Genomic DNA, 72,089 nt, shown 5'->3' with positions numbered 1-72,089 from the left:
ATTCCTTCGAGAACTAAGCCCAATATTTTCCTTTTTTTTTAAGCCCATTGTACGAGTCTTTCTTTTCTCCCCCACATGATTCTTTCCCACCTTCCAAAAAAATCATATTTTTTTTGCCTTTCAATATTTTTCGGATTCTATTTTTCAAACAATTTTTGCAAAGTCATATTTATCAATATAAGCATGTCTTTGCAATTATGTCTCACCCATATGGGCTTCTCCGAGTTTTTGGAGACTAAGTGCAAAATATGAAAATGGCCCTTTAATAAAAAAAATTCCTCAATTTTAATTTTAAATAACATAAAAAATGTTTGTTGCTTTTGTAATCTATTTACAATATATTAAAAGAAACTACTACTAAAAAACTTATTTTATCCTTAGCACGTTTAATAATATTTCACCGTTTATACCCTTAAATGTAATTTTAACTCTAAACTGGGAAAAAGATAAGTACAAAACAAAAAAAAAAACAAAAAAAAAAGAAGATAAACATAAAACAAATATACTCATAAAAAAAAGATACAAGACAAAAATAACAAAAAAAAAAAACCAAAAATAAGCCTAAAACAAATCTACTCATAAAAAAGGTTAATTTTTTTTTTTTAAAAAATAGAATAAAATAAATATCTATTTACAATATATTAAAAAAACTACTACTAAAAAACCTATTTTATCCTTAGCACGTTTAATAATATTTCACCGTTTATACCCTTAAATGTAATTTTAACTCTAAACTGGGAAAAAGATAAGTACAAAATAAATAAAAAAACAAAAAAAAAAGAAGAAGATAAGCATAAAACAAATATACTCATAAAAAAAAAGATACAAGACAAAAATAACAAAAAAAAAAAACCAAAAATAAGCCTAAAACAAATCTACTCATAAAAAAGGTTAATATTTTTTTTTTTAAAAAAATAGAATAAAATAAATATACTCATAAAAATAGCAATTAGAAAACACTTCTGAAGATAAGCATAAAAAAATCTGCTCTATTTTTGTTTACTCTTATATAAAAAATATATGAGAAGTGTATTATTGATGAATATATATTATAATAAATAATTACGGGGTAAATATATATTATAGTAACACACGGGACAATTCTATTTACAATATATTAAAAGAAACTACTACTAAAAAACCTATTTTATCCTTAGCACGTTTAATAATATTTCACCGTTTATACCCTTAAATGTAATTTTAACTCTAAACTGGGAAAAAGATAAGTACAAAACAAAACAAAAAAACAAAAAAAAAAAAGAAAAAGATAAGCATAAAACAAATATACTCATAAAAAAAAGATACAAGACAAAAATAACAAAAAAAAACCAAAAATAAGACTAAAACAAATCTACTCATAAAAAAGGTTAAATTTTTTTTTAAAAAAATAGAATAAAATAAATATACTCATAAAAATAGCAATTAGAAAACACTTCTGAAGATAAGCATAAAAAAATCTGCTCTATTTTTGTTTACTCTTATATAAAAAATATATGAGAAGTGTATTATTGATGAATATATATTATAATAAATAATTACGGGGTAAATATATATTATAGTAACACACGGGACAATTGTTTAATAAAAAAATTAATCTTACACGGGATAATTGTTTTAATAAAAAAAATTGAATAATATATTATAATAATATACGGAACAATGGTTGATGAATATATTATTGATGAATATATATTATAATAATACACGGGGACAATTTGTTTAATAAAAAAAAAATTAATCATACACGGGACAATTACTTTAATAAAAAAAAGAATTGAATAATAAATATTTGTTATTATTAATTATAGTTTATTATACAAAAATCATGCACGGGACAATTGCTTTAATAAAAAAATTACTTCATTTAATAACTTTTATAAAATAAATAGCAGAATAACGTCACTTATTATTTTTATTTTTTTTGTACACGACGTCACTTATATTTTAACAATATTTTATAAATAAAAAGTCAATAGACCCGTGCGAATGCACGAGTCTCAAAACTAGTTAACATAAAAAAGATTCATAGTCTAATGATAACAACAAAATACATTCTAACTACTTAAAACAATTCATTTTTCTAGGTTTTTTGAAGCAAATTCATCAATCAAGTCTTTATATTATTTGCCTTCTAGAAAAATGGAGTCTCACTATTGGCTCTTATAGTTTGCTGCAATATAAATAATTTTTATATTTCTTAATTTACTAATACTACTGCTATATAATTTACTAGCACTTTCTGTCATGTTCGACACACACACTCTTGTTATTTCAGCCAATAGAGTAACTCAATGGAATGACAATGTTGACACTCTTACAGTGAAATGGGATGGTGAATCAGTAACCATTCCTAGCGACGGTGACACTGAATGGAAGACTAATACCGACGAAAGAGAAGTGGTTGTGGAGAGAACAAATGATACAATCAGTGTTAGAGTCACAGTTTCCGGTTTGCTTGAAATGGACATAAGGGTAAGACCTATCGGAGAAAAAGAAAAAAAGCTTGTGAAGAGAGGTGTTGCTATGCCAATGATGGAAGGAGAAGACAACTACCAAACTCCATCTCTCTTTTCAACATCATGCAAACTCTGCAGGTTCCAGAGACCTTCCACTAGCCAAGGACTAATTGCTCAATACTAATAATATCATGAATCATAAAAAATAAGAGATTCTTTGTGGTAGAATTTGTTACATGTTTTATTTTGTTTTCTTTGTATTGTATTGTATCTAGATAATAAGGGCCTAAAATGTTGCCTATGATTGTTATTTTCATGGATGTTTGTTGTTGATTAATGTTAGCGTATTCTTTCTTTTGTACTGTGAAGAATAAATTATAATATATCATTTTTTTCCTCTTAGATCCAGCAGATCTGTAGCGTTCAAACCCTCACGGCCATCCAAGTCCTCGCACTTTGATAAGACATAAATTGTAGTACTAAGTGCTAACCTGATTGCATGTTGCACGGTACAATCACCGTAGAGGATCCAAATCCACGAAGAACTTTTTTGTGTAAGAAAAATTGCAATTACATGTAAATTAATCTGACTTGTATTATAAGAAATAACTCAATTGTTCATTCCATTGATGTGTGAGAATTGAGAAAAACTTCTTATATTGTGAGTTAGAAACCAAACTTTTGAGTAAAAATAGCATCATAACACGGACATATTATAGATAACTTTGTTTTTCTTTTCAAATCTACTTTTATTACTGTTCTGGACTGGGCTGAGCTAGCCCAACGTCCTCCTCGTCTTCACGAGGACCACGAGTAACGAGCATCTACCAGGGAATCGTAACGCACGACAAACGGAATGATGAGCATTTAAGGCTCATCATGGCTCTTCAGCCAGATTCCGACAGCCACTTGATGAGCCTTTATTGCTCATCAAGAGCCTTAGCCCAGCGCTGGGGGCTATATAAACTTCTCATTTTGACGGGAGTCAGGTACATTCTCTACCCTTTTGAAAACCTTTACTCTACACTAATACTGACTTGAGCGTCGGAGTGTATACAGGTACACAACCCCCTCCACTTCAACAGGGGCCTTACTTCACCGCGAACCACCGGCAAGGTCGATTCTGAAACAGAAGAAGTTGTATGCCAAATTGTCGAAGTGTGAATTTTGGTTGAAAGAAGTAAGTTTTCTTGGTCATGTGATTTCAAGTGGATGAATAGCGGTTGACCCAGCGAAAGTTGATGCCGTATTGCAATGGGGAACGCCGGAATCTGTTTCTGAGATAAGAAGTTTTCTTGGATTGGCCGGTTATTATAGGAGGTTCATTGAAGGATTTTCGAAGTTGGCTTTGAAGGTGTGAAAACACAAGAAGGGGGGGTTGAATTGTGTTTTAGCTAAGTTAAAACTTTTTCAAGTTCTTAACTCAACTACGTTCGCAGCGGATAAATAACACAAATAATAACAAGGGAGAGAGAGAGAAGTCACACAAGCAGTTTATACTGGTTCCTTTCACAAAACGAGAGTAGTCCAGTCCCCTTGCACTTCCAAGGGATTTCACTATAATCACACAAGATTACACCTGCTCAAGCACACAAGCAAGAGACTTCTCAACAATGCTCAAGCACACAAGCAAGAGACTTCTCAACAATGCTCAAGCACACAAGCAAGAGACTTCACACTTAAGCACACAAGCTTAAGTTTCCTCAAGTAATAGAAAAGTATATAACAATATACAAATGCTCTTAGATGAACCTAAAGAGAGCAAATACAAATATTACAGAGTATTTGGCTAAAGTGCAAAAACACTTGAGAAAGGTTCAGAGCTTGTATATCACAGAGTTCAGAGTTTGTTCAGCGCACGTTCAATTCTTGATAATTGTTCTTATTGTTGTAGCTGAATCTTCTAGTATATATACCACTAGAAAAGAGTCGTTGCAAAAAGAACCGTTGGAGTTGATAACCTTTTGTCTTCAAGCAGTCTGTCTTGATGCAGTTTGGTTGTATCCAAATCTAAGAAAGAGTTTCAGATACTTTGACTGCTGCAGAGTGGACTTTCCTTATTCAGCTAACAAAACTGAAGACCCACGTTCTCAGGTTAGGACAGACAAAACAGAGGTAGCTGAACTGATCAGGCTTGAAAGGTCCTTTTCTCCATTGGTAGAAGAGTTGACTGGTGAAGGGAATCTTCACAGCTTTCAAAGAGATCTTCAGAGGTTGATGAAGCTTGTAGACAGACAAGAAGTTCTGAAGTCTTCATCCTCTGAAGGTTGTAACCTCTGAAGTCCAACATCTTCTGAGCGCTTGTGAACTTCTGAATTCACATCCTCTGAACTTCACTCAGAGCTTATATGATGCTTATATCTGCGCACTTAAAATAAATTTTTAGTCCTTCCAATTGTTTATTAATACTTTGTTATCATCAAAACCTTTATAGATTTAGGGGCAAACATTTTTAAATCAATTTTGTTCCAACAATCTCCCCCTTTTTGATGATGACAAACATAAGTATTAATTGACAATTGTTGTTAAATTAACTTATCATGTTTCTCTTAGGTTTATGAGGTTTGCAAGCTCCCCCTAAGATTGATACTCCATAAAGTCTGAACTTTATGTTTTATCCATGATATTTTAATTTAGTATAAGATTAAGATAATTTGAAATAAAACACATTTCATATTTTTCTTCAGAGTGAGAGGTTTGCAAGCTCTCCCCCTAAGTCTCATAAGGCTAAGTTAAAATTGCACTCTTAACTTATCCTTACTTATGAAATTTATTTTAGTTTCAACTAACTTAGTCTCCGCATTAAAATACGTAAAACAACTTAAAAGAAACAACTTTTAATTTAACAGATAAAAGCGAGATAAAAGGTGTGGTTTCAGTTTTGAAACTTATCAATTAATGCGTAACTACTCCCCCTTTTGTCATTATCAAAAAGTAAAACAAATTTAGATAACCAAGACAGTCAAAGAAGAAGAGTGGTTGTTACAAAAGGTGAATTAATTTCAAAAACGAAAACCAACGCGCTCAAGGTTTTATAAAAAGGTGAACGAGTAAACATTCCTTCTTCGTAAAAACAAGAATAAGCAAGTGAAGCAAGAGAAGGTAGGAATAATGAAAAGATTTAGTTTACGCATCGCAGAGTTGAAGAGAAAGAAGAACGAAGAGAAACGTGAAAACGATGAAAAAGATAAAGAAGACAACAAGATACCACAAGACGCGGAGATAATAAACATCTCATCAGATTCTGAGGCTGAAGAGAATGAAGATGATGCTGACTATGTTGAGTTTCTGGCTAGCTATGTTCCAGAAGAGGAACAGGAAGAAGAAGAACAAGAGCAAAACCCGGATCCCATTGAGATTTCATCAGATGATGCTGAGGAGAAATCAGAGATTTCTTCTGAGTTTTATCCATCTGATTAGGATTAGGTTGTCTTTTTCTTTTTCTTTTTACCAATGTACTCAACATTGTCAAAGCATTAATAAAAATTTTCGTTTAAAAGCATCTTGTGTTCTTATGTTCTTATTTATCAAAGAAAATTAGCACAAGCAAAGCAAACAAAACATAAAACAAACCACATAAAAAAATATAGCTTAAAAAGAAAATTGTTCAGAGGATAAACAGAGAATAAAAAGAAAGCGTAAGACATGTGCATAGAATCCTAGGGTTTCTTAAGAAAGGCTAAGAGTTGGTCGAATTTATCATTCAAGGATCCCACATTGGAAACTAAACCATCCACCTTGGTTTCCAATGTCTCATGAGCAGCTCTTTGACGTTCTAAACCTTGTTGCTGTTCCCTCAGGACTTCTTGAAAAATCTGCAACTGATTAGCCATCACAGGAGCTTGATCTTCAATCACAGGTGCTTGTTCTTCAACCAAAGGTGCCTTGCCTTTATCAGAGGGTTCACCTTCCTCTGGATAGTCAATCATCAGGACATCATCCTGGTTCAGAGAAGCAAGCACATCATCTGTAGCATCCTCTAGGTTAATCTCAGGAAGTTCTTCAGCAAGCCTTGCAGCAGCTTCAGCTAAACGTTCATTCTCAATCCGTTGATCCTCAAGACGGTGCAGAAGAGTAGAGTCAACCCAGCAATCATTGAATGCAGACAGACGCCTCACAGCAGCAGCTATAGCGACAAGCTTAGCACGCTCATGCTCTTCATGATTGAACGGCGTTAACCTTTTCAACTCAGCCCTAGCCAAACTGTTCCTCATGAAGCTTATACCATCCAGATCCCTTTTACTAACAACGGCCTTAATCTTTGCAGCAGCAACATCCAAAGCATTGCAAATCCTTGCCTTAATGCTGGAAACTTCTAGGTCCACATCAGAAGGACAAACTAAGAACCTGTCCTTTATTGTAGATAATCTAAGCAAATCTTCATGAAATTGAGTGGATAGATTACTAAAAGGATTGGATGATGAGGGTGAAGGATTGGGAATGGTAGAGAGAGTAGGTGTTTCAGTAGCAGGGTTGTCAATAACCACAACTTCTGCATCTGAAGGCTTGGGAGCACAAGTGTGAATACGCTCAGGAGAAGCATGTTCAGCACTTGGGTTAGGATGGGGTTCAGGGGTTGGTTCAGGTGATGAGATGTCAGAAGTTGATTCAGGATAAATATGTTCAGGAGATGGTTCAGAAGATTTAGGTTCAGGGATTGGTTCAGGAGCAATTTGTTCAGGAGTTGGGTTAGGAGATTTTTGTGGAGAAGGTTGTTTGATAGAAGAGGTTGGTTCAGTAACAGGAATATCTGGTTGAGGTTCAGATGGTGAAATTTCAAGTTGAGGTTGAGGTTGAGGTGATTTAGGTTTAGGAGGTGAGCTAGATTTGTGTTGAGTTTCATGAGAAGGAGGGTGATTATTTAGAGGGTCAGGACTCAGATGTTTTTCGAGTTCAGAAAGAGGATTATCAGAGGTGGGAAGATCAGAGGTTGGTAAAATAGTTCTGAGAGGTTTGGTGTAACCTATTCCAATCTCATTTTCATTGAAGACATACTTAGTAGATTTACCTTTATCTTTGGAAATAGGAGCAGGTCTTTTCCTCAAACGAGCAGCAAGAGTCTCCTCATCAGATTCAGTCTCATCTTCTGACGTAGATCCTTCAGATGAACTGTCTGAACTATCTTCCTCAATAACAATAGGCTCTTTTGAAGCTCCTTCAGCAGCCTTGGTAGCAGATTCTTCATGCTTCCTCTTAGTCCTTTGCTCAACCATAGCTTTTTCTACCTTAATCTTCTTCTGAACCAGAAGATCTGGCTTAGGAAGATCAGCTTGAGCTTCAGCCTTTCTCTTTGGTTTCCTCTTAGGGTTATACAGATTTACAGGAGCAGGAGGAACCATACTCCTATCAACAACAAAACCTTCTTGTCTGAGCACTTCCAAGTAATCCTGAATTACATGCTCAGCATCAGCTTCAGATATAACTGGGTAGCCTTCGACATACAGACGATCCTCAAGCCTAACAGTGAACTCTTGTGGGGGAGCAACAGGCTTAGATGCAATCAAACGCATCTTGGACAGAAAGTTAGCGTTCAGAATTTCTGGATAAAACTTCTTCTCAACCAATTCAGGGTGGAATTTCTTCAAGTTCTGAACAACATGACCTTGATGCAGAAGGTCTGACAACAGCCTAGGATAAACTATAGTAGTTTTCCTCTGAGATTTACTTGCAAGAATGGCTTCACAAATCCGTTCAAAGAAGTAATCTCCAAGATTAACCTTCTTTTCTGTCAGAAGGAAATACAGCAGATGACGATGAGTCCAGGAGATTGTATCAGTCCCACCAACCCTTGGACTGATAGCTGCTAAGATGATCTTGAAAAGAACTCTACATTCATCAGTCAAACCCTTTACTTTCCCTTTTAAGGAGAAATCTGTGCATATGAGATGCAGAAGGTCATCTCTGTATCTTGTATCCTTTTCAAACACATCTAACTCTATCCCAGAGTTAGGTAGACCAAGAAGAGCATTGAAATGAATAGGCGAGAATGCCATGTTCATCCCACAGATATTAGACCTAATCTGTACACCTGTATAATCCAGCAAACCCATTTCCTTCCTAGTTTTACCCTTCAGACTAGGATTCCTTTCTATTGCTGCAAGCTCTTCCTTCTTAGCTTCATGCTTATCAAATACCTTTGCTTTCATCCAAAATTTCTTCAACAAATCTGGATAAATGGGACCATTGAGCATGTCAAAGTACTTATCCCATCCCTGAGTGATAAAGTACTTTTTAACATCAAACCCATTAGCTTGTAGACCGTCGAAATCAACCATCTTCTCTGAAAGAAAAGTGAGTTCAGATTCTGGAAACTCCATCTCGTTCCCAACGATCTGAAGATTTTTGAATATAAACGGTGGAATCCTTTTTGACGAAGAAGACGAAGCACCAGCCATTGTTGGAGATTTGGGTAAGGTTTGGAAAACTAACGAGAGAGAAAGAAAGTTTGTTGGAGGTTTAGAAAGAATATGAAAGTGTAGGTTGTGAAAGTGAATAGTGTGCAAGTGTATTGTGTAAGTTTTATTTAAATGCACACAGTTAACACGAAAATAGCAAATTTGGGAAGTTACGCTAATTGACAGAAAGTTGAATACCAAAAAAAAATCATCATTAACCACCCACTACCTGACACACGTAGACCACGTGCAGAAATTTACTCGGTAACCGCTATTTTAATGGACAACTGTTCAGCAGTGAATACTAAACGTTTCCCACTTAAATAGTTCAGAGCCTCTGAGTTATTTAAAATTCTCTATCAGAGTTAAGTACTTCAGAGCTTGTGTTTCAGATGTTCTGAATCATAAGTTCTGATATACATAACCTCTTACACTTTAATTGCCAAAAACAAATTTTTCATTCAGAGATTGAAAACATGTTCAGATGTTTCTTAATAAAATCAAATCTTTCAACAGATAAAGCTTTAGTAAAAATATCAGCCCATTGATTTTCAGTATCAACAAACTTAATATCTATAATGCCTCTCTGAACATAATCTCTGATAAAATGGTGTTTAATTTCAATATGTTTGGCTCTAGAGTGTAGAATAGGATTTTTAGATAAATGAATGGCTGCAGTATTATCAAAATATAAAGGAATATTGTTACTGCTTACCTGATAATCTTCTAACTGATATTTTAACCAGAGTAGCTGTGTACAACACTTAGCTACTGAAATGTATTCTGCTTCTGCTGTAGACAAAGCTATAGTAGTTTGTCTCTTACTAGCCCAGGAGATAAGGTTTTCACCAACAAATTGACAATTGCCACTTGTGGATTTTCTTTCAATTTTATCTCCAGCATAGTCAGCATCACAGAATCCATTTAGCACATAATCATTGGATTTCTTATAGAGAAGCCCAAGATTAGTTGTTCCTTTCAGATACCTAAAGATTCTTTTTACAGCTGTAAGATGAGATTCTCTAGGATCTGACTGGAATCTTGCACATAAGCAAACACTGAATAAAATATCTGGTCTAGAGGCTGTCAGATAGAGTAAGGAACCAATCATACCTCTGTAGACCTTTTGATCTACCTTTCCTTCATCATCTGACTTGCCCATGTTGGTAGTTGGATGCATAGGAGTATTCATTATCTTGCAGTCATCTAGATTGAATTTCTTCAGAAGTTCTTTAGTGTATTTTGATTGATGAACATAAGTTCCTTCCTTCTTCTGATTGATTTGAATTCCAAGAAAGAACTTCAACTCTCCCATCATGCTCATTTCAAATTCATCCTGCATTATCTTAGAAAAATTCTTGCACAAAGCAGCATTAGTTGAACCAAAAATAATATCATCAACATAAATTTGAATGATTAAAATGTCTTCTTTGGTTGTTTTTCTAAAGAGTGTGCAATCAACCTTTCCTTTCTCAAACCCCTTTTCAAGAAGGAAATTACTGAGTCTATCATACCAAGCTCTGGGAGCTTGTTTCAGACCATACAGTGATTTCTTTAGTTTAAAAACATGTTCTGGGTTTGAGACATCTTCAAAACCAGGAGGTTGTTTAACATACACTTCTTCAGAAATGAAACCATTTAAGAAGGCACTCTTAACATCCATCTGATATAAGGTTATTCCATGATTAACAGCATAAGATAGAAGTAACCTGATTGCTTCAAGCCTAGCAACTGGTGCAAAGGTTTCAGTATAGTCAATCCCCTCTTGTTGACTATAACCTTGTGCAACCAATCTAGCCTTGTTCCTTACCACTTCACCTTGTTCATTCAGCTTGTTTCTGAATACCCATTTTGTTCCAATAATGTTCTTGTGTGAAGGTTTAGGCACTAGAGTCCATACATCATTCCTTTGGAATTGATTCAGCTCTTCTTGCATTGCTACAATCCAAGCATCATCCTTCAGAGCTTCATCAATCTTTGAAGGTTCCATCATTGAGATAAGACCAACTAATGATTCCTCATTTCTCAGTTGAGATCTTGTCTTCCTTGGACTATCCTTGTTGCCTAAAATCAGTTCCTCTGGATGTGATGATTTGTATTTGAAAGTATTTCTTGGGGGCTCATCATCTTCAGACTCATCAACATCAGGTTCAGCAGATGCTTCAGTTCTTGGTTGTTCAGAGTCTGTAGGAACTATTGTGTTCAGAGGTACTTCAGAGAATGGATGTTCTGAGTAGTTTGGAATATCTGAATATTGATCCTCTGATACCTGAAATCTGGACAAACCTTCCACAAGCTCTGACACTTGGTCAGGCTCTTTGTCATCAAATTTGACATGCATACTTTCTTCCACAGTATGTGTTTCAGAAATATACAGTCTGTATGCTTTTGAGCGTTCAGAATATCCTATAAAGATACCCTTATAACCTCTAGCATCAAATTTCTTTAGATGGACTTTGTTATTTAAGATGTAACACGTACATCCAAACTGATGGAAATAAGAAATATCAGGTTTTCTTCCTTTGAACAATTCATAAGCAGTTTTGTTCAACTTAGATCTGATATAGATTCTATTTTGAACATAACATGCTGTGTTTACAGCTTCTGCCCATAAAAACTTTGCTACTTTAGTTTCATGCATCATGGTTCTGGCCATTTCTTGCAGAGTTCTATTCTTCCTTTCTACAACCCCATTTTGTTGAGGAGTTCTAGGAAAAGAGAATTCATGCAAAATGCCATATTTTTCACAAAAGTTTTCAAAAGGTTCATTTTCAAATTCTCCACCATGATCACTTCTAACTTTTAAAATAGTGTAGCCTTTTTCATTTTGAATTTGTTTGCAGAAGATGCTAAACTCATCATAAGCTTCATCTTTTGTTCTTAGGAATTTTACCCAAGTCCATCTACTGTAATCATCAACAATTACTAATCCATACTTCTTTCCATTGATTGAAGCAGTGTTAACTGGTCCAAAAAGATCAATGTGAAGAAGTTCCAATGGTCTTGAGGTAGAGACAATGTTCTTAGGTTTAAAAGAAGATTTTGTAATCTTTCCTTTTTGACATGAACCACAAAGTGTGTTTGAGTGATATTTAATTTTAGGTAAACCTCTGACAAGGTCAAGCTTACTAAGCTTAGAGATTAACCTCCAGTTAGCATGGCCTAACCTCTTATGCCAGATCCATTTTTCTTCACTCAAGGTCAAAAGACACATCACTTTTTGTTCATTCAAATCAGAAAGATTAATTTTATAAACATTGTTCTTTCTCAGACCTTTGAATATCATGGTGTTATCAGATTGTTTAGACACAGTACATGATTCCTTATTAAAGACAACTACATAACCATTGTCGCAAAATTGACTTATGCTCAATAGATTATGCTTAAGTCCATCAACTAACCAAACATCATTAATAGATAGGGAGGAATTACCTACTGTACCTGTACCTATTATCTTTCCTTTCTGATTTCCTCCAAAACCAACAGAACCTCCTTCTTTCATAGTCAGCTTAGAAAATAGTTGTTTATCACCAGTCATGTGCCTTGAACACCCACTATCCAGATACCATGAATGATTCATGATACTTCTTTGAGTGACAGGCTGTATGAGAAACAACTTTAATCACTACGGTGAAACTCTTTATCACAGTTAATGATAAAGTCATCCCAATATTCTTCCTCTTCATTTATCAAGTTCTGATTGTTAACTTGAAAGCTTGTCAGTCATTGGTCAAGGACATAAGCCCTTCTTCCTTTGCATAGGACTTGTTTCCATACTTTAGGTAGGACATATCCTTTCCTAGTTGGTAAATCTGAATGATACATAATTTCAGCTTTTGGTACCCATCTTCTGGGTCCACGCTTGTTAGTCCACAAATGTTTACTGTGTTGTTGAGTGTGAGAGAAAGATTTTGGTTTGGAATAATAATTCTTTTGAAAATGGTTCTTAGTTTGAGTTCTGTTATTATTCCAGGACTTGGATTGTTTATGCTTCCTGAGTTTGTATTTATCACCAGTCCATTGATTTGACTGGTTATATTTACTGACTCTAGAATCATAAATAACCTTAGTCCTATGTTGCCTCTGAGGTTTGAGGTTTGACTTTCTTTTAAAAACTTCTGAGCCTTTAGGTTGACTTTTCTCATGAACTAGAATTCCTCTGGTTCCAGAAGTTGAAGCCTCAGATTTTGAAACTTTCAGAACATCTGAACTCATACTGTCAAGTTCTGAATAGCTTTTATCTTCTGAGCTTTTCTTCCCAGATCCTGAGGAACTTGGTTCTTCTGAGTTGTCATTTCCCAAATCTCTCAGATTATTGTCCTCATCTTCCAGAGTACCAAATCTCTTTTCTTCTTCACTCTGAGGTACAACATAGTAAACCCAAGATTTTCCAACCTTTTTGGGATAGGTCTTTAGCTTTGAATATGTTCTACCATATTCATAGCCAAGTCCCTCTCCTCTATGTCTCATGACATTATAAACAAGATTAGCAGCTTTGCTCTTACCAAGGTTGAGATGCACAAACTGTTGAAGAGCTATTTCCTGCTCATCAATAGGTTTGTGACAAACAGCACAACCCTTTTCAAAGTCATCTACTCTATTCAGAGTTTCTTGATATAGACCTTGAAAATGTTCTGCTTGCTCAGTCAGAGTGTTAAGCTTTTCTTGTAAAACTTTTTGTTTACTTAGCACTCTGAGATGTTTCTCAATGACCTTGTTAAGTGCAGTTATAAGTTGAGATTTAGAGCAATCAGAAAATACCTCATCAGTTACTTCTGAATCTGATTCTGATTCATCGTCTGAGTCTACATCTGAGTCAGCTGAAGCCATCAGGGCTAGATTTGCCTCTTCTTCTTCCTCAACTTCTTCCTCAGATGATAGCTCTTCAAAAGTAGCCATCAGACTCTTTCTCAATTTACTCTTGAATTGTTGCTTCTTTGAGCTGTATCTTTTGCTTTTGTCTTTAGCAGACATTTCTGGACAGTCAGCAATAAAGTGTCCTGGCTTCTTACAGTTGAAGCAGTTCTTCTGATCATCCTTTTTGCTGACAAAATTTCTGGAGCTGTTACCTCTGAAATTTCTTTTGTTAAATCTGTTCCATTGTTGAAACTTGGTGAATAAAGCAAACTCATCCTCATTCATCTCATCCTCTTGACCATCAGCAGAAGATTCTTCTTCAATATCAAGAAGCTGAGTCTTAAGAGCCTTAGAAGTAGTCCTAGTTGACTGTAAAGCCACTGACTTGGACTTCTTCTTAGTTTCTGAGTCAGCATCCAGAACCATCTCATGGCTTCTGAGATTGCTTATCAGAGCTTCAAGACTCAGAGTCTTGAGATTTTGAGCTTCCTCTATTGCAGTGACCTTGGGTCTCCAAGCAATAGGAAGACTTCTCAGAATCTTCTGAACATGGTCATAGGTGGAATAACTTCTCTTAAGAGCTTTAAGACCAGATACAAGGATTTGAAACCTTGTAAACATAGTCTCAATGTTTTCATCTTGTTGCATAGTGAATAGTTCATATTGCCTTATCAAGAGACTAGCCTTAGCCTCTTGAACCTTTTCATTACCATCATAGGTAGCACACATAGAATCAAAAATAGATTTAGCAGTAGACTTGTTCTCTATTCTGACATAATCCTCATGTCTAATAGCACCAACAACAATGTCCTTTACTCTATGATGCTTAGTGTAGGTTTTTAGGTTAGCTGGTGTGAGTAACTTTCTATGCTCAATGGACAACCTTCCATGTTCATTTAAGTTTTCAAAAGTTACTCCCAACTCAACCAAATCCCACAACTCATGATCAATAGCAGTAATATTGCTATACAGTCTCTCTTTCCACCACTCAAATAATGAAGCATCACCATTGAATATAGGGGCTTTTCTGTTGCCACTATGTTCATGTGATTCATTACTTAAGTAGTCAAAACCAAAAGCATTTCTAGGACCACCACCAGCACCACTGGCCTCACCTTCACCAGTAGTTCTAGTACTACTATCATCTCCTCCAGACATAGTGTTCTCACAAAATCTTTACTGTCTCACTGTTAAGTGAAAGTAACAGACCAGGCGCTCTGATGCCAATTGAAGGTGTGAAAACACAAGAAGGGGGGGGTTGAATTGTGTTTTAGCTAAGTTAAAACTTTTTCAAGTTCTTAACTCAACTACGTTCGCAGCGGATAAATAACACAAATAATAACAAGGGAGAGAGAGAGAAGTCACACAAGCAGTTTATACTGGTTCCTCTCACAAAACGAGAGTAGTCCAGTCCCCTTGCACTTCCAAGGAATTTCACTATAATCACACAAGATTACACCTGCTCAAGCACACAAGCAAGAGACTTCTCAACAATGCTCAAGCACACAAGCAAGAGACTTCTCAACAATGCTCAAGCACACAAGCAAGAGACTTCACACTTAAGCACACAAGCTTAAGTTTCCTCAAGTAATAGAAAAGTATATAACAATATACAAATGCTCTTAGATGAACCTAAAGAGAGCAAATACAAATATTACAGAGTATTTGGCTAAAGTGCAAAAACACTTGAGAAAGGTTCAGAGCTTGTATATCACAGAGTTCAGAGTTTGTTCAGCGCACGTTCAATTCTTGATAATTGTTCTTATTGTTGTAGCTGAATCTTCTAGTATATATACCACTAGAAAAGAGTCGTTGCAAAAAGAACCGTTGGAGTTGATAACCTTTTGTCTTCAAGCAGTCTGTCTTGATGCAGTTTGGTTGTATCCAAATCTAAGAAAGAGTTTCAGATACTTTGACTGCTGCAGAGTGGACTTTCCTTATTCAGCTAACAAAACTGAAGACCCACGTTCTCAGGTTAGGACAGACAAAACAGAGGTAGCTGAACTGATCAGGCTTGAAAGGTCCTTTTCTCCATTGGTAGAAGAGTTGACTGGTGAAGGGAATCTTCACAGCTTTCAAAGAGATCTTCAGAGGTTGATGAAGCTTGTAGACAGACAAGAAGTTCTGAAGTCTTCATCCTCTGAAGGTTGTAACCTCTGAAGTCCAACATCTTCTGAGCGCTTGTGAACTTCTGAATTCACATCCTCTGAACTTCACTCAGAGCTTATATGATGCTTATATCTGCGCACTTAAAATAAATTTTTAGTCCTTCCAATTGTTTATTAATACTTTGTTATCATCAAAACCTTTATAGATTTAGGGGCAAACATTTTTAAATCAATTTTGTTCCAACAGGCTTTACCTTTGACGCAGTTGACTCGGAAGGATCAAGCGTTTGTTTGGGATGTGAAGTGTGAAGAAAGTTTTCAAGAGCTTAAGAAGAGGTTGACTACCGCGCCTGTGTTGATTTTACCGGATGCTAAGGAATCTTTCGTCGTGTATTGTGATGCTTCGAAGATGGGACTAGGAGGTGTGCTTATGCAAAAAGGTCAAGTGGTAGCGTATGCGTCGAGACAACTGAAGGTTCACGAGAGGAACTATCCGACACACGATCTTGAGTTAGCCGCCGTTGTGTTTTCATTGAAGGTGTGGAGGCATTATTTGTATGGATCGAAGTTTGAAGTCTTTAGTGATCACAAGAGTTTGAAGTATTTGTTTGACCAGAAGGAGTTGAATATGAGACAAAGAAGATGGCTCGAATTTTTGAAGGACTATGACTTTGATTTGAGTTATCACCCCGGAAAAGCTAATGTGGTGGCCGATGCGTTGAGTAGGAAATCGTTGCACATGTCATCACTAATGGTGAAAGAGTTAGAGTTGATTGAAGAATTCCGAGACTTGAGTCTAGTATGTGAAGTGACTCCTAAGAGTGTTAAATTGGGAATGTTGAAGTTGACGAATCCTTTTCTGGAGAATATCAAAGAATGTCAAAAGACGGATAAGAAGTTAATGGAGAAGTTGGCAATAGTAGTTGAGGAAGGAAAAGAAGCTAATTTCAAAGTTGACGAGAATGGAGTTGTGAGATTTCATGGAAGAGTGTGCGTGCCCGATGTGCCAGAGATGAAGAAGATGATTTTGGAAGAAGGTCATAGGAGTGGAATGAGTATTCACCCGGGAGTAACCAAGATGTATCAAGATTTGAAGAAGTTATTTTGGTGGCCAGGAATGAAGAGGCAAATTTCCGAGTTTGTTTATGCTTGTCTAGTGTGTCAGAAGTCGAAGATTGAGCATCAGAAACCGTCTGGTTTGTTGCAACCTTTGTTTATCCCAGAATGGAAGTGGGATAGTATTGCGATGGATTTTGTGGGAGGTTTACCCAAGACTACGAAAGGTTATGAAGTGATTTGGGTGGTAGTGGATCGTTTGACGAAGTGTGCGCATTTTATTGCTATTAAGAAAGGTACCTTGGTGCCTAAGTTGGCCGAGATCTATGTGGAGCAAATTGTGAAGTTGCATGGTATTCCGTTGAGTATTGTTTCGGATCGAGATCCGAGGTTCACTTCAAGATTTTGGGAAAGTTTGCAAGAGGCTTTAGGGACTAAGTTGAGGTTGAGTTCGGCTTATCATCCTCAAACGGATGGTCAATCGGAAAGGACGATACAATCTTTGGAAGATTTGTTGAGAGCTTGTGTTTTGGAGCAAGGAGTAAGTTGGGATTCGTGTTTGCCGTTGATCGAGTTCACGTACAACAATAGTTTTCATTCGAGTATTGGAATGGCACCTTTTGAGGCTTTGTATGGAAGGAGGTGTAGAACACCGCTTTGTTGGTTTGAATCCGGAGAGAGTATGATTCTTGGTCCGGAGATTGTGCAAGAGACTACGGAAAAGATTAGAATGATTAGAGAGAAGATGAAAGCGTCTCAGAGTCGTCAAAAGAGTTATCATGACAAGAGGAGGAAGGACATTGAATTTCAAGAAGGTGATCATGTTTTCTTAAGAGTTACATCGACTACCGGAATTGGACGTGCTTTGAAGTCGAGGAAGTTGACGTCGAAGTTTATTGGTCCTTATCAGATTTTGAAAAGAGTGGGGAAAGTGGCGTATAGGATTGCTTTGCCGCCATTGTAACGACCCGTTTTTCGTATTCGTATATTTTATTAAATGTTATTTTATTTATTAATTGGCTTTTATTATTTTAGTGAGCGACGAATAATTATTTAGCCGATCGTAAGTTATTAGGCGCGAGAACCTTTGTTTTGGGCTATGGGCGTGAGAGGCATGGGCCTAAGCCATTTGGGCTTGGTTCATGACATGAGAAGTAGTATAAGTAGCAAGTCAAACATATGAATAGTATCATAAATTCATTTCTTTGAGTTTGAGTGAGTAGAAGCAAGATAGAGCAAGAGCTAGGGTTTTGGCTAAGAGAAAGCTTGAGCAAGAGAAGGCTTGGATCATCATCTTTGCTTAAGGTAAGAGATTAGAATTCATGATTCTTGAGTGGTAAGGAGAGGGGAGATTGTCTATGTCTCCGTTCCCGAACTCTCCCACTCAATTTCTTTTAGATTTTGATTAAGCTTTTGTATGTGAGTATGATGTTCTTCATCATCACTTTGTATGTGTTAATCACTAGTTTGATTTCATGAAAAATATGTATGTGTTTGGATCATTTTTGGAAAGTTTATGAAAGTTGCTTAAAACTCAAGAAATTGGCATGATTTTGATTGTTAGAGGTATTTGGATGTTTGGAAGGGATGATTAATGTTCCTTGATACCATATATGTTTGGAATGGCTGTTTATATGAATTTATAACATGTTTGACTGAATTTTTGAGTTGATTTAAGGTTAAACCGCCTTAGATGACTCAAGAACAGATATTCTGTTCTGGTGTGGTTCGCTAAGCGACCAGGAGTTCGCTGTAGCGAACAGGTTCGCTGAAGCTCGCCAATGCTCGCCATGAGCAGGTGACTTCCGGGTGAGGTTCGCGTAGGCTCGCTAAGCCTTCGCTCAGCGAATAGTTCGTTGAAGCTCGCCAATGCTCGCCATGAGCAGGTGACTTCCTGGTGAGGTTCGCCATGTCTCGCTAAGGCTTCGCTTAGCGAAGGCCTCTGTGACAGCAATTCTTGTTGATGTTTGTAAGTGTGATTAGGCACTTGGAACATGGTTTAAGAGTATTCTTACATGATTGTTGATACATGTTGATACTGTTAATGCTTATTGTTAATCGTTATATGAATGATAAACGTGTATGCAATAAGTGTAGCTTAAAGTGAGCAATGTTATGTTTTGGCATTAATTGCAATGTTAAGTGAATGTGTTAGGGTTTGTGTTCCCGCATTCATAAAAGAGTAGCTTCGAGCTAGAGAATATCATATGGTTGATATGTGTATGCATACATGCATTCATGATTGTATGTGAACATTGGAAACTTGGGTTCCAATAACGAAAATGGATTATGTGTCCATAATGAAGCCGAGGATCGGATTAGAAGAATCCATGAGTCCAGAGCTGCTATCCAACAGGATATAAAACTGTTTTGGCTTATCCAAGGGAGATAAGATGGTTCGGTAAGTTCCGACATATCCAGCATGATATAAAACTGTTCTTGGTCCACCGTTGGTGTGACATCTTGGTACCACATGCATTTAGTTATGTCTAGGGATGGCATGACAGTGAATTAATTGGCATTAGATACCTTAGGGTAAATGCGCATATATTTGATAAATGGTACGTGACATTATTTGGTTGAATTGTGTTGAACTTTATTAATTTATAATCGTTTAGTGCGATGTTTTGGCGTGAGTTAGAATATGTATGATGTAGTTCGAAAGTGTAAGGTCTTTCTTATGCTCGTATGATATGCGATTATGTTTTCTAACTCTCTGCTTTGTGTTATTTGCTGGACCTTTGGGGGTTCAGATATTCAGGCTGAGGATTGTGCCGACGTTTAGACTGCTGTTCTAGCGTGGTGTTGAAGTACCTTTTGGTGAGGAGACTTAGCATAGATTACTCCTCTTAGTACTAGCTTTTGACTAGAGTTTGTAAATAGTGAATGCTCTGGTAATGTAACATCGAGTCGGGGATTACGCTTGGATTTCATCGTATATCGGTGTTACCTTTTTGTTATGCTAGTTCTTGTATAAGTGACATCCTTAGGGATGAATATGGCTTATGTATATATATATGCATGCTTGGTTTGATTGGAATCCGCTGTTGCTTTTCATGTTAAATTTCATGATGCTCTGTGTGTATGCTTGTGTTTAATTACCGCGTGGCACTCTGCCTTTACACTTGTTGAAAAGTTTTTAAAATTACGTTTTTAAGGGTAGTATGGGTTAGGGTGTTACAGCCATCATTGGCGAATTTGCACGATGTGTTTCACGTGTCACAATTGAGGAAATATGTTAGAGACCCGTCACATGTGATTGAATCGGATGATGTTCAAGTGAGGGATGACTTAACGGTCGAGGTTATGCCTTTGAGGATCGAAGGTAGAGAAGTGAAGAGGTTGAGAAACAAGGATATCGCCTCGGTGAAGGTGGTATGGGGAGGACCCGCTGGTGAGAATGCGACTTGGGAATTGGAGAGCAAGATGATGAGTTCGTATCCAGAGTTATTTCCAGGTAATTTTCGAGGGCGAAAATTCTTTAAGGAGGGTAGAGTTGTAACGACCCAATTTTCAAATTAATAATTTTTATGTGTTAAAATATTTTATTAACGTAGAAATTTAATTAAGTTAATAACTTGAGTTATTTATCGAATACTTTAGTTATTAAGCGAGTAGTGAGAGTTATCGTGTTATTGGGCCAAGCCAATTGGGCTTGAGGCCCAATGGGCCTTGTGAGCATGAGTGGGGCGGCCATATGGCCAAGTCAAGAGAGAACATTTCATTTGTTCTTGTTCTTGACAAGTTGGAGAGAGAAGAGAGCTCAAGAGCTAGGGCAAAGGAAAGTGAGGAGAATCAAGATCAAATCTTCGAATTTTCTTCGAATCCAGGTATGAGAGTAGGTTCCATAGTCGTGGGTGATTCGAGGAAGGGGAGAATGTCGATTTCTCCTTACCCGAACTTCCTCAACCCATTTTCGTTTTAGATTGGAATGGATTTTCTTGATGGAAATCGTTCCTAAGGTTCTTAATATGTTTAACATGCTTGTAACATGATTAATGAATGGAAATAATGGTTAAAACGAGTTTTCTAATGGATTAAACTCAAGAACTTTGTGTTCTTGAGAGTTTTGATGAAAAAGTGTCAATCTTTACTTTTTCGATGTTTATGGCGTAGATCTGAGAAATGAACCGTCCTTTTGTGTTTAGATATGTTTGTTTTGCTTGAATACAAACTCTTTTGGGATTTATAACATGAAAAATGGGATTTTTGGGCGTTTTTGTGTAGAAAACGCATGTTTTTCCGCCTCAGGCGCAATAATTTCCGCCTGAAACGGAAGAGCAGTGAGCAGCCAACCTTTCAGATGTTTCTGCGCCTCAAACGTAAATTTTTGCGCCTCAGGCGAAAACTTCCGCCTCAAACGTAAATATTTCCGCCCCAGGCGGAAATACTGCAGATTGCACCAGTTTTTCATCTGCTATCTTCCTTTGCATGTATTTTCAATTGGTGTCTTATTCTTACATGATTGTTGATGATTGTTGATGCTTGTTGATGCTTGTTGATGCTTATAATGATTGTTAATCATGTATGATGATTGTAAATGACGAATATTAAGGTTTTGTTAAATCTTAATGATGAAGTATGTTGGATAGTGTTCCACATAATAAATGAAGAGCTTATGCTAATTATTTGTGAGTGAATTCATGAACACATATACATGCATTCATGAATTAAATAGGATATTGGATATTCCAATAAAGAAGTATATCGGATTATATTCATCCGATAAAGAAGGATATTAGAGGTGAGATACTCTAATAAAGAAGATGGTACCACATGCATTAGTAATGTCTAGGATTGACATTCATGAAGTTGAAGCATTAGAGTTGCATTAGGTTATATGTGTGTGCATTACTTGATAAGTGATATGTGATATATAATTTGGCTAAGTGTAATGAATTGTAGATTGATTATTTGGTACTTGATTATACATGTTTAGAACTTGTAATTGAGTAGTTAATGGTGATGCATGTTTATAAATTATGAATATGCTTGTTGTTGTTGAAGGAGTGTTTAAGTACCTTTTGCTTACACTTATATTTTGATTATGTGATCTAACTCTCATGCTTTGTGTTATGTGCTGGACCATTGGGGGTTCAGATTCTCAGGTTGAGGATCCCGATCAAAGTTAGAGGTTGCTCGTGCTCGTGTAGTGCGCTTTTTGGTGAGGAGTTTAGCTTAGACTACTCCTTTAGATATATTTGTATATCTCTTCTGATTAGGTGTAATACCGTGATGGGATATTCGCTTGATTTGTATCTAAGCCCGTGATGGCATATTTAACTTTGCTAATCCTATCTTTTGGGTTGTAAACATAATATCCTTTGTTGATATGGCCTAGAGCCTAGGGATATTGTGTGAACAATTATGATCATTGTATGATATACATTACGGTAATTACTCGCTTTTAATTCCGCTGTGCTAGCATGATTTTTAATTTTGCCGTGGTTTTGTTTTATCAACATGTGACGCCTAAATTTTCTTAAGTGCTTTATTTATTTATATTTAATAAATTCGCGTTAAGGGGTTTGGGTGTTACACTGGGCACTCACAAAAATCAAAAAAGAAGCGCGGGAATAGTGGATCAGGAGCAAAACAAGGGGAAGTAGGACTAGAGCACTCAATGAAGGAAAATAACTTGGCCACACGTGGAGAGAATGTCAAAGCTAAGACGGGTCCACAAGGTAAAAAAGGAGTTGAAATTGTGGTGGAGGAAATAGGGGAACGTCATAATTTTAATCTAATGGGCCAGAACACTAAGCCCAATATGAGTCACGGCCAAAATGATGAAAGGATGACAAGTATAGAAAGGAGTAATATGGGACCAGACTATGTTGCCAACCCGGGCCCTAAAGCTATTACTCAACCCAATTTACCAAGACCCCCAAATAACTTCGTTACACCTCCTTCTGATCCAAATAAAAAAATTTCTCACCAAAATACTGGTGAAATGACGAGGGAGGGAGAGATATTTGTTGATGCTCCAGATCAAGGAACTAACGAGTTATCAGATTCTGACATGGAAGTGGTGTTTGAGACACCTAGACTTGACCAATGATCTGGGTTTTGGTGTTGCTGTTAACATATATTGTTTATTTATCAATGATAAGTACAAATAGTAAGATTTTTGTGTGGAACTGCAGAGGAGCAGCCAACACATCATTTTATAGGTATTGTAAACAATATGTTTCTATTAACAAGCCTGCTATGCTTGTTATTATGGAAACTCGTTGTGATCCGAATAAACTCCGACGTACTTTTGAGCTCCTAGGCTTTGATAGTGTTGTCGCCAATGAAGTTCAAGGGTTTGCAGGAGGAATTGTTGTTGCTTGGCAGAGTGATTGTATTAGTGTTGATGTTTGCAAGAAGAATTTTCAATATTTGCATCTTAAAGTTAAATACACCAATGGTGACAGGTGGTATTTTACTCCAACATATGCAAGTCCTATTGAAATGACTAGAAACTTGTTATGGAATGATTTGCAAAGTATAGCACAGAACATGAAAGACCCTTGGCTGGTTGCAGGTGATTTTAACGATATTGTCTGTGCAGAGGAGAAGAAAGGAGGGGCTGCAGCATCTGGCAGGAAATGTAAAATTTTTAAAACAAGAATAGATGCTTGCAGTTTAATTGATATTGGTGCTATGGGTCCAAAATTTACGTGGCGTGGACCAAAGTATCATGGTGGACAAAGAATTTATGAAAGACTTGATCGTGCTCTTTGTAATGGCCAATGGAGGTTACTCTTTCCGGATGGTTATGTGAAAGTCCTAACTAGATTGGAATTTTCGGATCACCATCCCATCCTCATTTCTCCAAAGGAGGTCCCTCATCCAAGTGCCCCTCGACAATTTAAATTTGAAAGTGCTTGGTTATTGGAGGAAGAGTATGATAGCATGTTGCGGCAATGTTGGAATAGTGATAGTACCGTGATAGAAAATTTAACAAATGCGGAGAGGGAAGTTAAGGCATGGAGATTTCATTCCATCGATGACGTGCTGTACAAAAAAAGAGAGTTAATGGCCAGGATAAAGGGCACTCAACGGAGATTACAAACAGGCCCGTACAATAGGGGTTTGAAACGGCTGGAGCAGAAACTTCAAGGAGAGCTGAGTCATATTCTGAGGAAAGAAGAATTGATGTGGTTTCAGAGGTCGAGAGCCAAATGGTTGAAGGATGGTGACAGGAATACACGTTACTATCATATAAAAACCATTAATAGAAGAAGGATGAATAATATTACGATGCTAAAAGATGATAGTGGCCAATGGATTGAAGATGTGGATCAACTCAGGCAGCTAGTGAATGATTTTTACAAAAAATTATTTACTGATGAATGCATAAGTAGAGACTGGAGCCAAACAGAATTTTCATACCCCAAACTTGATCAAGAAGTGAAGGAAAAATTAGCTGCGCCTATAAGTGAAGAGGAAGTGAAAAGTGCTGTCTTTCATATGTCCGCATGGAAGGCTCCTGGACCAGACGGATTCCCGGCAGGATTTTATCAAAAATCCTGGGAGATTGTAGGAGGTTCGGTGTACAGGTTTGTTGATAATGTATGGAAGAACCCAAGTACCATAGCTGATGTGAATCACACGGACATTTGCCTTATTCCAAAGATGAATAACCCGGAGTATGTAAAGCAATTCAGGCCAATATCTCTTTGCAATACAAATTACAAAATAGTAAGCAAGGTGATTGTTGAGAGACTCAAAGAAAGTATGGCGTATTTAATTTCTCCATTTCAGACTGGTTTTGTTCCCGGGAGAAATATTCATGAGAACATAGTAGTGGCTAAAGAGATGGCGCATACCATGCACCACATGAAAGGAAGGAGAGGAGCTTTTGCAATTAAAGTTGATCTTGCTAAGGCCTATGATAAACTGAGCTGGAATTTATTTGGCGAACTTTGGTTGAAATAAATTTTCCTGATGCTCTCATTAATGTTATTATGCATTCTGTTACGAGTGTTATGACAAATGTCAAATGGTATGGAGCGCGATCAGAGCTTTTCAAACCTCAAAGGGGTATTCGCCAAGGAGACCCTATCTCTCCATATTTGTTTGTGTTATGTATGGATAAGCGTTCTCATCTTATCCTTAAGGAGGTTGAGGAAAAGAGGTGGAAAGGAATCAAAGCTGGTAGGAACGGTCCTGTGGTCTCTCATCTAATGTTTGCTGATGATCTACTACTTTTTGGTGAAGCAAGTGAGCAGCAAATCAAATGTATCAAAGACACTATGCAAAAGTTTTGCATTATGTCTGGTCAAGAAATTAGCCAAGATAAAACAAGTATTTTGTTCTCTAGAAATGTAGAGAGATGCATGAGGAATACAATTTTAAATATTTCTGGCTTCAAAGAGACAAATGATTTTGGTAAATATCTTGGTGTGCCATTGAATGGGAGAGCCCCTAAAAGAGCAGACTTTCAATATTTACTTGATCAAGTAAGCATGAAATTGTCTAACAGGAAGGCAAAGCATCTATCTTTTGCGGGAAGAGTTACGTTAGCTAAGAGTGTTATTGAAGCGGTTCCGGTATATACTTTCATGTCTGCTAAAGTTCCCAAGTCAGTATTGGATGACATTGAAAGATTACAAAGACAATTTATTTGGGGAGATACGGATCAAAAGCGCCGACATCACGCAATTGGATGGGAGAAATTAACAGTTCCTAAGAGGATGGGAGGTCTCGGCTTTAGGAAACTTGAAACTATGAATAAGGCTTGTTTGCTTAAACTTGTGTGGAAGTTTCTCGAAAGCAATGATGATTACTGGTGTCGTGTTCTAAGAGGAAAGTATGTAGTGAATGGAATACAATTTGGAGATAATAGTAAGTCAAATGATTCTAGCCTCTGGAAAGTGTTGGTTGAGCTTAAACCTTTGCTCGATAGATTCAGTTATTGGAGAGTAGGTGATGGTCGCACCATTGACGCTTGGAATGAAGCTTGGATTGAAGAAGGCTTATGTTTAAACCAGCAAGTTTCGATACCACCTCACCTTAGTGGGCTGAAAGTATGTGATTTAGTTGACAATGATGGCAAATGGAACTGGAATCTCATCACTAACTGGGTACCGGCAGTGTTACAGCAGAAGATTGCTGCAATTCTTCCACCTATGGAAGAGTATGGTTGTGTTGAGAGACTAGGAGTTGGAGGTAGCAAGTATAGCTTTTCGGTTTCAAGCATGTATAACAACTTGTGTGATTTCCATGGTAATGAGTCTGACAGCACGTGGAACATGATATGGAAGCTACAAGTTCCTGAGAGAGTGCGTGCCTTTGTTTGGTTGTTAATGCATGATCGGTTGCTTACTAATTCGACCAAAAGTAGCATGGGCTTGGGACATGCTATGTGCAATTATTGTGGAGATGTTGTAGAAACAGCCATACATGTCATGAGAGATTGTCCTAAAGCAATGCAAATTTGGGTTACAGTGGTTCCAGCGAATGATAGAGGGAGTTTTCTTATGGGAAACGTCAAAAATTGGGTTTGTTTTAATCTACAGAATTCTGTTACTTGGGACAGGAGGGGACAGTGGCGCGAGTATTGGGCACAAGCTTGTCATTGTCTATGGTTTTGGAGAAACAAGGATATTCATGATGAGGATTTTGTGCGTCCCACTAGACCTGTACAGCAGGTTATGAAATTATTAGGAGATTATATGCATGCATTTAACAACAATAATGTGGTGCTAGAAAGAACCAGGTCAATTAGGTGGATAGGCTGGAGTCCGCCGAAAATGAACTTTGTCAAGTTGAATACTGATGGTGCGTATAAAGAAAATAGAGCTGCAGGTTGTGGAGGGGTTATAAGAGGCTGCGAAGGAGAGTGGCTCGGAGGATATGCCAAAGGAGTTGGTTTGTGTAGTGCTTTTGTGGCTGAGCTTTGGGGAGTGCTAGAAGGGTTAAGATATGTGCATCATATAGGCTTCACGATGGTGGAATTGAATATTGACTCAGAGGCAGTGGTGAAGGTAGTAAAAGCCAGACAATTGGGAAGCTCCTCAGGAGCAGCCTTGGTGAAGCAAATCTGGCGCATGCTGGATATGAATTGGAAAGTTGAAATCTCACATACTTATAGGGAGGCAAACAAATGCGCCGACGCATTGGCTAATTTAGGATCCACTCTAGATAAAGAATTGATTTTCTTTGATGATTGTCCATCTCACATAAGAGAAATTTGTACTGCCGATAGATTGGGGATTACAAACCCCAGATTGATTCCTGTGTAATTTTTCCTTTTCGGGCTTAGGCCCTCATGTTTATCAAAAAAAAAATAAACTAGTATATATAAAAGGACCGTGAAGTATCAACTATAAATCTACCAACTTCGACTTAGAAAATAGAAATTCAAATTTTATATATCAATCAGACTATTCAATATTACCTAATTGGACTAACAAACAAATAGGAATTTGATTTTTGAAAATTGAACGGTTCTTTCTCAACCGATTGGACTAACTATGTCTTACTGGAAACCCAGTTTCTATGAAAGAACCATGAAGGAACTAAATCTACCAACTTCGACCGAAAAGTTCAAATTTTATCAATTCAATAACACCTAATTAGACTACCAAACAAATATGAATTTTCTGTGTCACTACACTTCTTTTTTAATAAAATCATTAAAAAAATTATAGAAAAAATTCTAATATGGACCGCTTCTACAAGTGTCAATCGTATTTGTGGGCCAGTATTTAAAAAAATAGTTAAAAATTTATTAACGACATGCATTATTGTTTGGAAATATATATTGATGGTAATTTTCAATTTTACGATTAACATAATGAAATAATTGATATCAGTTTCAATAAAACAACATAAAATAAAGATATAACTCATATTGAAATGACATCAATCATTTATTGTTTTAGTCGTAATTTTTACTTTTAAATTTTTTTATTGACAATCAGAATTTTTTTAAATAATTTTAAGGGTTGTTTCACACTGTAGCATTTGGCCTTTTTTATCATACCCTCTGTTTTGGATAAATTTATATCATGATGTGTCTTTCATTTTTTTAAAACAAAAAGGGCTTTTATTAATAATATAATTGAACACGCAGAACGAGCATAGTCCGTAAAACTAACTCATACAAAATTCTTCACAAAGGAAGAATTCCAACAACACCGATAGCTAGTCCTAAAATCCCTTGAAACCATCCATATGAGAACAACTAAAACAACAATCTAGAACAATAACCAAAAACCGTCGAAAGTCAAACTAAAGCAAATGCATCAAATACCATCACCCCCGTCCATCCTACGTACTCTAACTCCATCTAAACCATTTTAAAATCTATGATTTTTAACCATTTGACTATTACTCCCTCCATTTCAAATTACTTGACATTTTAGGAAAAAAATAAGAAATTAAGAAACTGTATTTTTGCACCTTATTTTCTTGTTATACCCTTATTTTAATTCACCAATATTATTTTTTTTGCACACACTTTCTCTTTCCAATAAATTTAATATGTTATGTATACCCAAAAAAAATTAATATGTTATGTACCAAAAAAAAAAAAAAAGCTTTTCAAATATATATTAAATCTTTTTCGTTTTCAACAACTACTCCTAAATATTTGGAATGGAACATAAATGTTAAGTTAAAAATAAAATTATCAAAACGACAAATAATTTGAAAAAAATAAAATTTTCTAAAACATCAAGTAATTTGAAACGGATGTAGTAATAGATTTTAAATAATACATTTTTAAAAAACATAAATGTTAAGTTTTTTTTTTACGGAACATAAATATAAGTTAACACAGCTTTTTTTTTACACACATTTGACACATCGGTATTTTTGACATTTTAATCTATAAGGATATGTTTGGTACCGCGAGAAGAAATTGTGAAGAAAGAATGAATTGAGGAAGAGTTTGAAAAGAGAGTAGAGTTAGAGTTACCATGTTGTTTGTGTTGAGGCAAAATCCACTTTTGATGTTTTAAAGATTACAAACATCTTTAATTATATTTTAAATGATTCTGATCATTTTGTTATCTAACAAGTGCTTTTGAGTGGCATAAGATTAAATAGATTCTAACAAACCACTTGCAAAGTAAAAATCCTGCAAAGCTGTTTCAAGACCATTCTGAGAACATTCTTAGCAGACAGACTGCAGTTTTGCCTATAAGCACGTTTTGGAATAAGTGTTTTCTGGTTTTTCAAGTCAACTAAGATCAAAACAAATTAGCACTTTACAATTGATTTTTGGACCAAATCACTACAGGAGATAATCTCTTTTGGGATCAACAACATGTGATGGAATTTAAGTATATGCTTTCCTAGTCACATATCATGAAGAAAACCATGAGCTTGATCAATTGTGGTATTGGCCAACCAATGAATACATCTGATATAATATCATGGACCAATCACAAAGGAACAACCAGATTTAAACTATGAGTTGTATTGTACTTATGCAAAAGTACACAAGTGGAACATTCTTCCATGATTTGTCATAGAAGTACATTTTTGTCTTATATCCTCATGTACTATTCCAGCTGGTTTTATTCTCAAGCTAAGGCTACTACTGATCAGCCCTTAGAGCTATTATACAGCTGCATACCACAAGAGAGGAAGGATGAAGGTTCATCTTATTTGCTGGTGCAGTCAAGACTGTTTCAAGACTGATGCAAGACTGATCCTGCACACAGTTTTTCAAAACCATTTCCAACTGTCATGAGTCCTTTTCTGAGCATCCAAACGGCTATATCTGATACATGACAGTGGAAGGAAGTAAGAAACAACTCATATGTACTTGGTAACAGCTCACACATATTTGGATCTTATGGATCAAAGCCAAAAGGAAATCAAGACTGTTCCAAGACTGAACAGAGAATCTGCACATTATGCAGAAGTTGTCTGCTGCATATAGAGCACTGAGTAACAGCTCTATTTTACTCTCTAACTGATATACTTGAAGGCCAAGCTTCAATATCAAGCAAGCATCTATAAAAGGCAATCAAGTCCAAGGGAAAGAGCAAGAGTTTTCAAGCAATTCAAGTGATATAAACCTCATTCAATCTCTTTAGCTCATAGTCCTTTTGAAGTCACTCTTTTGTAATATAATCTGAGTACCAACCTCTTTAGAGTGCTTTCATCTAAGCTTCTCTTTTATAGTGAGTCTGAAATTAAGCTTAGAAACAAATCATCTATATTGTAATTGCTCAAGTCAATACGTGACTATTGATTGAGTGTTGTTTGGTCAAGTTGACTAGGAAAGTTCAAAGCTCTAGGAGCTTTGGTAAGTTGTTGATCTTAGGTCAAGATCAAGGTGTATGTGTAAGTCTTGGATCTGTAACATTTAAGTGATTCTAGTGGACAAACTCACAGGTGGTGGGGACTGGACGTAACCCATAGATTAGGGGTGAACCAGGATAACTTTTTGTGTTTATCTTCTTTCCCTTAAACTTTTATTTTCTGCATCTGTTTTTACACAGCACAGATCATTCTTAGAACGATCTCACTGAGCACAAAATTAATTTTATTACTAACCATTTATTTTGTGACTTAAGTTTAATTTTAAAAAGGTTCACAATTCAAACCCCCCCTTCCTTGTGAAAAACTTTGCTACTTCAATTGGCATCAGAGCTCTGCCTCTACAGGTTGAGCATCTAACAAGTGCTTAGAGGAAAAAGATTCAGGAAGGAAGTATGTCAAAACCTGCAAAGTTTATTTCAGAAGGTGGATCATCAACTAGGCCACCACTATTTGAAGGAAATGACTACTACTATTGGAAAGACAAAATGGAGCTGTTCTTAAGATCACAAGACAATTACATGTGGTCAGTGGTTGAAAATGGAGAATACACACCTTTGGCAAAAGACTCCATCACTCCAAAGCCTCAAGCTGAATGGACAACCACTGAAGCAGATATGGTACTCTTAAATACTAAAGCTCAATTATTTATTAAAAGTGCTTTGTGCAGGGAAGAATATGATAGAATCATGCAATGCAAAAATGCTAAAGAAATGTGGGAAACTCTCAAAACTCACCATGAAGGCACCAGTCGTGTCAAGGAGACAAGAATTGATATTGGTGTAAGAAAGTTTGAGTTATTTGAGATGAAAGAAGAAGAATTCATTGATCAGATGTATGGACGATTCACCATCATCATAAATGAACTCAACTCTCTTGGAAAGACATATACCACACATGAAAGAGTAAGGAAGGTACTAAGATGTCTACCTAAAGAATGGAGGCATATAGTAACAGCCATCACAGAGTCAAAGACTCTCTCTGAAGTTAAAATGGAGGACTTAATTGGTTCTCTTAAAGCTCATGAAGCAATACTTCAAGAGGATAAATCTCCAAAGAAAAAGATGATTGCCTTGGACTCTCAAACAAAAGAATGTCTTCAGCAGAAAGAAATTCTTTTCAGCAAAGATTTGCTTGATGAAGATAATGAAGAAGAATTTGCTCTACTCTCAAGGAGAATTCAAAGACTCATGATGAGAAGAAATCAAATGAGAAGAACATTTCCAAATAAGAGAAATGGTGCAAAATCTGAAGTGGACATGAGCAAAATTCAATGCTATGAATGCAATCAATTTGGACACTACAAAAGTGATTGTCCAAAACTTAAAAAACCTTTTGTCAAGAAATCAATGATGGCAACCTGGGATGAATTAGATGAACTTCCAGAAGAAGAAGAGGAACAAGAAGCAAACGTATGTCTTATGACAAGATCAGAAACACAAGAGGTAAATTCTGAAACTTGCTCTTCTTGTCAGAAAACTGAACATTTTTTTGATAATTTATTTTATGATAGTTTAAGCTTAAACAGAAAGTATGATCAACTTCAGGAAGAAGTAATTAGAGTTACCAAAGAAAAGGATGAATATAAAACTGAAAATGAAATATTAAAAGACATAATTAAGAACATGGAAATTGCTCATAAAAGAGAATTAGAAGAACTTAAAGAAAATCAACAAATTGATTCTAACATACAAGAAGAAAACAAAATACTAAAGAAGAATGTTTCAAAACTTGAAAATGACATAACCAAATTTGTAAAGTCTACTAAAACTTTTGAAAATATTCTAGGATCTCAGAAAAACAGTTTTAGTAAAACAGGTCTAGGTTTCGAAACTAACAATAATCAAAGAATTTACAAGAGATTGTTTGTTCCTAATAAACCTATATACAAATGCTCTTACTGTCATAAGGAAGGACATCTTGAACCCTTTTGTTATAGAAAATCTAGACAACAAAATTATCATAGGAAATATTTTTCAGAACGATCTCAGAACATTCTTAAAAAACAGAATTCTAAACAAACATATAAGAACTCTTCTTATCAACATAAGAATAATCATTATAACACTAACCATCAAGGACCCAGAAAAATATGGGTACCTAAAAACATGCTAAAAATAAATGCAGGAATGTCTTCTCACAGTCAAGAAGAAGCCATGGTACTTGGACAGTGGCTGCTCCAGACATATGACTGGAGATAGACAAAGCTTTCTTTCTTTTGAAAATAAAGAAGGAGGATCAGTTACTTTTGGCAATAATGAGACAGCTACCATCAAAGGTAAAGGTACAATTGGTAAGATAAACTGTGCTAAAATTGAAAATGTCCATTATGTAGAAGGTCTTAAACATAACTTAATAAGCATTAGTCAATTATGTGACAATGGTTTTGAGGTTATATTTAAACCTGATACATGTGAAATCAAACACTCATCTTCTGACAAAATTCTTTTCAATGGATCAAGAAAGAAAAATGTTTATATCATATACTTAGATGAACTCCCTGATGAATCATGCTTTGTGTCTCTTGAAAAGGACAAGTGGATTTGGCACAAAAGGGCAGGACATATAAGTATGAAAACCATTTCAAAACTTTCTAAACTTGATCTAGTAAGAAGATTACCAAAGATAAGTTTTGATAATGATAAGTTATGTGAATCATGTGCAAGAGGAAAACAGGTAAAAAGTAGTTTTAAACTAAAGGAATTTATTTCAACCAAAAGACCTCTTGAACTACTTCACATAGACCTATTTGGACCAGTCAGAACCACAAGTCTTGGAGGTAAGAATTATGGTTTTGTTATTGTAGATGATTATTCCAGATTTACTTGGGTGTTATTTTTAAAACATAAAGATGACTCCTTTGAAGCTTTCAAAAATTTTTGCTTAAAAGTTCAAAATGAAAGAGAAACAAAAATTATCTCCATAAGAAGTGATCATGGAGGTGAATTTGAAAATTCTTTGTTTGAAACTTTATTTAATGAAAATGGTATCTCTCATAATTTTTCCTGTCCTAGAACTCCACAACAAAATGGAGTGGTGGAAAGAAAAAATAGAACTTTACAGGAAATGGCAAGAACTATGATAAATGAATCAAATGTGGAAAAGTATTTTGGGCTGAAGCCATAAACACTGCTTGCTATATTTTGAATAGAGTAACTATTAGGAAAATTTTGAATAAAACACCTTATGAAATCTGGAAGAACAAAAAACCTAACATATCATATTTTCATATCTTTGGTTGTTACTATTACATTCTCAACATTAGAGATAATCTGGGAAAGTTTGATTCAAAATCAGACAAAGGAATATTCTTAGGATATTCTTTAACCTCTAAAGCATATAGAATCTATAACTTAAGAATTCAAACCATAGAAGAAAGTATGCATGTAAAATTTGATGAGTTTGAAGAACAAACAACCATAATTGCTGATGAGGAAGAAGAAACTACAAATCAGAAAAAGAAAACTGATGAACTAGAAGAATCCTCACAAGTTCCTCCAAGAACATGGAAAATGGTAAATTATCATCCACAAGATCAAATCATTGGAAGTACAACAGATGGTGTAAGAACAATAAGAGCTGCTCAAAACAAAGAAAACAATTTAGCTATGATCTCTCAAATTGAACCAAAATCCATAAATGAAGCAATCATAGATGAATCATGGATTGAAGCCATGAAAGAAGAGCTTCTGCAATTTGAGAGAAATGAAGTTTGGAAGCTAGTACCTAAACCTCAAGAGAATTCAATCATTGGTACTAAATGGGTTTTTAGGAATAAACTTGATGAAGAAGGAAAAGTTATAAGAAACAAGGCAAGGCTTGTGGCTCAAGGATATAATCAACAAGAAGGTATTGACTATGATGAAACTTTTGCACCAGTGGCCAGGTTAGAAGCAATTAGAATACTACTTGCATATGCATCTCATAAATGTTTAAAACTTTTTCAAATGGATGTCAAAAGTGCTTTTCTAAATGGATTTTTAAATGAAGAAGTCTATGTTCATCAACCACCTGGTTTTATTGACCAACATAGACCAGATCATGTTTTTAAGCTAACTAAAGCTCTTTATGGGCTTAAGCAAGCTCCAAGAGCATGGTATGAAAGATTAAGCACATTCCTTTTAAACAATGGTTTTTCTAGAGGAAAAATAGATACCACTCTTTTTAGAAAGGAAAACAAAAAGGATTTGTTAGTAGTTCAAGTTTATGTTGATGATATCATCTTTGGAGCTACAAATGAAACAATGTGTGAAGAATTCTCAACCCTCATGCAAAGTGAATTTGAGATGAGTATGATGGGAGAACTTAGATTCTTTTTGGGTCTTCAAATCAAACAACTTGAAGAAGGAATCTTTATAAGTCAAGAAAAATATGTCAAAGATCTCCTCAAAAAGTTTAAGATGAATGAGGCTAAAATTATGCCTACACCAATGCATCCATCAACTAGTCTAGACAAAGATGAAAAAGGAAAGGATGTATCTGAAAAGGAATATAGAGGTATGATTGGATCACTCCTTTATTTGACTGCAAGCAGACCAGACATTGTCTTCTCAGTAGGATTATGTGCAAGGTTTCAATCATCTCCAAAAGAATCACATCTCACTGCTGTCAAGAGAATTTTTAGATACTTGGTGGGAACACCAGATACTGGTCTGTGGTACAAAAAGGGTTCACATTTTGATCTCATAGCATATTGTGATGCTGACTATGCTGGGGATAAATTGGAAAGAAAAAGCACAAGTGGAGCATGTCAATTTCTTGGAGAAGCACTTGTAAGTTGGTGTTGCAGAAAACAAAATACCATAGCACTTTCAACAACTGAAGCAGAATATGTGTCTGCTGCAAATTGTTGCTCTCAAGTGATTTGGATCAAAAACCAACTTGAAGACTTCTCATTAAGGTACACAAATATTAAAATTTTATGTGATAATACTAGTGCTATCAATTTATCAAAAAACCCTATTCAGCATTCAAGATCAAAACATATTGAAATAAAACACCATTTCATTAGAGATCATGTTAATAAAAAGGAAGTTGAATTAACCTTTGTGGATACTCATAATCAATTAGCAGACATTTTCACTAAGCCATTAGTAGAAGAACGTTTTAATTTTATTAAAGAAAAATTAAAAATAATAAGAAACCCTGTTTAAAGAACAGTCTTAGAACGTTCTTTGTTTTAAGTCTAAAAAACACTCGCTCACTTTTAATTAAAAATTAAATATTTGAAGGTAATAAATTTATGAAAACCGGTTGTACTTCCTACATGCTTTAATTTACTGTGTTAATTAGTAGACAAGTACAATTAGTGAAAGAGCTAGTTAGGTTTTCTTAGAGTCCCAAGACAAATAGTGTACTCAAGTACACCTACTCCACTCTTAGCATTCTCAAGACAATCTCTCTCCCTCTTATCTTCTCTCCTTAAAACCACTTAGTAACCGTTACTCCATCTCTCATCCATTTCCTTCAACAATTTTCTTCATCATTTTCTCGCAAATGGCAAGAACCAAGAACACCGGCCGTATTCCAGCTCTCATTCCTCCACCAACTGCTGAAAATGAATCACCATCTCTACCACCTGTTCCACCACCTTCTCCAATCTCTGAAACCATCTCTGAACGATTCACAACCGCTCCTAACTCTGATACGGAGATTAACCAACAAAATCCAACAAATTCCTCAGTAGAATTAGGAAATACTAAGAAGATTATTGCTGAAACAATCATGAAACTTTCTCAGGAAGATGTGTCAAAATCAATTCCTCAACCCTCTAATCCTGTTCAAAAACCCTTCTTTGTTTACTCAAAATCCAAATCCAAAATTCCTCAAGTAAGAAGATCAGCTAGATTGTTATCTGGTAGTGGAACTAAGAAACCTGTCATAGACAACACCATTTATGAAGTAAATGATAGTGACTCTGAAGAATTGGAAACCACCTCTCTCACTCGTCACACCAAACCCTTATCCCAAATTGTTGAACCGTCCAAATCAACTCAAACCACCAAATCTGCTCCTGTCAAAACAAGAACTCCAAGCAAAGCATTTCTTGATCATCTGGAAAAATATGTTGCTGAAAAAGGAAAAACTTCAAGCTCTGAAGAAGAAGAAGCTGAGAAGAACTCAGATGATAATGGAGAAAAAGGGAATTCTCCAGAAATTGAAGAACCAACTTTGACTCAACTGCTGCCCAAGAACATGGTAATCCCTCTCATTCACTACTCTGAAAGAGAAGATTTTGATTTGTTCTGGAATGTGAAACCTGTCCCTAGCTGTAGGTATTATGATTTTGCAAACCTTGCTAGTGGGGGGATAGATGTCATGAAACTTACTGAAGCACAGGGTTGGACTCACCTATTTAAAATGAGAGAAACTGTCTACCCTAGAGTAGTCCAAGCTTTCTATTTCAATGCCAAAGTTGATCCTGAGAATGATCTAATTAAGTCAACCCTTAGGAATGTTGAAATCAATCTAACCCCTGAGATCTTAGGAAAGTATCTCAATCTACCCATTGATGGAGCCAAGTTGATTGGAGACACTTGGTACTCTGAAGCTCAAGTTAAAAAGGAGGATTTAATTCAGGAGATGTTTGTTGCTGAAGGTGCAAAATTACCTCAACCACCTGCTTCTTACCTAAAGACTGAATACAAGGTGCTATTCAATATGGTCCAAAACCATATCTTTCCAAGAATAGGAACTCGAGAAAAAGTTTATGATGGAGATTTAATGGTTATGCATCATCTGGGAACTGGGAAAAAGCTGAACCTACCCTATGTCATTATTCACAACATGATAGAGGCTGCATCTTCTGGTTCTAAGAAAATCACTCTACCCTATGGAATGCATCTGACTAAAGTTTTTAGAGAATGCAAGGTAGAGCTCAAGAAGGAAAAGAGTTTTAACAACTCTAAAGTGTTTGATCTGAAAAACTTGTCTCACATGAAGAAAGCAGCTGATGTACCTACTGTAGGTGAGAAAAGAAAGAGAGAGGTTTTTGAAGCTGACAAAAATTTATCTGCTGCTGGTACTGCAGAACAGTCTCAGAACATTCTCAAACTTGCTTCCTCTGCAAATCCAAGCCTGGAACCCACTCCAACAATTTCTGTTCCATTTGTTGATCTTGATGTCTCCCTTGGATTTGACTCAAGCTTTGGATTAAACATTCAACCTACCCTCTCCCAAAATGCTGCACATGTCCTTGAAGGATTATCCACCAATCCAAGGTTCACCAACAAAGCTCTATTCTCTCCACCATTCTATGATTCTCAATCCAGCTCTGATTTTCTTAAGAGCCTGCTTAAAATTCCAAGTTGATCAGTGCATTTTAATGCACATTCTTCTACTATTGTACTAGTGTATTCCTATGGTTTAATTTACTATTTTCACTATTTTAATGTGTTTTTATGTTTAAGTTTATTTCTAACTTTATTTTATTTTCGCACTTAATTTATGAATAAATAGCATTTTGACACCCTTCCAGTCCGCAGGTCATAACTGGAGTTACAAATATCGGATTGAGACGCGGGAAGATGCGTTGGAAAGCTGAGATCAAGAGCTACATCTTTCATGTTGAGGCCAAAACCCAGTTCGGAGCGCAAGTGTGTCAAATAATTGCATCTATAGTCCAGACGAATTTAATTTCAGCACAACTTTATGTTTTTCGGCCCAATTGTTTTATGGCCCATTTTGCTTGCTGTATTTAAACGAAAACCTGACCTAGGTCAGGGGTCATTCACTGTTCACGAAAATTACAAAACCCTAGCCGTCACAACTTCATGGAAAACTAATTTTCATCTTTCAATTCATTGGTAAAGGAACTCGATTCATGATTCTTGAGGTCTGTTTTTAATGTCAGAATTCGTTCATGTTTATGCTTTTCATTATCAATTTCGTCCTCTTTTCCACTGTATTAATCCTTGTTAGATGATTGCTTAATTGTTACATTCGAATTGATACAGTAGTTTCACTCGTTTTAATTCATCGCTTGTTATAAATTAAACCGAACAGAAATTGGTATATAATTGCGCTTAGCAATAGGTTGATCGAATAAGTTAGGATATTGGCCGTGGTCTGAGATGCTTGATCACCTTTCATGGCCGGTTGAACGCATTAGATGCTTAATCGAATGAATTCGTTGTAAAACTGGTTCTCGCTTGCATAATTAGTTTTATAAATCAACCAAAGCATAAATAGTTGTGTGAATGATTATGTATTACCTATGATAGAATTAAGGTCGAGTTATCCGAAGCCAATGAATTGATCGCTTTATAACAATTGAATTTTTCGCTTTTTACTTCCACTGTTATCGAACAAACCCCCCATATTTTACACTTTTGAATTGTTTCTAACATTGTTAAACCGATTGTGAGTCCTTGTGAAACGACCAAGGTCAATTGCCTTGTACTACTTATTTTAAATTTATTTTTGATCACGAAACGACGGTGATCAAATTGGCGCCGTTGCCGGGGACTCATAATTGTGTTATTCAGTATTAGAATTGCTAGAATTGCTTGTTTCTTTTGTTATTGCGCGTCTGCCGTATAAAAAAATTAATAGACGAATTAGGGCTGATTTTGCGTCTGTTCTGCTTTTTGACCATCCCATTCCCTCAGAAAAAAATCAGGGTTCAAAATCCCGTATTTTGGGACAAAATACGGGACACCACCCTCTCAGCCCCAAATTCCTTGTTTTTCTATTTTATTTTAATTTTTTACTGATTTCGTATTTTCGAAAAAATCCAAAAAAATTTGTGTCATCTTTATTTTAGTTAATTAGAATTTTCGTGGTATTTTTAGATTTTTTCTCATTCAGTTTGACCTGTTTTCTATTTTACTCACCTATTGTCGTTGTAGGGACATAGTTGGAATTACCGTAATTGTTGTTTATCACTTCTTGCATGACCAGGTCTGCTGGACAGTTCCAATTAGTGCTTCCTGACCCTGAGATAGAAAGAACACTCCACGCACGCAAAAGGCTCAACCGAGCTAATAGCGTGCATTCCGGTAACATTGATTCTAGCCCTATCTCTGATTCTGAGCCTGACTACTTGCATAACTTGTTTGCTTCGGATTCTGAACTTGATTTTGAAATGGCTGATAATAGAACCTTAAGGCAATTAGCTGCTCCTGATGTGAATTATAATGGCTTGTGTATTGAATATGATGCTGCTGCTGTTCCTTTTGAATTAAAATCAGGTTTAATACACTTGTTGCCCAAGTTTAGTGGTCTTGCAGGTGAGGATCCGCACAAACATCTGAAAGAATTCCAAGTGGTGTGTTCTACACCACTTAAGCCTGAAGGGATCACTGAAGATCACATCAAACTTCGAGCTTTTCCTTTTTCATTGCAGGGTGCAGCGAAGGATTGGATATATTATCTCGAGCCAAACTCAATTGCAAGCTGGACTGCCCTGAAAAAAGTGTTCTTGGAAAGATATTTTCCTGCTTCCAGAGCTGCCTCAATAAGAAAGGAGATTTGTGGTGTTAGACAAGGTAATGAGTCGCTGACCGAGTATTGGGAGAGGTTCAAACACTTGGTATCTAGCTGCCCGCAACACCAGATTACCGAGCAACTCCTCATCCAATACTTTTATGAGGGGTTGTTACCGATGGACAGGAACATTCTTGATGCTGCTAGTGGTGGAGCGCTAGTCGATAAAACTCCAGCCGCTGCCAAAGCCCTCATTGAAAACATGTCTCTTAATTCTCAACAGTTTACCACTAGAGACAATTCTGTTCAAAGCGTGAATCAAATGCAGGTTTCTTCCAACAAAGCTCTAGAGACCAGACTTGACGATCTCACCACCCTAGTCAAACAGTTGGCATTAGTAAAACCTCAAACAACAACAACTTTGTGCGGTATTTGTACCTCTCCTGAGCACCCGACCGACACCTGTCCCATTCTGAGAGACGAGTCCATTACTGAGCTGCCACAAGCTTATGCAGCCAACCTTTACAACCAAAACAGGTACAACAACACTCCTGACCTATCCACCAACAAATATCATCCCAGTTGGAGGAACCATCCCAACCTTCGATATGGAAACCCACAAACCAGCCAACAACAGAATCCACCTCAAGCTGTTGCCTCCACACCTTCCGGACCATCCTTAGAGGATCTTGTTAAACAAATGTCCGTGAACAACCTCCAGTTCCAACAAAGGACCGATGCTAGCATTCAGACCTTGACAACACAGATGGGACAAATGGCCAATGCAATAGGCCAATTACAAGCTCAAGGCTCCGGTAACCTCCCTGCACAATCAGTTCCGAACCCAAATGGGAATGTGAGTGCAATTACTTTGCGATCCGGAAGAGTGACCGAACCAGCTCCAGCTCCAGAGAAAAGAAAAAAAACCAGTGCACCATCATCTGTTCCTGAACCTTCTGCGACCGCTGAGACTGCTGAGACTGAAAAAGCATATGTGCCACCAATCCCTTTTCCTCAAAGGGTGCAGAAAAATAAAAAGAATAAGGCGGAAGAAGACAAGGAGATTCTTGATGTATTCAGCAAAGTAGCAGTCAATATTCCTCTCCTCGATGTGATCAAGCAGATTCCGAAATATGCAAAATTCTTGAAGGATTTGTGCACAAACAAGAGGAAAGTAAAGGGAAATGAGAGAGTTAATCTGGGCCGAAATGTTTCAGCCCTTATTGAGTCTAATGCTGCACTCGAACCTGAGCCTGAAAAAGCTAATGTCTCAGCCCTCAATCAGGCCATGCCACAGAAATGCAAGGATCCAGGAACTTTTTCTATTCCGTGTACCATTGGGGATAGAAAATTCGAAAATTGCATGTTAGATTTAGGAGCTTCTATTAATGTCATGCCTACTTCTATTTTTAACAATCTTGATCTTGGTCCTTTGCAGCATACAGGTCTTACTATTCAGCTGGCAAACAGGAGCAATGCTCGCCCTGTTGGAGTGGTGGAAGATGTGCTAGTTCAAGTTAATGACTTGATTTTCCCTGCAGATTTTTACATCCTTGACATGGCTGGAGAAACAGAGTCAAACAGATCGCCGATCATCTTGGGCAGACCATTCATGAAGACGGCAAAGACAAAAATCGACGTTGATGATGGGACCATGTCCATGGAATTTGGTGACATTGTGGCGAAATTTAATATTTTCGATGCTATGAAATACCCTCTGGAAGAGCACTCTGTTTTTCAATTAGAACTACTTTCTGAAATTGTTGATGAATTTCATTCTGATTTGTGTTCAGCTGATGATTACTCATGTGATATTTGTACTGATACTGACCTTTGTGTTGCTTGTGCCGAGTTTAATTTGCAGGGCGAAGGTGAAGTTGTCAATGAGGTTGTTTTCGCAGTTGAAACTCTTGACATCCCGGCTGTTCCAACAAAACCATCCATAGAACAACCACCATCCTTGGAGCTTAAACCACTTCCTAAAAATTTGAAATATGCTTACTTAGAGGAAAATGAAAAACTACCCGTGATTATTTCTTCTAACCTTGATTGTGAACAGGAGGAAAAGCTTTTGGAGGTTTTGAGGCAGCATAAGAAGGCAATCGGATGGACCTTAGCTGACATACCAGGCATTAGCCCCACAATGTGCATGCATCGTATTCACCTTGAGGAGGGAGCTAAGGTGGTGAGACAACCCCAAAGGAGACTCAACCCTTTGATTCTTGATGTTGTGAAAAAGGAGGTAACTAAATTGTTACAAGCAGGTATTATTTATCCGATCTCTGACAGTAATTGGGTAAGTCCGGTACAGGTTGTGCCTAAGAAATCTGGACTCACTGTGGTGAAAAATGAAAAAAATGAACTTGTACCCACTAGAGTCCAGAACAGCTGGAGAGTTTGTATCGATTACAGGAGGTTGAACCAGGCAACTAGGAAAGATCACTTTCCCTTGCCATTCATTGATCAGATGCTTGAACGGTTGGCAGGTAAATCACATTACTGCTTTCTTGATGGTTTTTCAGGTTATTTTCAGATTCATATTGCACCTGAAGATCAAGAGAAGACCACTTTTACGTGCCCCTTCGGCACATTTGCTTACAGGAGGATGCCTTTTGGTCTTTGCAATGCACCTGGCACATTCCAACGATGCATGATTAGTATTTTTTCTGATTTTATTGAAAACTGTATGGAAGTGTTTATGGATGATTTCACTGTTTATGGTGCTTCTTTTGATGCATGTTTGACTAGTTTGAACTTGGTTTTGTCAAGATGCATTGAAACTAACCTTGTCTTGAATTTCGAAAAATGTCACTTTATGGTTCAGCAGGGAATTGTATTGGGTCACATAATTTCAGAAAAAGGAATTTCAGTTGACCCTGCAAAAATTGATGTGATCTCTACACTACCTTACCCATCTTGCGTTCGCGAGATTCGTTCTTTTCTTGGTCATGCAGGTTTTTACAGGCGTTTCATAAAGGATTTCAGCAAGATTGCCCTCCCGTTGTCAAACCTGCTTAAAAATGATGTGACTTTCGAGTTTAATGATGCATGCAAAAAGGCGTTTGATTTCTTGAAGAGAGCACTGACTTCTGCTCCCATCATTCAGCCCCCTGACTGGAACATTCCTTTTGAAATCATGTGTGATGCATCTAACTATGCAGTGGGAGCAGTTCTTGCACAAAGGGTGGAAAAAGCCGCCCATGTTATTTATTATGCTTCTAGGACTTTAGATTCCGCACAAGCTAATTACACCACCACTGAAAAGGAACTTTTAGCTATTGTTTTTGCACTTGATAAATTCAGATCATATTTGCTAGGTTCCAAGGTTATTGTTTTTACTGACCATGCAGCTTTAAAGTACTTGTTAAAGAAGCCTGAAGCAAAACCGAGGCTGATTCGGTGGATGTTGTTGCTTAAAGAATTCAATGTGGAAATTAAGGATAAAAGTGGAGCCGAGAATTTAGTGGCTGACCACTTGAGCAGGATTGAACGTGATGGAGATATCTTCCCCATTCAGGATGAATTTCCTGATGAACAGCTGTTACTTTTACATGGGGTGACTCCTTGGTTTGCTGATATTGTTAATTATCTTGTTGCTGGTGTTTTTCCTGCAGGTGCATCTAGGACACAAATTCACAAACTCAAGAGTGATGCAAAATATTATGTTTGGGATGATCCATATCTTTGGAAATTTGGTAGTGATCAGGTGATTAGGAGGTGTGTTCCCGACTGTGAGATTGAATCTATTTTGCATCTTTCTCATGCTTCTCCGGTAGGGGGACACTTTGGCCCTCAACGAACTGCTAGAAAAGTCCTAGACGCAGGTTTCTATTGGCCCACAATTTTCAAGGATGCTTATGAGACTTACCGCACTTGTAAGGAGTGCCAAATAGCAGGCACAGCTATCACTCGAAAGAGTGAAATGCCTCAGCAACCTATGCTTTTTTGTGAGGTATTTGATGTATGGGGCATTGACTTTATGGGCCCTTTTCCTGTATCATTTGGTTTTCTCTACATTTTACTTGCTGTTGATTATGTTTCAAAGTGGGTGGAGGCCATCCCCACTAGGACTAATGATTCTCGAGTTGTTGCAGATTTTGTCAGGTCCAATATTTTTTGCAGGTTTGGAATACCCCGAGCTATCATCAGTGACCAAGGCACGCATTTCTGTAACCGCACCATGGAAGCTTTGCTCCGGAAGTATGGAGTTGTGCACAGAGTCTCTACTGCATATCATCCCCAAACTAATGGGCAAGCTGAAATCTCGAACCGGGAGATTAAGCAAATTCTAGAGAAAATGGTGCAGCCAAATAGGAAGGACTGGAGCCGCCGTCTAGAAGACGCACTTTGGGCTCAGAGAACAGCTTTCAAGACTCCAATTGGGATGTCCCCCTATCGACTTGTGTTTGGTAAGGCATGTCACCTTCCTGTAGAAATCGAACACCGTGCTTATTGGGCGGTGAAGAGCTGTAATATGGAAATGCAAAAAGCAGGTATGGAACGAAAACTTCAATTACAGCAGCTTGAAGAGCTTAGGCTGGAAGCCTACGAAAGCTCTAAAATTTATAAGGAGAAAACAAAATACTTTCATGATAAAATGATTTCTAGGAAGGAATTTTCTGTGGGCCAACGGGTTTTATTGTTTAACTCCCGCCTAAAAGTAATGGCTGGGAAACTTCGATCCCGGTGGATTGGCCCTTTTGTTGTTACTAATGTTTTCCCTCATGGTGCAATAGAAATAAAAAGTGCAGGTACTAACAAGGTGTTTAAAGTAAACGGACAGCGACTGAAGCTGTTCCATGAAAGCTCGGTGCCTGAAGAAGAGGGACATGTTGAAGAGCTCTCCTTGGAGAAGCCGTTCTACCCAGCAGCTACACCATAGCCCCTCGGGTGTGTTCCTTCCTTTACTCTCACTTTGTGTTATTATTACATTGCGGACACTGTCTGGTTTAAGTGTGGGGGAGGGACATTTTACATTTTTGTGTTTAAAAAAATAATAAAATAAAATTAAAAAAATAAAATAAAATAAATTGTCATGAGTAGTCACATGTTCTAAGGCTAGGGCAGATAACTGTAGGGTCAGTGAAATTTTTGGAGTTTTTTGTTTTGATACTTGACATGATAGTCTTTGCAACTTAATGCACAACTGCTTGAACACTGTCAAACTTAGTAATGTCTAGATAAATCTCTGAAATATTTATTCTTTAGACTAAGTTCTCTAATTTGAATATAATGGAGGTATGATTAGAACTAAGTGTGGGGGAAAGGCTAGAGTAACAGATAGACCGATCATTGCTATTAATTGAGAAAAAGGGAAACTGTTTAAGAGCTAAAACTAATGAATATAATAAGTTCCTGTGCCCGAAACTGGAGGAACAAGTTCCTGTGCCTGAAACTGGAGGAACAAGTGCTGTGTAGGATGCTCTACTCTGAGTAACAGGTTGGACTTATTACAAGTAAGATCCCGTCAGGTGAAAAGGTGGAGTAGTACCTAAAGCTTAAAAACAATTAATAATAATAAACTATAATAAAGCTTGAAGGTAGTTGCCCCTGAGTTGATGTTGAAAAGCTTTGGATCTCTTGAAAAGAAATAGCCCCCCCCTAGTCTGAAATTCTGGTTAAATCCAAAATTATAGGAAAAGAATGACAGCTTAGCATCTAGAATGGTAGTTTCAGAGAGGGATCTTGACATTACTTTGGTTGACAGTGGGAGACAGTACACACACACACGCAAGATTATTATTGAAAGTTGATAGATAAGAATTGTGCCAATCTTTGAATTTTGACCCAAGGTTTGAAGCTTGAAACCTGGAATATGTTGACTGCTTGTGATTTGTTTTTAAGTTTTTTTTCATTTGAGTTTTGCTCGGAGTGCAAAAGTTCAAGTGTGGGGGAATTTGATCAGTGCATTTTAATGCACATTCTTCTACTATTGTACTAGTGTATTCCTATGGTTTAATTTACTATTTTCACTATTTTAATGTGTTTTTATGTTTAAGTTTATTTCTAACTTTATTTTATTTTCGCACTTAATTTATGAATAAATAGCATTTTGACACCCTTCCAGTCCGCAGGTCATAACTGGAGTTACAAATATCGGATTGAGACGCGGGAAGATGCGTTGGAAAGCTGAGATCAAGAGCTACATCTTTCATGTTGAGGCCAAAACCCAGTTCGGAGCGCAAGTGTGTCAAATAATTGCATCTATAGTCCAGACGAATTTAATTTCAGCACAACTTTATGTTTTTCGGCCCAATTGTTTTATGGCCCATTTTGCTTGCTGTATTTAAACGAAAACCTGACCTAGGTCAGGGGTCATTCACTGTTCACGAAAATTACAAAACCCTAGCCGTCACAACTTCATGGAAAACTAATTTTCATCTTTCAATTCATTGGTAAAGGAACTCGATTCATGATTCTTGAGGTCTGTTTTTAATGTCAGAATTCGTTCATGTTTATGCTTTTCATTATCAATTTCGTCCTCTTTTCCACTGTATTAATCCTTGTTAGATGATTGCTTAATTGTTACATTCGAATTGATACAGTAGTTTCACTCGTTTTAATTCATCGCTTGTTATAAATTAAACCGAACAGAAATTGGTATATAATTGCGCTTAGCAATAGGTTGATCGAATAAGTTAGGATATTGGCCGTGGTCTGAGATGCTTGATCACCTTTCATGGCCGGTTGAACGCATTAGATGCTTAATCGAATGAATTCGTTGTAAAACTGGTTCTCGCTTGCATAATTAGTTTTATAAACCAACCAAGGCATGAATATATAAACAATATTTTATGTGAACCGAGGATAGAATCATAACGAAGTTTTCCTAAAACCAATGGATTGATCGTCTTTTTATCAATTGAATTTCTAATACTACTCTTTCGATCTAACAAACCCAAAACCCCATATTTAATTGTGTTATTCATTGTTCTTATTTTTACTAATTATTAAATTAGAGGTCCTTGTGAGACGACCAAGGTTAACTACCTTGTTACTACTTTTCTTAATTAAAACTTATTTTGATCACGAAACGACAGTGATCACAAGTCCTGAACCTCCCCAACTTCAAATTCCCTTGTACTCTGCTGGTAATTCATTACCCTCCTTTCCACCACACTTTGGCTCACTAAAACCCTTTTGCTCCTCTGGTCAAAACATTGAAGATGCTGCTCCACATGCTGATAATCCTGCTGCTGCTGGTCCTAGCACCAGACCTAAGAGAACCAAAATGGAGAAGGATGTTTCCAAAACCAAGAGAGAAACCACCAAGATTTTGGAAGCTATGATGCAGCAGAACAATCTGCTTATGCATATCATGCTTGAACAACAAAACTATTGCACCTGGCTCTGTGATCATGTTTGTCCTCTTCTCAATATCCCTCATCCTCCAGCTCATCCTCCTCCACACATTCCTGAATTTCCTCAGCCAGAGAATGATCCATCCTCTGATGCTTCCAGCCCTACTGTGTCTCCTTAAAAACTTTGCAATCCCTCCACTTTTTGTGATGACAAAAGGGGGAGAAAAGAAGAAAATGTTTGTTCAAGAATGCTAGGATTTTTAATATTTCTGATTATGTATTGTGTTTACATTTTGTACTGTGTTTAAAATTTGAAACTTTTGTTGACTAGATAATGTAGGAAGTTTTAATCTAAGGATAGAACTTCTGGCATTATGTAATCTAAGTCTTAGGTATCTATTTCTTGTTGTTCTGAATCATCTTTTGGTCCTAATCCTGCTGAACACATGGTTTGTAATTTTTGAATGATTAAGGATGTGTTATGATTCAGATTTTTTATCTAGCTCAATTTTATCTTGATAATTTGAAATTGAATGCATAAATTGAGGGGGAGCTTTTTGATAAAAACACTAGTACATTTATCATTTGATTAAATCAGAAATCATTTTTAAAATCTAAATTAAAGAAGTTTGTCATCATCAAAAAGGGGGAGATTGTTGAGGCAAAATCCACTTTTGATGTTTTAAAGATTACAAACATCTTTAATTATATTTTAAATGATTCTGATCATTTTGTTATCTAACAAGTGCTTTTGAGTGGCATAAGATTAAATAGATTCTAACAAACCACTTGCAAAGTAAAAATCCTGCAAAGCTGTTTCAAGACCATTCTGAGAACATTCTTAGCAGACAGACTGCAGTTTTGCCTATAAGCACGTTTTGGAATAAGTGCTTTCTGGTTTTTCAAGTCAACTAAGATCAAAACAAATTAGCACTTTACAATTGATTTTTGGACCAAATCACTACAGGAGATAATCTCTTTTGGGATCAACAACATGTGATGGAATTTAAGTATATGCTTTCCTAGTCACATATCATGAAGAAAACCATGAGCTTGATCAATTGTGGTATTGGCCAACCAATGAATACATCTGATATAATATCATGGACCAATCACAAAGGAACAACCAGATTTAAACTATGAGTTGTATTGTACTTATGCAAAAGTACACAAGTGGAACATTCTTCCATGATTTGTCATAGAAGTACATTTTTGTCTTATATCCTCATGTACTATTCCAGCTGGTTTTATTCTCAAGCTAAGGCTACTACTGATCAGCCCTTAGAGCTATTATACAGCTGCATACCACAAGAGAGGAAGGATGAAGGTTCATCTTATTTGCTGGTGCAGTCAAGACTGTTTCAAGACTGATGCAAGACTGATCCTGCACACTGTTTTTCAAAACCATTTCCAACTGTCATGAGTCCTTTTCTGAGCATCCAAACGGCTATATCTGATACATGACAGTGGAAGGAAGTAATAAACAACTCATATGTACTTGGTAACAGCTCACACATATTTGGATCTTATGGATCAAAGCCAAAAGGAAATCAAGACTGTTCCAAGACTGAACAGAGAATCTGCACATTATGCAGAAGTTGTCTGCTGCATATAGAGCACTGAGTAACAGCTCTATTTTACTCTCTAACTAATATACTTGAAGGCCAAGCTTCAATATCAAGCAAGCATCTATAAAAGGCAATCAAGTCCAAGGGAAAGAGCAAGAGTTTTCAAGCAATTCAAGTGATATAAACCTCATTCAATCTCTTTAGCTCATAGTCCTTTTGAAGTCACTCTTTTGTAATATAATCTGAGTACCAACCTCTTTAGAGTGCTTTCATCTAAGCTTCTCTTTTACAGTCTGAAATTAATCTTAGAAACAAATCATCTATATTGTAATTGCTCAAGTCAATACGTGACTATTGATTGAGTGTTGTTTGGTCAAGTTGACTAGGAAAGTTCAAAGCTCTAGGAGCTTTGGTAAGTTGTTGATCTTAGGTCAAGATCAAGGTGAATGTGTAAGTCTTGGATCTGTAACATTTAAGTGATTCTAGTGGACAAACTCACAGGTGGTGGGGACTGGACGTAACCCAAAGATTATGGGTGAACCAGGATAACTTTTTGTGTTTATCTTCTTTCCCTTAAACTTTTATTTTCTGCATCTGTTTTTACACAGCACAGATCATTCTTAGAACGATCTCACTGAGCACAAAATTAATTTTATTACTAACCATTTATTTTGTGACTTAAGTTTAATTTTAAAAAGGTTCACAATTCAAACCCCCCCTTCCTTGTGAAAAATTTTGCTACTTCAGTTTGATTTAAGAGAAAGTGAAGAAAAATAGAAAAGAGAGAAGTGTGTTTAATTTTAAAAAGACAAAAATATCCTTGTTTAATTTTTGGCAAAAAAACATACAAGTGCATATCTATTGGGTAAAAAATGTATAAATGAGGGAAGTAATAGGTATTGGGGATAGAAAGTTGCATGTGTACCTTTCTATGAGACTTTAACGCTCAACTTGATAACATGAAAGATTGTATTGTGATTTTGCTTCTTTTTTTTTAATTACAATTAAGAGGAACTAACATCAAAGATGCTATCGTCTGGAATATAAATCATACGGTTGGTGTTAGACAAATGTAAGCTAAGCTCTTCTTACACCCATCAATTAGTTTTAGAATTAAAAGTTGGGCTAACTCAATATTATAAAATTCGTTTATAAAGTGAGAATTGTTTATATTTATAAACTTATGTTTCATATCATTTCACATTCGATGTGATATTTGGTAAGAGTTTCAAACTCAATGATGTATGTTGAGAATTCTCTTTTCGTTGCTCAATGTTAGAGCTACCTCTAGATTACATTTTAAATAAAGTCTTATGTGTGTCAAGATTTTTCTCTTAATTGTTTCATCTTTACATGTGCAAACTAATATTTCATGTATAATTATTCATCACCTCTAAATATAATTTTTCAGAAATTTATTTTGAGCAAAAAAGAAGGGTGAAAAGAGTATCTTAGATGAATATAACCTTAACTTTAAATATAACCTTTCAAGATAGCACGTTTTGTCATGGGTGTACTTTATAGATGAATTTGAAGTAAATTCAAATACACACACATCTACAAAAAATAAATTGGACACAAAGAAAAAGACACTCTTCACTATAAAATAGTCTGTTAGAAGTCTCACATTGGATAAAGATATGGCATAGTCTTTATAAGTATAGTGCAAACCTCAACTCTCGAGCTAGCTTTAGTGGTTGAGTATAGGCCTCGTAAATTCTAATATAGTCATAGACAAGAATAAAGAAGGGACACACCGATTTAATCCAAAAAAAAAATGATGATAAAAAAAAAATTCAATACAATCCATAGAGAAGTGAAGCACACCACACCAGCTGCCTTATAAGAAGACAATTATTATGCATGTTACATTACCAACATTCTCTGAGTCACTAGACCTATTTTTATTTCATAATTTAATTATAAAAAAACAATATTGCCATAACAAACCACCTTTATTAGGATGCTGGGTTAATGGCAAACCATGTTTGAATAAAAGTGAGAGCCAATGCGATAAAGGCAGCTAAAAAGGCAATGAAGGCCCAAGGATTGTTGAAATAAGTGTGAATACAACCAAATCCGGTAATGCGGTAATGCTTGTGTATTTTTTCTCTAACTTCAAGATATGTTAATGGATTAGGCACCAAATCCGTACTTATGACATTGAAAAGATCTGCAACTTCCTCATCACTACCAAGGAAATTGAGCAAAATCCCTTTTGATCTTAATTCCTTCACATCTTCAGGATGGTCGATCAGTGAGTCCATGAAAGCTGCAAAAGAACATATTCCATAGTCGTTCTCAAAATCAGGACACATCTCATATGCTATCAAGTTGAGAAAAGTAGATTTTGTGGTGTCGTCCACAACAATTTCAGGAAGAGTCAATTTTGCAGCGAGCCAACCCTCGGAGAAACCTACGTCTGTTGGCCTTCGTGTCTCACTTGACTTAAGTTTTATTCCTGCAGCTCTTAGATCTTGTATGTTCCTGTATGTCATCAGTTCTTCTGAATTTTTCTGACTTTGATTCTCGTTGTTAGCTTCATCGCCCTTAGTCTAAGTTTTGATCAGATCAGACATGGATTTGATCATCTTATGATAATAATATTGTAATAATAAGACAAAATTTCAAAATTATACTACATATGCCCCATTATAAATACCACCTCTGATCTTTTTTATAAGAAACATTGACTTTTTAGGTTCAACGAGTAACTAATGTATCTGGTTTATGTACATCAGATACATCAAATATGCAATGAACCTAAAAAATGAGTTGTTTCTTTAAAAATGAACTGAGGGTGTATATATTATGCATACATATATTAGCTTATACTAATAATTAATTAATTTGTACCTTGGAAGAAGATTTAGTGAGGATGATTTTACGCTGAAGATCAAGAAGATGAACGGGTGACTCTGATACAGACTCATTCTGTATTGATAACCAATGACCTTGAATGCGTGACCTCCATATCTGCCTATTGTCTGCTGTGTCCCAATGATGAAATTTGAGGAATTCCTTCATGGTTTCTTTCAATTCAGCATCATTGTCATTTTTCCACAACAGTTTCAGTACAAGATATGGAAGTTGATTCTCTAATAAAAGTGTATCCATCATCACAAGAACCAGTTGATCAACCTTAATATGCATAGGTTCTGGTTTTCTTAGATCGGCATGCTCCAAGATATGCAGCAGAGAACATCCATCCACGAACAACATCCACGACAACTTCTCTTCAAGGCTAGTGAAGCCTTCTAGAGACTCTTTGGTACCGGTTAAAGCTAAAACATCGTCTGCAAAATGACCTTTTAGTTCGACAATTTTATCAGCAATCTTTTTGTGTAGATTTTGTGGATTGAGTTTAGTGTTTTCGATGTATTGTGCAGCCCACATAAGCTTGTACTTCTCTCCTAAGTTTAGATTTGCATTTTCATGATGGATTGGACCTATTGACACCAACTTGGGTGTGTAATGCTTTTCTAAATTTTCTCTTTTTCGGAGATATTCTGCCACCCTTTGTATCTTTGGTCGTGAATTTTGGGGTGCTGGCTTTGAGTTTAGTAGCTTCTTAAATTTCTGTTCAAGGGTAATTTGGGAGGCCATCATTCAATATGATATAATAGTTAGGTTAGGGATATTGGTTTTGCAAAGTTAATATACATGATATGTACACCAAAATGTGATTTATATAGGCTTAGTGTAGTACAGTGTTTTCTTACTTCTGATTAACCTTAAGTATCTCATTTGTTGATTATCTTTACCTGGTTTCCAAGATAAGTAAATATACTAGGAAAAAATTTTGAAAAAGATTTTATGCCTCCACTTTAATAGTCTTATCCATATTGTCTTTACTAAAGTTTTACTTGATGGACAAGGAAAATAAAATTCATGAAAAAAGTATTTTGCTTTTACTGTTCTAGTTTGGGACAATCTGAATTCGATTTCTAATGAAAAAAATTCTCTGTCACACTTTACGTACCTCGCGGCCGAACTCTTGATTACCAGACCTCTTCCTCTTAGGAACCAGAGGGTTAATACCAAAAAAAAAAAGTAGTATAGATTATAGAACTAAAAAGCTTAATCCAAAGAAGTTATAATTGGCATCAAAACTTATTATGACAGATTAATCAACAAATCACTAAATTAAATCAACTAATAATACCAATAATCATGAGCAGCAGCCAGGGCATCTTATCAAGCCATTCTCATTACAATGAATGCATCTTCTCAATTCCTCTTCTTCCTCTTCAAAAACTTTCCTACTACCATTGCAATTTGAGCAAGGAAGATGTCTGGTAAAGCTGCGACTTTTGTTAACAAAAAAAAGAAAAAGTCTAGGACTTTTACTATTCCACACCTCTTATTCTCCTTTATTTTGTGCCCAAGCAGCATTTCTCTTATGCAACTTTCACTTAAGGGTCCAAATTGATACTTTTTAAATGTAAGTGACCAAATTAAAACTTAAAATAAAGATAATGGACTAAATGTGTAGTTAAGCCTAAATTCAATGAAGCTCTCCGTTTTCAGTTAACTTAGTTTAAAAGTTTCAGGGAGCTTGATGTAGACTATGTACACATTTAACTACATCTTGATGCATTGTTATGTGATCCTTCCAAGAAAGTTAATCATAGATTATATTAAAAGTCTTGGCGAAATTGAGTCAATCCCTTTTAAGGCGGAACAAGATAGGAAAAATACCTTTTTTTTGACATGTCAGATTTTCATACAAGATTTACTTAGTTGACTATGCATTTAGGATATGTAATTCACAGCAGTTCCATATATAGTGATTCAATTTTGTTAACTATTGGTTGTTAATATTATAAGGTATAACAAAAACTATGTTAAGTGATTCAACTATGTTCATTTTAATTTCAAAGGGCTGTGCACATGGATTGACTACTAAATATGGTTTCATCACTCTTTCTAAAAAAAATATGTACCGAAAAGTTTTTTAGTTTGACATAAGTATAAATCCGAATAGTTTTTTAGTTTGACATGAGTATAAATTTAGGAGTTTTTATTTATTTATTTTTTGGATACAATTTAGGACTTTTTAGTTTGACATGAGTATAAATTTAGGAGAATAATTTCTATGCACAAATTATTTTACGCAAACATTCAATGATGTATCGTCACATCATTTAATGAATGTGATACGTATGTGTTTATAAACACAATACATGATATGTCAATATATTATTGGGCGCATATGTAAAATAACTTTACATTGCGGTGCATATAAATTAAATTCATAAATTTAGAGAAAAAGGAATATGCACTTATAAGTTTACACTGTCAGCCAATATCAACCATGTTTTTCGTCAGTCACTTAATTTCACCCCATTGTTTTTGTATGACATGGCAAATTGATAGTTTTTTTTTATTGGATAATCACGTAAAACTATTTTATATTTTTAGTGCATCTCCATTAAACTCTTCATTTAAGGGTTAAATATGTTATTTTCCCCTTTACAAATATACCAAATTTCATACCAATCGTTAGTTGGTTCAGTGGTGATTAGCGCTGAACTTGGTTGATAATGCATTAAACTTAATTTTAGAAAAAACATTTAGACATAAACCACGTTGCATTAAACTTACTTTCAAATTTAAGTTTACAAAAGTAGTATATTATTTCAAGTTAATGTTTGCAAATGTTTAACAAAAATGGTTCCTGTTTGTGTTTCAAATTATTTCAAGTATACTTTTGCAAATCTTAATGCAAATATACACTTATTATTTTTCGATTAGTTACCCAGGAAACAGATTTCCTGCTGTCCATTATTACACAGTTTTCCTGCTGTCTACAATTTTATTTTGTTTTGCACCGTATGTTTAGGATAATTTCTGAACCCGACTCCCAAAAATGCAGGGGTTTACCATAACCGTATTTTCAGTACTTCTGTCATTCGATAACTAAACACCCAAAAATATTGTAGCTTAACATCAAGTACTATAACATCAATATACTATAACAATGTAGCTTGACACCCAATATTCTATCATATAATTAGTATATTTATCCCATATTTTGTACCAGATGAATTTTATTCTTGAAGAAGGCGTTCAAGCCGAAAGGTTTTTTTAGATAAACATCACTGATGGTCATGCAAATGGGTGAAATATCTTGGTAACAATATAGTTTTTTTTTTTAACATTTGTCAAATTGTTATATTTAAAAATTCTTATGTCATTATTTAAATATATAAGCTATTTGTCTGCACGGGTCCGATTACTAGTATTAATACAAATATACACTTATTATTTTTCGATTAGTTACCCAGGAAACAAATTTCCTGCTGTCCATTATTACACAGTTTCACGCAGTAATTGATCAGGACCGTCCGATCTAAAATGAGTGTTGAGATCTTGAACTGTAAAAAATCATAGAAATTTGTGCTGCATAATTACAGCCGTCTGATTAAATATCAACAGTCGAGATTTAAAACAGCGGCTAACTACGTGATATTTTTACGGTCGGCAATCCACATCCCTACTTTATGTTGTAATCTGTATATAATATAACTATATGAGTTTCTCGGTTTGAAACATAAATAGTAATACTTTAACCCAAGTCAATATATACTTTATATATGACCCGTCAAAATTTCATCCTTTGGGTACTTTGGGTTAAGAATATATCTATATAGTTTACGTCTCTTATGTTTATTATAGATTTCAATTTGGTCATGTTTAAAAGATTTCAAGTTAGTCTCTTATGTTATTGATGTCAACATAAGTTTGTCCTTTTCGTTAAATTTTGAGTTAATTTTTTTAAAAATTTTCACATAATCCTCTTAAGTTGTCTGTGTAAGCAAATCTAAAAGCAACGGAGACGATTTAAACAAAAATTTGATTAAAATGACCAACTTTGATATTTTTTTATCGTAAGAGACCAAATTAAAACTTAATATTAGACTATTATTGTATTTGATTAGCAATAATTATATTTGATTAGTAATAATTATATTTGATTAGCCAATAATTGTATTTGATGAGTCACGATTGTATAGGAAACTCTCTTTGTATATAACCTATCACAATGTAATGAAAAGGCAAGGCCTATTATTCTTACATGGTATCAGTAAGCATCAGGTACTGATCCTAAATCCTAACATCTTCTTCCGCCGTCAGCCTTCATCCTTCTCGACCGGTTGCAGCTTTTAATCCTTCTTTCTTCTCAAAAGCCAATGCTAACCTTTTCTTGATTCACAGCCACCGACTTGTCTGTGTGCAACATATGTTTTTATAATATTTCTATTCAACAAAGTTGCATCCCATTCTTTGACCATATATCCCTCTTCTTTAATCTCCACCTAGAAAACAACATCATCATCATCTATATTAGACACCAACTCCATTCTATCACGTATTTAATTTTGTCCTTCAAATTCATTGTTTTTATTTAAATAAAAAAAAAAAAAAACAATCATATTGGTTTCACGTATCCTCTATTACTACAATTATCATGGCAACCGAACATTCATCTCCCTTCTCCTCTTTCAACAACCACAACATCAGTGGTAGCAATCGTGGCAATGGTAGAAGCAATAGTCGTAGAAGACGTCGTTCTCAATCTCAGCAATATCATTGGTCTCAGTCTCCTTATCAGCAGACTCAATTTCCTTGTCACCAACCTTTGTGGACCGCTCCCGCTTATCCGAGACAGCAGCAGTGGGCATATCCATGGCAGTCATGGGCAACTCCACCTCATATGAACGGTCAGGCTGCTATGCATACTTCCTCCATCTCTCCGACCGATGATCAATGGTATATGGACAGCGGAGCAACTTCTCATATGACGGACAATAGAGGTAATCTCACGTCCAATTTTAATATGAGTAATAATATTACTGTTGGGAATGGTCATCATATTCCAGTTATAGGTTGTGGACATGCATCTTCACCCAATTCCTTAACCTTAAACAATGTTTTGCATGCACCGAAACTCATAAAAAATCTTGTTTCTGTTAGAAAATTTACAATTGATAATGATGTATCTGTTGAATTCGATCCTTTTGGTTTTTCTGTGAAGGATTTTCAAACAGGAACCCTTTTAATGAGATGTAATAGTTCCGGTGACCTTTACCCTATTCCTACAAGACCAAACACAACATCATTACCACCATCCGCCTTTGCCGCTTCATCTATCGAGTTATGGCATAGTCGTTTAGGACATCCAGGAGCTCCTATTTTAAATTCTCTTCATCGAAACAAAATTTTGCTATGTAATAAGTTTCGAAATGATTTCTTTTGTCACTCTTGTGCACTTGGGAAACAAACAAAATTGCCTTTTTATAATTCATTGTCATATACTTATATGCCTTTTGACATCGTTCATAGCGATCTTTGGACCTCTCCAGTATTAAGTTCCGGAGGACATCGTTACTATGTGTTATTTCTTGATGATTTTACTGATTTTTTATGGACTTTTCCAATTTCAAACAAATCACAAGTACATTCTATATTTTTACAATTTCGTGCTTACATTACAACACAGTTTGAGCGTGAAATAAAATGTTTTCAATGTGACAATGGCAAGGAATATGATAATGCTCACTTTCATAAGTTTTGTGAACTAAATGGAATGTCTTTTAGATTCTCGTGTCCTCACACCTCCCCTCAAAATGGAAAAGCCGAAAGAAAAATTCGTACGATCAATAACATAATCCGAACCCTCCTTGCCCATGCTTCTATTCCACCAGTTTTTTGGCACCATGCTCTTCAAATGGCCACTTACCTACACAACATACTTCCAAATAAGAAACTCAGTCTCCAATCACCCACCAAAATTCTCTACCAAAAAGACCCGTCTTATTCATACCTCCGAGTCTTTGGGTGTCTTTGTTATCCCTTAGTTCCGTCCACCACTAGGAATAAACTCCAACCTCGGTCTACACCATGTGTCTTTCTAGGATATCCATCTAATCATAGAGGTTATAAGTGTTACGAATTGTCAAGTCGAAAAATCATTATCTCTCGGCATGTTATTTTTCAGGAAAATATGTTTCTCTTTTCCACCATGAATGCTCCTACAACAACTAACTATAACTTCTTAGATGACGGCATAAACCCATTTCTTACCACACAAGTGTACACAACATCTCCACCAACCGCATCTCCCAACATAACAATCACTCAACCACCATCATTAGCAACACAACAAACTCCTCCCCCTCACTAGTGCAGAAAGGAGATACAACTACTGGTCAAACAGACTTTCCACTACTGGCCGCGGCCAGTTGTAAATGCAGTCGACGTTGTAAGTGCACACTTTCCACGTCGGGTATTTTTATACCCGTCGTGGTATGTGTAGTTTCTTCTGTAATTATTATTTAAAATTATGGGGATTCCACGTCGGTTTTTACAAATACCCGTAGTGGTATGTATGAGATTCCACTACGAGTATTTACAATATCCTTAGTGGTATGTATGGTTTCCAGTTTTTTTTTTGGCTTAAATGCACTTTTGATCCCCCTATTTTCAAAAAAATGAAGTTTTGGTCCCCCTATTTTAAAAACCAACTTTTTAGTCCCCCAATTTTAATTTTTTTATAGTTTTGATCCCCTATTCCATTTTAAGGCTAATTTTGTTGATGTGACATTGTCACTAATGCATATCAGCATCCACGTGGACAAATTTAATATCCATGTCATTATTTGTTTTTAATTCAATAAAACTTATTTTATAAAATAATTTAATTAAACCTAAGAAAGTTCATTAAAATAAAAAATCCAAAAATTCACAACCTCTAATTTATTAAACCTAAGAAAAAACAAACAATCACAACATGGACATGATCCTCTTTGATTCATATCAAACAATTGCATATTGAAAGCAAGTTTTGTGTTTCAAGAACCTTCAACTTTCATCATCATCCAACTTTATATAAAACCAATCTATAATTAAACTTCAAACTTAAAACAATTTTTGGGTTTTCATTCAAACTCATCCAAAGTCATAAATAGTTTAAAGAGTATGAGTAATTTCTATTGAAACACAAAATCATCTCTAATTTCTTTTCGTTTTTAAAAATCCAAAAATTGTTGAGTTTGAACGGAAACCATAGGATTAGTGAAATCCATAAGAAAGGATTCTCTCCGACGGTGAATAAAATTCTAGTAGTTGAAGGTTTGATAATTAGGGTTTCAAATTTCATATTTTATAAGATTTAATAATTATTATTTCAGTTGAATATATAATTCTAACAATTAAAATATTTTATAAATAAAATTTTATTGAATTAAAAAATATATAATAATGACATGGATATTAAATTTGTCCACATGAATGTTGCCACATCATTAGTTACAAGGCCACATCAACAAAATTAACCCCAAAATAGGGTGGGGGATCAAAACTCAAAAAAAATGAAAATAGAGGGACTAAAAAGTTGGTTTTTAAAATAGGGGGACCAAAACTTCATTTTTTTGAAAATAGGGGGACCAAAAGTGCATTTTAGCCTTTTTTTTTTTAAGAATTGGGGATTCCACTACGGGTATTTACGCATACCCGTAGTGGTATGTATGGTTTCCAGTTTTTTTTTTAAGAATTGAGGATTCCACTACGGGTCATTACTTTTACCCGTAGTGGTATGTGTAGTTTTCACTACTGATTGTTATAAATATCAGTAGTGGTATGTTAGTTTTATTTTATTTTTTTTTTCGTTTTTTTGTAGCTTCCTGTGCCTGCATATTAGTAGTGGTGTAGTTTTGTAACATGTTTAAGACCAAATTTCATCACAGACCCCAAAGTTACATTCAACACATTAAAAGTCAATACTTAACATTATCACTAATTAATTCCAAGTCTAATTCCAAGCAGACAATCACATGTAACTACTTCATATATGATTCTTTTATAAATCTCGTTACATTACTTATCGTAACAAGATACATACATATAAATATTAGAAAGTCTAAGGTCTCTTAAGAAAATTCTTGAACCATTGTGCTGAGAGCTTGTGAGATACTAACCATCCAATCATGAAGTCAATTGATCGCTCTGCAGCTCTTTCATCGAATTTGCTATTTGAGAACGGCACAAAATGCATCACAAGCAGCCATCATGACTCTATCATCGTGTTCCAGAAGAGTTGCATGATTGTCATAGGCGAAGTTCCTTGGCTGAATCATTGCCATCGCAGACCTCAACATCAATCCTATACCTGGAAGTAAAATAGGCCAAGTTGAAAATCCATAAATATAAAATGCAGGAATTCCAACATATTAGAATTCCAACATATTAGACTAGCACTTAATCAATTTTGCAGGTTCTATCAGGAATGTTTGCTTATCAATTTTGTTGATGCATTAACTGAAATGCAGGAATCTGAAGCTATGCCAAAGACGAAGCAATTGTTGCGACAAGACTATATCCTAATAAATAACTGGCGTACCAGTTCTTTTTCCTGCTCATTTGACTATAGCATCCCTGAAAGCATCACAAAAACACCTCAAAATATAAACATTTCAATTGATTCAAGAAGGATTGTCGAAAAAAAAAATAATTCAAGAAGAAACTTAGCCAAAGCAAATACAAGACTAAAAAAACAGTAACAGAAGCCTTTCACCTTACACCTCAAATAACAAAAAGCTTAAAGCTAAAGGTTACCTGATACAAAGAACTAGCAACTACCAGCCATGCCAGATAGATGTTGTAGAATAAACAAGAAGCCTTTCACTTTACTACTGCAAGATTTTCACTTTGAATTAGTCCAAGGCATCAGGCATAAGATTTTCACTATACACACAAAGTGGATACTAAAGATGCCTATTTGCCAAAACTACAAGTTTAGTATGATAATGATTGTATGCACAACTCCAAAATAAATTAAATCGTCTTAAAAATATGTATACCTGTTCTACTTCAGAGTAATCTTGTAGTGCTTGGGACTCAGATTTGCACAACCGTCTGCAATATCAACAATAAAATTCCCTAACAAAATCACCCAATGGCTTTATTAAATTAATAACTTTGAAGAGAAACAACGTGTTATTCTTATTCTGTACGTGTTCAACAATGTTGCTAGCTTGAGAAAGAGGTTCTTGGCTCTTACTAGAGAGCTTGGCCAAAGTAGTTGTATGGGTTGTATGAATGCATTCAACCACAACAATCATAGGAACAACAAGGGTAACCAAAGCCATGTGCCAAACAGCAGTGAATCCGACAACAAAACCAGAAACAAAAGCAATCATGTAGTGAATAAAATTTCCTAACTAAACAAACCAAGCACACAACTCAAACACTAGTTCGATTCCAATTTAATAACACTATCACAAAAACGAAAAAAAAAGAAGAAAAAACATTAAAACTTGAAGCATTTCCAAAAGTAACAAAACCAGGTTAAATGTTTTCCTTCAATAGCTATAGAGCCTATAGGTAAGCTAAGGTCACATTGTGGTTTGTACGGTCACTAACCTGCCTTTAGATAATCTACCAACATAAGCCAATAAGCAACAACATGGATGAGAGCAACGATTTTCAAAATTTAGTTAAACAACTCAAAACATAACAAGCACACAAATGACCAAAATTTTCAGGGTTCTCTATGTAAAATGACTAACTCAACCAAATCGTCCCTTCAATAACATCTAATTTGAAACTATATAAAATTTGCAACAATTGAAACTATTGTATTGATAATTAATCATGCTAAAGATTTCAAATGGATCATAGTCACAAGTCAGGACTATTAAAATACAAGAACAACATAACTTAAACAAATGAAATATAGAAAGTGGAAGCGATTGATCGAGAAAACATACAAGAAATTTGTGATTGAATTGACCGATAGGACACTGTCATCAGAGATGTCAACACAGCTGCATCGTACCTGCTCAATCACAAAAAAATAGGATCAATGAAAGCAAGAACCTTATTGCATCGTACCAGAATAAAGTTATGTTTTAGGGACTCCATATATTGATAGATTCATCAAGGGTTATGAAAATATTTTGAGACAAAGAACCTTACTGCAACACCCACAGGGGTGCTCTACTAAGTGACTTGTAGAATGGCCAAATAAGTTATTTGAAACAAATATGTTCACCACACCCAACTAAGATATGTTCACCACAGCCAACTTAGATGCTAGATAATTGGAAAAGGAATTTAAGGCCTATTTACTGCGATACTGAGAAGCTCGGTACTAACGGAATTAATCATTTTATTCTTTTAGATGATGCTAATGGAATATTGTCAAATATTAGCTCTGTTCATATAAGAAGCTTGAAATACCTAATTCTTTATACTCAATCAAAACATACAACAAAAAGTGTATAAATTTCAAATACCTAATTCCCATAAATTTTAAATGCCTAATTCTTCATACTCAATCAAAACATATAACAAATGAATAGATAACTTTCATATACCTAATTACCAATTTATTAATCTACCATATGATGAAAAAATTGGAACAATAAGTAAAAAATTCAACAGTAACGAAGTGAGAAACTGAACCTGAAGTTGATTTTGAAGGTTAATTGAAGAATTTGAGGAGAATTTGAAGCTTACTTTGAACAAACGAGTTGTTTGAATCTGAAGCTTAGATTGAAACGAACAAATTCGAATCTTAATCTTAGGGTGAAGACGAAGATTGAATAACTTAGGGTAAGAAGAAGGTTGAATCTGAAGGAAGATCAAACGAAGATCGAACGAAAAATCTGAATCTTGTGCTTTCGTTACTCACACGCGAGTTTGAATCTGAAGATTGAACGAGTAATTTGAACAGTTTTAGGTGAAAACGAAGAACTTGTGATTGTGATTTGGGAGAAATTGGGAAGAAATTAGGGAAGAAACTGGGAAGAAATTTGGGAACGATGAAGAATGAGAATGAAGAATGAAGAAATTAGGGACGACGGTGGTGTACGTTCTCGCGTTCGCGTAGGAGAAGAATTGGGAACGATAAGAATGAAAGAATGAGGAATGAACAAATTAATTAATTAATGAACACTAATAGGGATTCCACTACGGGTGAATACCAAAACGGTAGTGAAATCCAATTAAAACAAATTTTAATGTAATTACAACATTGCCACCGTGTCTACTTTTTACTACTGATTTAATAAAACCAGTAGTGAAATCCCTTGTCTATGAACTTATCACTACCGGTATTAAAATATCAGTAGTGGAATCCATTGGTCAAATGTATTTCACTACTGGTATTCACATACCAGTAGTGGAATCTCTAAACCAAAAGTCATTTTTCTACTAGTGCCTCAAACCACGAATCAAACAACCTTTTCCCCCTCAATAACCTCCTCATCCCAACAACCTACACCCACGACTCAAACAACGACCTCATCTACACAAACAACACCTACCACATCCTCTCCTTCTACTCAAACATCCTTTTCCCCTCCTGCACTTCACTCACCTCAAATGACAATCCGAGCACAACATGGCATTTTCAAACCCCGTAAACTTTTCAACCTACATACATCAACCCACCAATCTATCTCTCCTTTGCCTACAAATCCCATTGATGCATTAAATGATCATAATTGTAAAATGGCCATGAAAGACGAATATGATGCTCTTATTGAAAATAAGACGTGGGAATTAGTTCCTCGTCCCTCTAATGCTAATGTTATTCGAAGTTTGTGGATTTTCAGGCACAAAAAGAAATCTGATGGTTCTTTTGAGCGATACAAAGCTCGGCTTGTAGGTAATGGTGCTAATCAACAATCAGGTGTCTATTGTGGTGAAACTTTCAGCCCTGTCGTCAAACCGGCCACTATTCGCATGGTACTCAGCATTGCATTATCCAAGTCATGGTGTCTTCATCAACTAGATGTCAAGAATGCCTTTTTGCATGGAAATCTTGACGAAACCGTGTATATGCACCAACCTCCTGGATTTCGTAATCCGCAGTATCCTGAGCATGTCTGTCTTCTCAAGAAATCACTTTATGGTCTCAAACAAGCTCCTCGTGCCTGGTACCAAAGATTCACTGACTATGTTGCCAAATTGGGGTTCTCTCATAGTATTTCTGATCACTCTTTATTCATTTATCATCACGGTAATGATACTTCTTATATCCTTCTATATGTGGATGACATAATTCTTATTGCTTCCTCTGATGCTCTTCGTGACTCTATTATGTCTCAACTTAGCTCTGAATTTGCCATGAAGGATTTGGGTCCTTTGATTATTTTTTGGGAATTTCTGTCACTAAACATACAAGTGGTCTTTTTTTTGTCTCAAAAGAAATATGTAGAGGAAATTATAGAACGAGCAGGCATGTCCTCTTGCAAGTCATCACCTACACCAGTCGACACTAAGGCAAAACTCAGTGGCTCTTCTGGGAATCCATATCATGACCCAACCGAGTATCGAAGTCTTGCCGGTGCATTGCAATATTTAACTTTTACAAGTGTGCTTATTCATGCATGACCCTAAAACGCAACATATGTCAGCTCTAAAGCGTATCATTCGGTATATTCACGACACTCTTGATTTTGGCCTTCACTTATATCCCTCCTCTGTTAGCAAATTGGTATCTTACACCGATGTGGATTGGGCTGGTTGCCCAGACACTAGACGATCCACCTCTGGCTATTGTGTTTATCTTGGGGACAATTTGATTTCATGGTCTCCCAAACGCCAACACACTCTTTCTCGGTCTAGTGTAGAAGCCGAGTACCGCGGAGTAGCTAATGTAGTGTCTGAATCTTGTTGGATCAGAAACTTACTATTAGAACTATATTGTCCAGTTACAACAGCAACTCTAGTCTATTGTGATAATGTGAGTGCAGTTTATTTATCCGGCAACCCAGTTCAACATCAACGCACCAAACACATCGAGATGGATATACATTTTGTGCGTGAAAAAGTTGCTCGCGGCCAAGTACGAGTCTTACATGTTCCCTCTCGTTACCAGATTGCTGACATATTTACCAAAGGACTTCCATTGCAACTCTTTGAAGATTTTCGTGATAGTCTCAACATTCATCAACCTCCAGTTTCGACTACGGGGGTGTATTAGACTATTATTGTATTTGATTAGCAATAATTATATTTGATTAGTAATAATTATATTTGATTAGTCAATAATTGTATTTGATGAGTCATGATTGTATAGGAAGCTCTCTTTGTATATAACCTATCACAATGTAATGAAAAGGCAAGGCCTATTATTCTTACACTTAAAATAAACATAAGGACCATATATGCAATTAAGCGTGGACATACTTTTATTTCATAATTTTTAATTGTACAGAAACAACATAGCCATAAGAAACCACCTTTATTATTTGTTAGCCGGGTAAATGGTAAACCATGTTTGAACAAAAGTGAGAATCAATGCGATAAAGGCGGCTAGGAAAGCAATACACGCCCAAGGATTGTTGAAATAGGTGTTAATACCAAGCCCAATCAGAGTCTTGTATTTATTGCAGCAATGCTTGTTTATTTTATCACGAACGTCAAAATATATTTCTGTGTTATCTACCAAGTCCTTACCTATGAGATTAAAAATATTTGCAACTTCCTCGTCACTAGAAAGGCAATGGTGCAAAATCCCTTTCGATCTCAATTCCCTCACATCTTCAGGACAGTCGATGAGTGAGTCGATGAAAGCTACAAAAGAACATACCCCATAATCATTCTCAAAATCAGGACACATCTCGTATGCTGTCAAGTTGAGAAAGGTAGCGATTGTGCTTTCGTCCGCAACCATTTCAGAAAGAGTCAGTTTTGCAGCGAACCAACCATCGAAGAAATCTATATCTGTTGGTCTTCGTGTCGCACTTGGCTCAAGTTTTATTCCCGCAGCTTTTAGATCTTGTATGTTCCTGTATGTCACCGGTTCCCTTGAATTTGTACCTTGATTCTTCTTGTTAGCTTCAGTCTAAGTTTTGATCAAACATGGATGTGATTGTTAAGTAATAATTATGAAGCACATAATGCAAGCTAACACAAGATGTAGATCAAGAGATTGTAACTAACTTGTAGAACAAGTTATTGTATAGCTAGAGTAGCTTAGCTTAGCATAGATCCTAGTTCATGTATATATAGATCATTAGATGCACATTGTATTCATTCAATTCAATAATGAAAGCAATTTTACTTTCAATTCAGTCTTTCTTTTAGATTCTAACAGTGATCATCTTATAATAATAATAATAATAATAATAATAATAATAATAATAATAATAATAATAATAATAAGACAAAATTTCAAAACTATATATACTCCCTCCGTACCAAATTATGAGTCGCTTTAAAAAAAAAATTATTTTCTCTTCTTTCAATTCTTCAATTTATCTTATGGTAAGAAGGGAAGTACATTATTTATAACTTTTTCTAATAATTAAGCTGGTGGACACTTGTAATGGGAGAAAAGTACTAATATATATAGTAATTAATTTGTACCTTAGAAGAAGATTTAGTGAAGAAGATTTTACGCTGAAGATCAAGAAGATGAACGGGTGACTCTGATACAGACTCATTCTGTATTGATAACCAATGACCTTGAATGCGTGACCTCCATATCTGCCTATTGTCTGCTGTGTCCCAATGATGAAATTTGAGGAATTCCTTCATGGTTTCTTTCAATTCAGCATCATTGTCATTTTTCCACAACAGTTTCAGTACAGGATATGGAAGTTGATTCTCCAACAAAATTACATCCATCATTACAAGAATAAGTTGATCAACCTTAATATTCATAGCTTCTGGTTTTCTAAGATCGGCATGCTCCAAGATATGCAGCAGAGAACATCCATCCACGAACAACATCCACGACAACTTTTCTTCAAGGCTAGTGAAGCCTTCTAGAGACTCTTTGGTACCGGTTAAAGCTAAAACATCGTCTGCAAAATGACTTTTTAGTTTGACAATGTTATCTGTAATCTTTTTGTGTAGATCCTGTTCAGTGTCGCTGGTGTTTTCGATGTATTGTGCTGCCCACTTAAGCTTGTACTTCTCTCCTAACTTAAGATTTGCAATTTCATGATGAATTGGACCTACCGACACCAACTTGGGTGTGTAATGCTTTTCTAAATTCTCCCTTTTTCGGAGATATTCTGCCACCCTTTGTATCTTTGGTCGTGAATTTTGGGGTGCTGGCTTTGAGTTTAGTAGCTTCTTAAATTTCTGTTCAAGGGTAATTTGGGATGCCATTTGAAATTCCTGGCACGCAGTGGACAGGTGTTGATCAAGGTGTGTCATCACTTGTCTGTTGTAGACAGATGTTGTTACCGGTGCGCCAACACTTGTCTATAAACAGAGTAAATAACATAAAACAATACAAACAGTAAAGTAAATAACACACAAGAGTTGTTAACCCAGTTCAGCCTAAAGCCTACTCTGGGGGATACCAATCCAGGAATGAAGTCCACTATCAGCAGTATTACTTCGAAGCTAAACTCACCCGTTTACAACTTCTCGCTTAATCACTACCCAATGACACTTCTACCTAGGAACTCCTAGATATGAGACCTCGTCCCAATTCCCACCTTAACAACACAGACAGCGTTGTTATCAACTTCAACGATTACAAAAGGTGGAGACACACTCCTAAGAAAACTAGGATTCACTATTGCTTAAAAGCTTGCGAGCAAATCACCCAACACACTAGAACAATCTCCGTACTTCAAAGCTTAGGAGAAGTTCACACTTACAACTCAATAAACTCAGGTCCTAAGCTTGCATCAATGAGATACAAGAAAGGCTCACAATTAACACTCTAAAATCCCTAAAAACACACGCTTTGTAATAACACGATTTTAGATACTTGAAACCATATGCTTACCTTCGTATTTATAGTAGTAGAACGACTTGGGCTTCAAGACAAAATTAGGGCTTCTAGAACTGCGGCAGCTGTGATATATTTTTGAAAATAATAGTTCTATTTTTGAAACGCAAAATATATTTTCCAAAAATATAATTCCTTTGGAAAATAAAACTAGGGTTTGGGCTGCCTCCTGAAACACATTAAACACGTGCGCCTTCCTCTGTAAGAGACCTTGAAACAATTCTTCAATCAAATCTTCAAAAGATTGAGTAGAAATTAAAAACCGCTAGCTGGCGCGCACAGATACACAGACAGATGTTGTTCCAAAGTGTACCAACATTTGTCACAACACTTGGGGTCAGCACATATGTCTCAACACTTGGCTAAAATATGTTTTTGCAAAATGTAGCCAACATACAAAAACCCAACAATCTCCCCCTTTGGCAAATTTTGGCTAAAACAGTATTAGACCAGTATTCAGAGAGATACAATATTACCTTTCCTTCGAGTCAACATGATCACACAACTAGGAAAAAAAGTAATATATCATAAAACTACTTCCAGGATAGTCAAGTAGCATCAGAGGCAATGCAATAGCGGAATAATCACAACTAGCCTCATGGAACAACACAAGGGAGAAATAAACTCCCAATAGTAGATGCTAAGAAGTAGGAGAAATAAACTCCTAATAGTTTAAAGCGCATTTTCTTCAATATAAGAACAACAGGAAAAATAAATTCCCATAAGACATCTGAGAAAAATAAATTCTCAGTCATAGTGGACAGTGGACTCATTAGTCAGGTGCCATAACACTTGGCACAACATTTGACATCAAATACATTCAGGCGATCAAGAGATACTATCACTCACACTCCCCCTGAATTCATGCATACAAACATCAGATAGAGAAAGAATATTCATTACTCCCCCTCAACACATGCATATTACTCACACTCCCCCTCAATACGAGCATACAAACACTCATAGAACCAGTCACCAGATGTGAGAACATCTGTCTATACACTTGTCACACACACACACACTACTCCCCCTTTTTAGCCATAAATTCTGACAAACATCATGCATAGGAAAACATAGAGTACCAGACAAGAGAATATCAGAGTGCACATATTACAGACCATAGGCACACACAGGTGCTAGAAATCCAGGGCCTTGCCCATAAAAGTAACAACAAAGAAACACCAAAAGTACATCAGAGACAAATAAGAAAACATCAGAAATCATATGGAAGAACTTTCATCAGAGTCCTCCATCACATCCTCAGTGTCATCATCAGAGCCACTAGTTCCTTCACCTTCTTGTCAATCAGGCTCACCCTCAGCAGTCTCAGCAGCTTCCTCAGCCTTGAGGGCCTCAATCACACGATCTATTTTCAGTTTCCTGACCTCAAGAGCTCTGCTTGCTTCAGTCAGATCTGCAATCATATGCTTTCTTGAAAGTACACCAGCCTGGACAGATGTGCCAACACCTGCTGCAACATTTGTCCCATCTAACAACCTCTGCTCAATAACCAACACGCCTTTCCTTTTACAAGGAACATCAGTGCTTCTCAGAATATCTGGGTGTTGCTTGATGACGGATCGTCACACTCTCTAATCCATGCCTATTTTAGCAACATTAAATGCTTTTTAGTAGGTTTTTAGCAATAAATATAAGAGAAATCTAATCATAAGCTTGATTACTTGTTTTGCAAGAAAACAGGAAAAATTGCAGGAAAGTGCTGATTTTCACTACGCTGGGGGCGTAGCCCATCACGCGCCGCGTGATGGAGATCACAGAGAGCCAAGTTGTCACTTTGATCACGCGCGGCGTGATACCTTACCACGCGCGGCGTGAAGCTTGCTCAGGAATTGGATTGCTCTCTGACTTGATCACGCGCGGCGTAGCACTTGACCACGCGCGGCGGGAAGAGAAGAGGAACAACTACGCCGGGGGCGTGGAGCTATCACGCGCGGCGTGAAGATGGCAGAGTTGAAGATCAGAGGCCTCAGGGTTGATCACGCGCCGCGTGATACTGTTACACGCGCGGCGTCGTTGAAGAGATTGCAACCACGCGCGGCGTGATGGATCTGGCGCGCGGCGTGGTTGCGTTCAGTATATATGGTTTCTGCATAATTCTGTTAAAGAGTTGGAAAATTCTGCAATATTCATCCATTCTCTGATTTTGGAAGCATCAAGATCCAGATCAAGGACTTCAAAGGATAGCTCCGAGCACCTCAATAGCATGGATCATCAAGCCATGAAGTTGAAGCGAGGACGCGAAGAAAGCAACATGAGGAGCTGAGCTTCTTTTGGAGGTAGGATCTAGGATAGCTTAGGATGTAGATGAATCTTATGTAATCTGCTTAATTGTAAGGATTTACTCTGTAACAGTGTTTATTCAATGCAATTCTATGTTTAATGCTTTATAATCCTTCATTAGTGTTGTAATGATTTCGAGTTAAGTCACGTGCGAGAGTATTGATTTAATTTCTGAACTGAATTGCATTGAGCACTCGAGTGTTTTCGGTCGAGAGATTGAGACATAGAGTGTAGCGAACGATCGACACGCTTTCATATCATTCGTTGTAGGTAGCTTCCGCCCGAGAGATCGGGGAAGTATCGACAACGAATAGAGTGAATTTTGACAAGAGATTGCGATTCACTAATTTGTCGATCCAGTTGTGAACACTTGAGTAGATTCCTATGATATAGTAGATTGCATGTGGTTTAGCTATAGACTAGGTGATTCCGATGATTCTACCTCGCTTTTCCATTATATTAAAGCACGTTTTCTAACAATTCATCACTCAACATACCCCCAATTTATGTGTATTTCTTGCATAATGTTCATGAACACTATTAGACTAGTTTAATCACACAATCCCTGTGGATCGATATTTTTATTACTACGTGGTAATTCGTTCACTTGCGAAAATTATCCATCATTGCTCAAGGATGATATTGCATAACAGAGTAGGAAGAGCAACTGGCTTCTCAACAGCATAGGTCAGGGCATGGCTTAAGGTTTCTTGAAAGAAATAGGACCCATAATCAAATTTAGCTTTTGTACCCACAGCGTATATGAACTTTCCCAATCCTCTAGCTATATCTCCTGAGTGGGTTGTAGGAACCCAATTGTGTGCAGCTATCCTATTCAAAACAGCATAAAATGGAGAGAGAGAGAAGTTGCATCCAATTTTGCCTTGCTTGGCCATACCTTAATCCTGCCACCTGTGAGGACCTTGCAGACCTCATTGTCTGTGACTTTTAAGGCAGCCACCTCATCAGTACTTCTTTGCAAATATTGGTTAATCACAGTTGGTGAGAATTTTACACACTTTCCACGAACAAAAACTTGCCTGTATTCAGGACTTGCTGGATCATTATAGTTGTCAGCCACATTAATCAAAAACTCTTTGACAAGCCTGTCATAGCACTTGTCCAAACCAACCACAGTTTTCATCAAACCTGCATACTCAAGAGCTTCAACAACACTCGGACATTCAAGAATATCATCTTTTAAATTCCTTTCCAGAGCCAGCCTCCTATGATACACAAATTTCCATCTAGCAGACCCATTCTCCAGATGGAATGATACATTATCCAAGGGAGCATAGGGAACAGATTGAGGGACCTTCTTTCTTCCTATACTCTTCCTAGATGTGTTGCGCAACATCTGTCTCTGGCTCAAAATCAGAATCACTATTTGGTGGAGCTTTCCTTTTCTTAGTCTCAGTTCTAGGAACCACCTTACTGACAGGTTTTGGAGGTCCATAAAGAGTTTTTTTACCAGTATCTTTTCTAGCCTTAGAAGGTTTGGGTGTTTGGACAGGTGTGTTAGCAGTCTCTACACCTTTACCAGCCCTACTTCTAGTCCTCCTAGCCACACTAGCTTCAGAATGTGCAGGAATAGACTTTTCACTCATAGTTGTTTCATTAACAATTATAACCTCAGGATTTTCATTTACAACCTTACCAGGAACAGTTTCTTTATCAGCATCCTTAGGTTGGGGACTCTCATCAGACTCAGAATAGTCCACCATATTTTCCTGTGCCAAAGATGTGGTAACATCTGGCACAACATTTGGCGCATCGCCATGTGTTGCAACACTTGGCGTAACATGAGTCTCAGGAGCAGTTTTCTTGAGAGACTCATCAGCAACATCCTTATTGGTCTCAGTAGAAGTACCAATATTAGCATCAACAACAATATGGGAGTTAAGAACATTTTTCCCCAAATTTTGATTAAGAGAATTCTTACCAGATGCGTCAATATTATCCTCTGCAGCATTATCGACAGGAGTAGGAACATCACTCGATGGTAATGGATCAATATACAGTTCAGACATTGTATAAGCCCTTCTCGATTCAGTTCGCGATTTCTTGCTCTTCTTCTTCGTTTTCTTAATTGAAGCGGAGGGAGATGAAGGATTTGTACTTGTTCGGGATGATTTATCCTTCTTTGCAACTGATTTTCTCCTCATCGTTGGACTTGTGGAAGGTATGGTGTTGAGAGGAATAGCATTTATTACCGTTTGTTGTAGTGATGGAACACCTTCATTCTTCGTTGGTGAGGATTTTGCAGAGTCAGACATGGTGAGTGAAATGAGATGAAGTTTGTGATTGAAGAAGATGGAAGTTGAACGTTCTCTGAGAGAGTACAAAGTTGAAGTTGAGTTGATTTGCGTGAAAGAGAGAGGAAGGTGAGAAGTTTGCGTGAAGATAGGTTGGTTTTGAAAAACAAATAATAACTCCCTTAAGTTAGCGCGCACCAAAAGTGGGAGAGAGAAATCAACTGCTGCACGCTCTCCATGCAGTAACTGCTATTGATTTTCAAAAAGGCAAATTCCTAATTTGCCCCTTAATTTTTCAAATTGACTTGCGTCCAAAGCTTTTGTAAAAATG

The 72,089-nt window shown here is 36.2% G+C and overlaps 4 protein-coding genes, 1 long non-coding RNA gene and 1 pseudogene across 5 annotated transcripts; 2 read left to right on the top strand and 4 right to left on the bottom strand.

Moving 5' to 3' along the window:
- LOC123902265 overlaps positions 1-103 on the bottom strand; it is a 5,093-nt pseudogene extending 4,990 nt beyond the window's left edge.
- A 2,141-nt stretch (positions 104-2,244) lies between these two features.
- LOC123891415 lies at positions 2,245-2,640 on the top strand. Its single transcript, XM_045941288.1, has one exon. The coding sequence runs from the start codon at positions 2,245-2,247 to the stop codon at positions 2,638-2,640; it is 396 nt and encodes a 131-aa protein (XP_045797244.1).
- Positions 2,641-39,191: 36,551 nt separating this feature from the next.
- LOC123891391 lies at positions 39,192-44,446 on the top strand. Its single transcript, XM_045941255.1, has one exon. The coding sequence runs from the start codon at positions 39,224-39,226 to the stop codon at positions 44,444-44,446; it is 5,223 nt and encodes a 1,740-aa protein (XP_045797211.1). The 5' UTR covers positions 39,192-39,223.
- Positions 44,447-50,211: 5,765 nt separating this feature from the next.
- On the bottom strand, positions 50,212-52,199 carry LOC123902264 (UPF0481 protein At3g47200-like). The gene is made up of 2 exons (XM_045951946.1): positions 51,290-52,199; positions 50,212-50,988 (listed from the first exon to the last, which is right to left on the bottom strand). The coding sequence occupies exons 1-2, from the start codon at positions 52,040-52,042 to the stop codon at positions 50,392-50,394; spliced, it is 1,350 nt and encodes a 449-aa protein (XP_045807902.1). The 5' UTR covers positions 52,043-52,199; the 3' UTR covers positions 50,212-50,391.
- Positions 52,200-60,005: 7,806 nt separating this feature from the next.
- Positions 60,006-62,004, bottom strand: LOC123902263. The gene is made up of 4 exons (XR_006807527.1): positions 61,904-62,004; positions 61,207-61,274; positions 60,298-60,352; positions 60,006-60,129 (listed from the first exon to the last, which is right to left on the bottom strand). It is a non-coding gene; the product is annotated as an uncharacterized LOC123902263 (long non-coding RNA).
- Positions 62,005-64,615: 2,611 nt separating this feature from the next.
- On the bottom strand, positions 64,616-71,533 carry LOC123891367. Its single transcript, XM_045941224.1, has 5 exons — positions 71,374-71,533; positions 70,402-70,559; positions 68,588-68,701; positions 65,819-66,577; positions 64,616-65,294 (listed from the first exon to the last, which is right to left on the bottom strand). Exons 1-5 carry the CDS (start codon positions 71,531-71,533, stop codon positions 64,695-64,697), a joined length of 1,791 nt encoding a protein of 596 aa, XP_045797180.1. The 3' UTR covers positions 64,616-64,694.
- Between the last annotated feature and the right edge of the window lie 556 nt (positions 71,534-72,089).

This window comes from Trifolium pratense, linkage group LG1 (genome assembly GCF_020283565.1).
Source record: "Trifolium pratense cultivar HEN17-A07 linkage group LG1, ARS_RC_1.1, whole genome shotgun sequence".
Classification (NCBI taxonomy): Eukaryota; Viridiplantae; Streptophyta; class Magnoliopsida; order Fabales; family Fabaceae; genus Trifolium; species Trifolium pratense.
Note: the sequence above shows the minus strand (reverse complement) of the source record. Positions and strands in the feature narration are given on the sequence as shown.

Excerpts from the sequence above, each read along its gene's own strand:
- LOC123891415 (XM_045941288.1), top strand. The coding sequence starts at position 2,245 with ATGTTCGACACACACACTCTTGTTATTTCAGCCAATAGAGTAACTCAA.
- LOC123891391 (XM_045941255.1), top strand. The coding sequence starts at position 39,224 with ATGGCTGATAATAGAACCTTAAGGCAATTAGCTGCTCCTGATGTGAAT.
- LOC123902264 (XM_045951946.1), bottom strand. The coding sequence starts at position 52,042 with ATGATGGCCTCCCAAATTACCCTTGAACAGAAATTTAAGAAGCTACTA. Across the intron at positions 50,989-51,289 it reads TCACTAAATCTTCTTCCAAG|ACTAAGGGCGATGAAGCTAA; the intron begins GTACAAATTAAT and ends ATCAAAACTTAG.
- LOC123891367 (XM_045941224.1), bottom strand. The coding sequence starts at position 71,533 with ATGTCTGAACTGTATATTGATCCATTACCATCGAGTGATGTTCCTACT. Across the intron at positions 70,560-71,373 it reads TGTTGTTGATGCTAATATTG|CAAGTCCTGAATACAGGCAA; the intron begins GTACTTCTACTG and ends ATAATGATCCAG. Across the intron at positions 65,295-65,818 it reads TCACTAAATCTTCTTCTAAG|ACTGAAGCTAACAAGAAGAA; the intron begins GTACAAATTAAT and ends ATCAAAACTTAG.